The sequence below is a fragment of the Pleurodeles waltl genome, chromosome 12 (genome assembly GCF_031143425.1).
Source record: "Pleurodeles waltl isolate 20211129_DDA chromosome 12, aPleWal1.hap1.20221129, whole genome shotgun sequence".
In the NCBI taxonomy this organism is placed as follows: domain Eukaryota; kingdom Metazoa; phylum Chordata; class Amphibia; order Caudata; family Salamandridae; genus Pleurodeles; species Pleurodeles waltl.
Genome location: NC_090451.1, coordinates 372,531,828 through 372,603,916, shown reverse-complemented (window position 1 = coordinate 372,603,916; position 72,089 = coordinate 372,531,828).

The following is a 72,089-nucleotide window of genomic DNA, read 5'->3' as shown; positions in this document are numbered from 1 at the left end:
TTCTGGGTGTTCAGTGAGCATGTTGGGCTGGCCTGAGCTAGACAGCTGACCAACCAGTTATGGGCACTGTAAGGGGCAGCAGTCATCCTAAAAATTGATTACTTCAAATTAAAAGTAAAATTTCAAAACCAAATAACAAATCACATATTGCAAAGCCTAAATGACAACTCAAAGACAGATGGAACTAAATACAGATTTTATTTTACAACCTTACTGTGCTAAGAAAAATGAATTATTAACTTCACATAAAAAGAATGTTACTTAGACACACTATTGATGGCCTTTGTTTATTTCTTGATAGGCAAGTGTATCTACACAGGGGTGTTCATTAACAATTTTCTACTTCAGATCTCATTAATGGAGTATAACATAAGACAATATTGAGCTTTTACTGCCACTATAATGTACTATAATGAGAATGAAAAGCTCTTTTCAGGCAAGTTTGTTACTGTTATCGTGAGTGGCACTCTGGTTACTGTCTTGGGTCTACTTCTCGTGAAGGGAGCCCTGGCTTTAAGAACCATTATCACTTTTGAAGCAAAAAAGTAAATGCTCTATTCATCACATGCTGCTGCTCTACAGGGTTTATGTGGATGCTGCATTACCATATTCTTGCCTCTTCTATATTCTTCTGACAATGCCTAAAAATTTCAAATTCTTGGTCCAATAAATGTGTAATACTTTATTATAAGCAATCCACAAGTTTGCATGCGCCTCCAAGTTTTTCTCTTTTCTTTTTATGGTCCTAAACTGCTAACATTTTTTACTTCTGAGCAGTGAGTGGCTGCTGAGGAGCATTAATTGCTTTTTTTCTTTCATTAAAACAGCACCTATTTCGGAGTAAAACAATGACATATTTGACTTTTACTTGACTCCAAAATAAAAATGTGCAAACACTGTACAGGTGGAATAAAAGACAAGAACCAACATGACACTTTGAACCACCCACATATATTGTATTGTGTTGTATTGAGTTGTGGGATTAAAAGCATTTTAGGGCAGGCATTACAGATAGGGTGCACTTTCCATGATTGCACCACTGCACACCTTAAAGCAGTTGATCCGGGTGCAAACATAGAAAGTGCTCTCTTGAACTCACAGTGCCCGGAAGGCAGCACATTCCAGAGAAATACAGAGGAGCTGTTTTAAAGCTGCTCTGTGTTTCTCAGTGCAGGTGGCAACCCACCTGCACTTTTGAAATCAATGAACGATCCACGTGCAGGCGGGTGCAGTGACTGGCTGCACCCTCCTGCAAGGTGATGTATGGGAGGGTCCATAGGACCAGCTTTCATCCCTCCAGAGGGCTGCCTGTAGAAGACATACTGAAAGCACTTTTCGATGTGCCTTCTAAAGGAATGTTTGCCTCTGTGCCCATTTAAGTATTACGGCGCAGGCTCAGAGGCAAATGAGGGATTAGCCTCTGATAATAGCTCTGGCACTATAGGGGTCATTATGAACGTGGATTCCCGCCGTGTTCATGCTGCCAGTCTTATCACAGACCGCCAGCCCCCTTGAGACCCCGCCAGTCAAATAACAAACATTTTGCTGGGCCGGCGAGCGGAAATAGTGTTTTTGCCAGCAGGCCCAGCAGAATGCTGCAATGCCGATGTGCGGCGGGTGCAGCAGCACCTGTCACGTAGATCACTGCCCGTAAATCGTCAGTGACCTGCGTGATGGGGCACTCTTCGGGGGCCCCTGCACTGCCCATGCCAATTGCCTGGTCAGTGCAGCGGCCCCCAGGGGGCCCCAGAGCACCCCTTCCACCAGTCTTTCACTGGCAGGTGACCCCACCAGGGAATGGCTGGCGGAACAAGTGTTCTTTGTCCTCAGGGCAGCTTGCTTGCGTGAAGAATTCCTCTATTGTCAGGCTGCCTGTCGGCGGTAGCCTGGCAGTGGTGGAAGGCCATCTGTGGGGGTCTCGACTGCCATGCAGTGGCGGTAATTTCCACTGCCACGGACAAGGCGGTCTAGACCCCAAGTTCATAATGAGGGCCAATATGTGCTTCAGTGCTATTTATATTACAGAAGGGGTCGCACAAGCATTTCAAGCCCCTTCTGTGATACCAAAGTTCCTCGCAGGGAGAAAAAACAGGTACAAATGTCAGTTGCAATCCTGGGCATCAAAATGTTAAACCATGACAGACCGGCGGTGCCCCGCAGGGCATTCTGACCGCGGCGGTTCGGCCGCGGTCAGATGCGGGAAACCGGCGGTCTCCCGCCGGTTTCCCGCCGGTTTCCCGCTGCTCTGCAGAATCCTCCATGGCGGCGGAGCGCGCTCCGCCGCCATGGGGATTCTGACACCCCCCTACCGCCATCCTGTTCCTGGCGGGTCTCCCGCCAGGAACAGGATGGCGGTAGGGGGTGCCGCGGGGCCCCTGGGGGCCCCTGCAGTGCCCATGCCAATGGCATGGGCACTGCAGGGGCCCCCGTAAGAGGGCCCCACAAAGTATTTCAGTGTCTGCTTTGCAGACACTGAAATACGCGACGGGTGCCACTGCACCCGTCGCACCTTCCCACTACGCCGGCTCAATTCTGAGCCGGCGTCCTCGTGGGAAGGTTGATTTGCCCTGGGCTGGCGGGCGGCCTTTTGGCGGCCGCCCGCCAGCCCAGGGCAAATCCCAAAATACCCTCAGCGGTCTTTCGACCGCGGAGCGGTATTTTGGTGGGGGAAGTCTGGCGGGTGGCCTCCGCCGCCCGCCGGACTTAGAATCACCCCCTTAATGCCTACTATTTTTCACTAATTCCCTTGTAAGTGTGTCGTGACCCACTGTTCTTAGTCACTATGAGCCTGATTCACAAAGCTAACTTCCGCTTTTGTGTAAGTTTACTACTTTTTAGTATTCACAAACTCCAAATGTAAGTTACAATGGCAATAAAAATAAAAATAAACAGTAGTAAGTCCGGAACTATATGTGGCCAACCAAGATTATAGTGCAACACTCTCCTGTAGAGAATAATGGTGGTAGGGACTAAAGGTCTCATTTACAAGGATTTAGCGCTACCATAGAGTCATTTTTTTTAATGCAGGTGCAGCCCTAACTTAAAGCCATATTTACAAAGTGGCGCTAGAGCTGTCTAGCACTACTCTTACTGGGTGTGTGTCATTTTTCCTGAGTGTCGGATCTGACTGCATCAGATACTGACAATGAGTTGCAAGATATGCGTTCCCTCTGTGAAATGATGCTAAGATGCTAGCGCTGCATTGATCAGCCTTTTGTAAAATGACGCATGTCTCGGAAAAGTTGATCTAACTCTGACTAGCATCAAAATGTTAACGCTTTGTCAGACTAGGCATTAAAATTATGCTTAGGCACTGGTATATAAGGAGAACATATCCAAAACACTCTGACACCTGGGAGTACACAATGGATCTACTCTTGCTACAGCTTGGGGCACCAAGGAGACCACCACAACCCCCACCATCACGCTCCACAGCACTACCACAGTCACTACTCCCCACACCACAGAGGCAGTGCATCTACCACCAGCAGGCATCCCTGATTGCCCTCAGGCCGGAGGAGGTTATCACTTCTATCGGCTGCACAGGGAGTTCATCATACAACTGCTCAGCCTAATTGCATCCCAACTGAAGGCAACAGTTGAGAGAGACATCACCACCCTGCCGCTGACCAAGCTTCTGGCTGTGCTTCATCTGCTTGCATCTGGATTCCTTCAGACCACTGAAGCACGAGTTGATGGAGTATCACAGTTATCTCAGTCTGCATTCCTGCCCTCCATTTTGGATGCAATCATCTGCCTCACACCCCACCACATCCTCCTTCCCAAAACCCACTGATTGCTCCAGGAAATTAAACAAGGCTTTTATGTCATTGCTAGGTTTCCCCATGTGCTCAGGGCCATGGACTACACACATGTGCAACTTGTATCTCCTGCTGCAACGGAACTTGTATAACCCAAAGGGAAACACACCCACTTGATGAACAGGCAGGCCATCGTGGACCATCGGGGGTTGTTGATCAATGTGCTGGCCAAATACCTGGGCAGTCCGACCAACAACAGTCTGGCAGAGCAGAGTGCCATATTATGAGTTTGGCGGTCGAGGAAACAGAAGACTGCCAACGATCAGTCATCACCGCCAGGCAGCCCGTACTGCCACAGTCTTCTGGAAACATAAACATGCCGGCGTAGACCATATTTCCGCTGGGTCTATTATGAGGTTGCACACCGCCAATGTGACTACTGCAGTCCAACCACAACGTAGGCAAAGGCAGAAATGAGCAGTTTAAAGGAAGACACTCACCTGCACACAGCAATACATGTCCAGAGCTGCCATGAAGCCATTCCTAAATGCCATGCTGATGCTCCTGCTCCCTGAAAGACAAGGGATACGGCGCCAACGTGGAAGACACCAACTGTAAGTACACACACCTATCTGTACCATCAGTATATATAACAAAATTGAACCGCTACCAAAATACATTACGAGGGGATGATGCCAGGGCCAGCTGCAACACCTATAATTTCAGACACACATATTGACATACTTCAACACAGATACCCACACATTCACAACACACACACTTCAGCTAGCACACACACACACTGCATGGCAATACCACACATATACGCACGGCTACACAATACAGGCTCAGGGACACTGAAGGCCACCCAACATACACACACAGCAACAACAAAACAACTAATGCAACATACAAATTCATTCCACGGACTCACACCCAATAGTGGCCAGGGACTGACCACACATACAATACACATATGCATCCATCTGCCGTGGCACACACACAACACCACCATCAAACAAGACTGCAGCATGCAGCACAAACCCACACAATTACAGGCACACAATCAATGTTAGCCAGGAAACCCAGATATATAGGGAATTAAATGCAGAACAAAGGTTTATCCAAAACACCAACAACTGGCTGGATTTTAATGAATCAAGAAAGATCATAAAAAAGTCAAGTCCAAGGCAATAGGCCAGTCCATAATAAATAAGGGCCAAAAGGCACAGGCCTGGGCTCCTAGCCCAAATCCTGACTGTCAAGTGATCTCCACAGATAGGGGCATCAAGGGGGCAGACAGGCTCCTCAGGGAGTATTGGGGGGTAGGGGAGGGGAGCTGGGTTGGGGGGGTCTGGGTTTGGGAGGGGGAACCTTCTTGGGAGGAGTTGAATTTGTCTTGGCAGAGGAGGGGCATGGGTGTTTGCAGGGGCATGGGAGGCCTTGGAGGTAGAAAGGATGGCCTTTGGGAAGGAAACAAACCTTTTTGGGTGGTACAGGGGGAAAAAGCCGGGGTAAAGTCAAGCTCACAGAGGAAACATTTATTTGACAACATGGAGACGGTCATCAGAAGGGGGTCGGGATTTGGAGGTTGAGGGAGTGGTTTTCTGACATGTTGGTGTGGATGTTTTGGGTGTGTGTTTGTGGAAGGTGTGCTTGTGTGTGGAGGGTGTCTGTTGGGTGGGTGAATGAGGGCATGTATGTGATTGGGGCTGAGGGGAATGGAGGTGCTGGGGAATGCTGTGGTGTGTGGGTGGGAGTTTGTTGGACTGGTGACTGCAGGCATGGTGGATGTGCTGCACATAGGTGTGTCTGCGGTTGTGGTATCTGCGGGTGTGGTAACTGGGGTGCATGTCTGAAAGTTTGCTGGGGTGGTGTCTGCGGTATGATAGGTGTAGTGCCTGGATCAGTGCCTGGTGATGCAGTGTCTGTAGGTGAGCCAGATGTCGTGTGTGATGCTGGGAGTAGGGTAGAGTCAGGAGAAGTTGTGACTGTTGTTGTGTCTGCAGGTGGGTGTTGTTTGTGTGCGTACCAGTGGTGTGTCTTGTGGTGCTTATGTTTGTGTGCGTTAGCCTTGTCTTTTGAGGTGGATGTATGTGAGTCTGCCTATGTGCTTTGGGTGGGTCAGGGAAGGGGGTTTTGGACTGTGATGATGAAGGTGGTGGGGGACGGAAGACAATGGGTGACTGGCTGCTGTCAGTGTGGAAGCCAGAGCCTGAAATGATCTTTGTAGGCCAGAGATAGTACCCTGAATGCCCTCCAGTAATGCATTGTTTTGCTGGACTTGGGTTGTCAGTCCCTGGATGGCATTCACAATGGCCATCCTACCCACAGAGAGCAACCTCAGGAGGTCAATTGCCTCCTCGCTGAGGGCAGCAAGGCTAACAGGGGCTTGGGCAGAGGTGTCTGCTTCAAAGAAGATGGACACCCTTTTGGGTGAGCGGGCATAGGCAACTGGGTGGGAGCAACAGGGAGGGCGGTGATATAATGGGGGTGGTGGATAAGGATGGTATTGGGGTAGTCCCCGATGGGTCTGCCACCACTAGGGAGTGGCCACTGGAGGAAGAGTCTGATGATGTAGATCAAGATCTAGTCCCTCCCATGGCACTGCCCTCACCCTCTTTGGCACTGGGACCCTCGCTGCTAGTTGTTTTGTGACCTGTGGTCCAGTGGCCAAATGCTTCCCTACCTGGCTCGGCCCCGTCTACTTCACCTGCCGGTCCTAACGCTGCCAAAAGGAGGCTAAGTAAGGTCATAACCTGTACATGATGACACATCAATCACAACTCTGAGAGACAAAACATACCATCATGTCAAGTGGCCTACCACATAAAGTGCCAGCAAAGTGGGACCATTATGTGACAATAAAAAAAGGAGCATGCTATCTGGAATCACAAACGTAACACATGAGCAAATCATGGTCTCAGATAACTACAATAGCATGGATGAAGTCTAGATACCACACTAACATAACGCAACTAGGTGACCACTCCTCACTAAACTTGTGCCACATGAAGCCCACCACATGGAACCAGTAGCCAACAATTGGACATCATTGTAAGCTGCCCTACCAATTACACTGAAACAAACGTATACACACATCGTACTTGCACCAATATGATGACTCAGCAATAATGTTGGTAATGAAAGGCACAGAACACTGGTTCAAACATGCCATATGTGGATTAGGTGACATAGAAACATCCATGTCACTATGGCCACCTCACAATAATGTACAGCTCCACAAGTCACACCTTTCCAAAATCAGTCAAGGAGGTATTAACAAGGTCACTCAGATGTGCACCACATGTGGTTTTGCATGGAACAACACTGAAGTCAGGTCCAAAAACTCATGGAGAGATGTCTCCAGAATACACACATGAATTGCCTTGTTAGGCCCAGCATATTCCCCACCAATGTCTCACACCCATCTCCATGTACACTTCTGAGTTTGGTTGTAGTAGGCAACTGTACCTTGCCAGGAGGGAGGGGGAACAGACCTTGCAATCACTATCAGTAGGATACCAAATCCATGTACAATGAGAAACATCACTACCCACATTTCAACACATGACAAGCATGGCATCTGCCCGTGTATGTATGCCTGACCCCAAACTCATGTCATGCAAACATCAGTGCAAGTCAATCCATGATGCACCCATACAGTCAGTGCACAATTCCCAAACAACACACAGGTGCTGTGCACCTACAACCATCATACCACATCATCGGTACCAATCATCATCAAGTTGATCAACACCCTGACATTACCTGCCATCTCCATCATAGCGACTGCAGTTACACATGACTAATGATATACCATGCAGCATGGATGTTACTGTCTAACCACAGATGATGGTGACACAGCCCTGTCTGGGGCATCACAGTAACTGGACAACCATTGCAGATGTATCATAATGACAACAGGATGCCATGAGCATACATGTAAGAGTTTTTTTTACACTAACCCATATGCATGGCTAGCACATGCCATGCATCTACTGCATATATACGTAACCTAGTGTGAATAGAGCACATGCAGACACTTTGGCACAAGGCTTGTTTACTACACTAATGACACATCACTCATGATAAAACACATTCCCCATTTACCAATGGAAATTAGTATGCTACAGTTGCCAAGATTTTACTATGAAAGTCATGCCACATGTATGATGGACACCCATGCATCACAGACTGCTGTGAGGCACCAGCACCCAATATATAATGGTAAAACCTTGCACCTGGTTTCCAGATATCAACCTACACATATCTCCAGACACATGACAGAGGACAGTGACCCAGTGACCTACATCCTACTTACCTTTGGACTGAAACATTTGTAAGGAGTGGTCGGTTTTTGGACACTAACAATCCTCAGGGCAGTTAAAACAGAATATCTGAACACTAAACACTGTCATATTTGCTTCATGCTGGGCAATTCCACTGGGGGTTCACCATAGCTTAGTCCAAGGTCTCAGCTCCAAAAGGATGAGCATATCAGTTGGAAACACATGGCCTGTCTACACCAATTTGATCCCAGGAGATATGTGAAACATGATACATTGATACATTGTCAGGGTGAGCAATCTGTCCCTCACTCAATCACCCGTTAAAGGTTCAAGCATGGTTTTTCCATGTGCTCACCACATTGTAGCTGCTATGCTAGCCTCAAACACCCTTCCAAGACAGGATAGATCATGCCAAAATGCAGGCCATTAGTGGGGTCATAGTCCGACCGAACCTTGTCCTCGTTGGGAGGACATTCCCAGCTGGCCTCTGCGGTCTTCTGGGCCCAGCGTCTCAGGTCCTTCCACCTGTTCCGACAATGGACGCTCCATCGGCTGTGGACCCCCAGGGTCCGCACCTTCTTGGTGATGGCTCTCCAAATCTTGTTGGCGTTGACCTCTATGGATGCAAATGACAAGACACATGTCACATAAATGTCAGTGCACCTTGGCACATAGCATGCTTTGGCCTCAAGTACATAACTGAAAACACTGCCCATTAGGGTGCAATACACACTCCCCAGCTCAGGCCCTGCACTGACGAGGTAGAAAAGAAGTGACTTTGGTGGTACATGAGCTAATCACGATAATGACCAGGAACACAATAGAACAGATCTTACAAAGTGGCAGTTGACAGGTAAGGCACACTGCCAACAATGCACAAAGACATCCACTATCTCTAAATGTCACCTGCTGCATACAGTCCTGACATGTCACAGTAAGCCTACATACTGACCCATTATGCTTCAACCACATTGGAGGAGTACAGAAAGAGGCAAGTCTGTCTATGTGTGAACATGTGCAGATACAGATGTAGGCCCCTACTACTTCTGGTGGTGGTGGGCTGTGTGTCACATCAACATTGAGGTACCCACATTCACACATGTGTGTTCACAAAATCTATAGTACTGAAAGAGAACATTGTACATGTTCTGCTTCATAACCATAGCCACAGAGTCCAATATCATGACACATCACTCAACATCACACTGCCTGCCAATGTGCAATGTCTAAAATAAAAGGTGCATGCACTGGACACATCAGAGCTGGATGAAAGAGACAACAGGGCTGTGGAATCAAGGGCTCTGTCACGGTTATGTGACACACCTTGTCATAGGTAATATGAGCACATCAGTCACAGATTTTTGACACCGTCCCCACTGCAATTCACATAGTTATCAGTTGACATGACCTCAAGAAGCTGCATATAGGCAGTGAAGCATGATTTGGCACCATTACCTGCTGTCCAGGGATGCAGGGAGTGGGTACATTATCACACTTGTAGTGGAAAAGGGAATCAATACTAGCCCAGATGTCCAGTTATGGAGTGAGTGACAATACACAGGCCCCCTTCTCAGCAGCCTGAGTGGACACACTTACACAATACACCATGCCCAAACTTTCACATGCATCACAGAACAATTGCCATTGGCTTCCTATGTGCAGAGCTGAGAGCCATAGTGAATCATTACCTGGCTTCAGAACAACAGTCCAACAAGGCCAGATGTGGCCAGAGAGCACTTTGCAAACACAAAAAGAGCTCAAATGGTGGTGAACCAACACATACAACATGCATTCAACACTCCTGCGGTCATGCAGCCACATGTGACTACACATCACAAACGTCTTGTGGTAAGATTATGCTGGGGATGGCCGTCATAACACCTCACCTAGCCATGTGCATTAAACGCAAGTTGGGTCTGGGGACACTCAAAGCACACTCACCACATTGTCTCAGGACTAAAAACTTGTCACTTGACATAGATAAATGCCCATTGACTCAACCATTAATGCATACTGACAGCACCTACAAGGCTTTGTAGAAAGAGTCATACCAATCACTCAGTCAATCACTTGTAATGCATGATTTATCACAGTGGGGGTCTCATAGCGCTGTTGCGCGCATCCTGCTTACTCAAAAAGCCAGATCTTGAGATCCGTCCTGAACTGTTTCAATGAGATGGCCTGTGTGAGGTTGAGTGGGAGCTTGTTCCATTTCAGTGCTGCAAGATAAGAGAAGGATTTGCCTCCGGCTGTGCTCTTCCTGATTCTGGGATTACAGCGAGGGTGAGTTGCGACGATCAGAGCTGGCTGGTGGGTGTTTAGGAATGTCAGGCCATGGTTAAGACATGCCAGTCCTATGTCATGCAATCCTTTGTAGGTGTGTGTCAGTAGCTTGTAGGTGATGCATTTGTGGACCGGGAGCCAGTGCAGATCTCTGAGGTGGGCAGCGATGTGGCTGTGGAAGGGAATGTCCAGGATGAGTTTGGCTGCTGCGTTCTCAATTCTCTGTAGTCTTGTTTGGAGATTCTTTGTGATGCCGGCATAGAGTGCATTGCCGTAGTCTAGTTTGCTGCTGGCGAGTGCATGGGTGATGGTCCTTCTTGTCTTAGTGGGGATCCACTTGAAAACCTTCTGAAGTAGGTGCAGGGTGTGGTAGCAAGACAATGAGGTGGTGCTGACTTGGCGGTTCATAGAGAGCATGGAATCTAGAATGATGCCCAGGTAGCGTGTGTTTTTGGTGGAGGCGGAGGTGTTTCTTATGGTGGTTGGCCACCAGGAATCCTTCCAGGTGGAGTGGGTAGAGCTAATTACAAGGATCTCTGTCTTGTCCAAGTTGAGTTTGAGGAAGCTGGTATCCATCCAGGTGGTGACTGCTCTCTTTCGTCGTTGAATGTTCTCTAGGCTGTTGATGGGTCATCGGTCAAGGATAAGATCAGGTGGATATCATCAGTGTAGGATACGATGTTTAGGCTGCGCTGTCCGATGATTTTAGTAAGTGGGGGAGCCATGTAGCTGGTCTGGCTTAGTGAGGATCCCTGGGGTACTCCGCAGCAAGTTTATTTGGGTGCCTAGGTGAATGGTGGGAGTCTGACACTCTAGGTTCTACTGGTGGGGAAGGATCAAATCTATTCCAGTGCTTTACCATTGATGCCGGTGTCGTGGAGTGTGGTGCAGAGGGTGAAGTGGGAGACTGTGACAGTACAGAGGTCATGGAGGACGAGGGCAGCCGTGTGTCCAGTATGGCACGGATGTCATTGGTGGCTGCGAGGAGGGCTGTTACTGTGCTGTGGTTGCTCCTGAATCCGGACTGGGAATGATCTAGGACCTGGTTTGCTTCGATGAACTCCGTGAGTTGCATGTTGAAGGCCTTTTCAGTTATCTTGGCTGGGAAGGGGGAGAGAGATGGGTCTGTAATTCTTCAAAAACTTTGGGTCGGCAGAGGGTTTCTTTAGGAGAGGGTTGATTTCTCAATTCTTCCAGCCGGATGGGAAGGTGCCTGTTTTGATGGAGAAGTTGATAGTCTGGCAGAGCTCTGGTGTGATGGTGGTGCTGGCCAAGATGAAAATGGTATGTGTGCATGGGTCTTCTGTTGCGATAGGGGTCCAATGGTTCAGGATCTGGTGTGGCGTGGGTTCTGTGGTGGTGCTGGTGGGTGGTGGGTGCGGGCTTTGGTTCTTGAATCCTTTGTATATGCCCCAGATTTTCCAGTGAAAAAAGATGGCAAGGTCGTAACAGAGGTCTTAAGATGGGGGGATGTCTGGGGTGTCAGTTATGGGATTAGTAATTTCCTAGACTATGGTGAAGAGCTCTTTGCTGGTGGGTATGTTGGAGCTGATGTGTTCTTGAAAGGCAGCTTTCTTGGAGGCTCTGATGAGCTGATGATGCGTCATGACTGTGATTTTGTAGGTTGTTTGGTCTTCAATTGTTTTGCTGTACCTCCACTTTCATTCCAGTCTTCTGCAGGTGCTTTCAGACTCTTGGAGTTCTGTCATGAGCTGAGCTTGGTTTCGTCTGGTGCTGGTTTCTGGTAGGTTTCCTGAGGGGGACTATGCTGTTGGCACATCCTGTGATCCAATGGTGCAGATTGCGTGCTGAGTCATTTGCGGCATTCAGTGGGGGGGGGGAAGTGGCTCAGTGCATTAGTGAGCTGCAGTTTGGTGACTTTGCCTCAGCTTATGCCGGTGGGACGGGGGACGGGCTGGCTTCCTGTAGTCTTCATGAAGGCAAAATGGATGCATCAGTGGTCGGTTCACTGGTGTTCGCAGGTGTGAGAGATGGTGATGTTTCCTGCCAAGAAAACGGGGTTGAGTGTGTGACCAGCTGCATGAGTGGGGAGGTTGACTAGTTACTTGAGTCTGAGGGTTGCAAGATTGTCCAAGAGAGTTGTGGTGTTTGAGTCATTGTGGTTGTTGAAATGAAAGTTGAGGTCACTGAGTGGGATGTAGTCGGTGGAGGCGAGCGCGTGGGGGTGACGAGATCACCAATGGTTTCACTGTGTTGGGATCTTGGACCACGTGGCCTGTATGCAAGTCAATAGGATGACTAAAATTAATGTAAGTAGAGATACATAGAAAAGTGTGCATATGGTGCACTTACCTACTCCTCCGGTGCACGTAGAGCTGTTCATACAGGGGTTGGAACTCCTCCACAAGCTTCTCCAACCATTCGGGTGAGAAGGCAGGGACCCTATTACCAGTAGGACAAAGCATGATTGCTCCAATAGGTGGTACACAGATGCTCAGGTCATGGAGGTCTTGGTGGCAGCAGTGTCAGAAGTCAACTAAAGAACCTATAGGAAATGGCGGTCTGCCATGTGTGCAACCATCACCGCCGGTGGACACTGCTATTAGCCCAAGACTGCCACAGGCAGCAATGTTATCCTATGGCAGTGTTAGAAATGGGTTATTTGTTTGGCAGTCACGTTACTCCCTGTCCAAGGAAGGACCCTCACTCTAGTCAGGGCAAAGGAGAAACACACCTGGTTAACCCCCACTCACCCCCTTGGTAGCTTGGCATGAGCATAAAGACTTAACCCTGAAGCAATGTGTAAACCATTTGTACCCACACACACAGTAATACAGTGAAAAACACCACAAAACAGACAACAAACCAGTTTAGAGAAATAGGTAATATTTATTTAAATCAAACAAGACCAAAATGACAAAATTCCAACATACACAATTCAAGATATGATTTTTCAAAAGAATAAAAGTCTTACTCCATAGAAAACGATGGAAATGTTGATTTGACACAAAGTACCTGGTTTGCGTACAAAATAAAGCCGTACGGGTGAGCATGCATTGGAAGAGTCAGAGATGTGTCAATTTCTTACTCGCAAGTGAGGCCGTGTGTTGTTTCTTCTCTGGTCGGGTAGGAGATGCGTTGTTTTTCTCTCTCGCAAGGAGGTGATGCATCAAGTTCTGGACAGAGCACCTCGGATCCCCGCAGGTTCACAATGACTTTGACCCCCCAGCAATGATGCGTGTGAAATCTCTCACATGGTGTCCAAAAACCGCGCTATAGGGGGTTTGCATCGTTAGCAGCAGCTGTAAGCGGATGTTGCATTGCTTCTCCAGTCACAATGTGTTGATCTTCCAGCCACGATGCAGGTGGAGTGTTGATTTTTGACGCAAAGTAGGTGGAGTGTTGTTTTTCAGCCGTGTTGCAGGTGATGCATCGAAAATTTCCCCGCACGGTGTTCTGTGCGTGGATTTCAGTTCTTGTTCTGCCAACTTCACCTCTCAAGGGCCCAGACACTGGACAGGGTAAAACTTGGCTGGGCAGGAGTCTCAGCAGAGAGTCCAGGTGCTGGTAGCGGAAGTCTTTAATGGCCCTGAGACTTCAAAACAGGAGGCAAGCTCAATTCAAGCCCTTGGAGATTTTTCTCAAGCAGGAATGCACCACAAAGTCCAGTCATTGTCCTCTTTCAGGCAGAAGCAGCAACTGCAGGCAAACACAGCAAAGCACAATCCCAGGCAAAGGGGCAGTACCACACCTCCAGCTCTTCAGCTCTTCTCCTTCGCAGAGGTTCCTCTTGATCTCAGAAGTAATCTTGAAGAAATCTAAAGTCTTGGGTTTTGGGTCCACTACTTATACCCCTTTCTGCGTTTGAAGTAGGCAAACTTCAAAGGAAAGTCTCTGTTGTTTTGTGTGAGGGCAGGCACAGCCTATTCAGGTGTAAGTGACCACTCCTCCCTCCTCTGTAGCCAAAATGGCTCGTCAGGATATGCAGGCTACATGCCAGTTGGCTTTGTATCACTGCCTAGAGGGAATTCACAAACAGCTCACCTGTCAGTGTGACCGAGACAGGGAATCCACAAACAGGCAGAGTCACAGAATGGTTGAAGCACGAAAATGCCTACTTTTTAAAAGTGGCATTTTCAAACTGACAATTTAAAAAACACCTTTACCAAAAGATGTATTTTTAAATTATGAGTTCAGAGACACCAAAGTCCACATTTCTATCTGCTATCAAAGGGAAACTGCATTTTAAGGATATTTAAGGGCAGACCCCAGGTTAACCTATGAGAGGGATAGGCCTTGCACAGTGAAAAATGAATTTAGCAGTATTTCACTGTTAGGACATGTACAATACATCAGTACATGCCCCACCTTTAACCCACACTGCACCCTGCCCATGGGGCGACCTAGGGCCCACCTTAGTGGTGCCTTACATGTATAAAAAGGGAAGGTTTAGGCCTGGCAAGTGGGTACACTTGCAGAGTCAAATTGGCAGTTTAAGACTTCACACACAAAAACTGCAGTGACAGGTCTGAGACATATTTACAGGGCTACTCATGTGAGTGGCACAATCAGTGCTGCAGGTCCACTAGTAGCATTCAATTTACAAGTCTTAGACACCTCTAGTACACTTTACTAGGGAATTACTATTAAATCAAATAGGTCAGTCATGGATGAACCAATCACCAATACAATTTATGCAAACAGCATATGCACTTTAGGTCTAGTTAGCAGTGGTAAAGTGACCAGATTCCTAAAGCCAATGAAAACAGGTCAGAAAAAATATCTTCCGCCGCCGGCTGCAGATGATTCTTAACGTCCAGTGGAGTTGGTCAGGGAGCTGCCATTTTAGAGACATACAATGCAATTACACAATAGATTTTGATGTGTCACAAGTATAAAAATGATATCCTGGTGAATATTGGGTGCTGGCCTTGGTCTGTCATTTAAGTCAACCGTTTCCATTATCATGTAGGTATGTGGTCCTGCAGATGTGACAACATTATTGAATTTACAGCCACCACCCTCTCCTCCACGTGTAATCCAGGATTTGGGGTATTGATTCACAGGCAGTTTATAGAGTAATTTGGACATGAGGTTGCTGTCTAGAGTGAAGTTTTGTACACATATGAATATAAGCAAGGCATTGAAGTTTCACAAATGAGCAAGTGTTTGTCCTGGTTTGTGCTGTGTATCATATTTACAGTGATTCACATGACATGACACATTTCATATCTAACATGTATTATGTAAATTACTTGTAAATTTCTTAGAATACATTGAGTGACTGTTTTTTTCTTTCTTTTTTTGGCCCACATAGTTACCCTGGGAGAAGATGGATCGGGCACCCTCCTATGTACCATCCACTAGCAGACTAGCAGACCATGGAGAACAGACATGTCATACAGATCTACCGCCTGGATAGGCAGACAATCATGGATCTCTGTCATCAGTTCGAGACAGACCTGATGCCAACCATACATCATCCAAACAGCATCCCACCCATAGTACCGGTCATGTCAGTGCTGCACTTCCTGTCCACAGGGTCCTTTCAAAGCACAGTGGACCTATCTGCAGGGATGTTCCAGCCAATGGTCAGTTTGGTGTAGATGGATGTTCTCTCAGTAATGTTGAAAAGCATGGACAGCTACATTTGTTTCCCTCAATTTGAGGATGTTTTTTTGCCCGTATGAAAGCTGAGTTCTTTGGTTTAGCACACATCCCACATGCTTTTTAAGTCATTGATGGTACCCATGTTGCCCTGGTTCGACCCTGTGGCAATGATCAGGTCTATTGAAATAGGAAGAAATTCCATTCTGCATTTCCTTACATGGGATTCTGCCTATCCAAACCGTCCCTAATGATTGATACCAGTGGGAAACCCAACTACACCTGCGGAAGTCCACTTCAACTATGCACATGGAAGAACACACAGTGTTGTGGAGCGGGCTTTTGGGCTCCTGAAAGGAAATTCCACAGCATAGACAAATCAGGTGGAGCCCTCCTCTATTCACCCGCAAAAGTTTGTAAGATCATTGTGGCCTGATGCATGCTTCACAACCTTGCCCTGAAGAGAAACATCCCATACATCCCTGATGAGGGGAGCTGGCTGTGCCAACAGGTGAGCCTCCTAAAATGCCAAGTGAGGATGACAGTGAGGAAGATGAAGGTGGAGACATTCAGGCAGATCTCATCAATCAATACTTCACTTGATTGTAAGTATGTGATGTTCTGTGATTACTGTGACTGCTTGAGGTACTGCAGGGGTCAGACAAAGCATATCATGCTATGCATCATACAGGCCAGGTTTGCTGGCTACATCAGACTTAAAAATGTGTCTCTCTTGAGTCTCACCTTTGTTTGGGTCAGTCAAATTGTGCTGTCAGAGAAACAACAGAAGTTTAGAATTGACTTTTGTGTCTCATGCATGTCTTTGCCTGCCTAAACTCCTTGTATTGCACTTTTCCCTTCCCGGTCTCTTCACCATGCCATCCTCACGTGGGCATTTTAGAGTTGTGTCATCAGCAGGTGGTTGTAGCTGGTCTGACATGTGATGAAGACATGGAATTGATCCAAGTATTTTTTGTTGCAAATTTGGGTTGTCTGAGTTCCATGCCCAGGATGCCTGAACAGTGGGAGGGCAGTAAACTGATCTACAAAATAGACTAATTTGCCCTGGTAAGTTGGTCCAATGCTTTAATGTGTGTGGTCATGTGGCCATGTAACACGTCATCCTGTGCAATCCATCCATTCTTCCTTCACATTGTGCTGATGACGACCCTGTATGCCCTGTATGTAGATGTTGATGTGTTTCATTTCAGGCCATAGTGCCTGTGCCACAACACTGACTGAGGTGTGTAACATGCCACAGATGCCTAACCATTGTATTAGGATAGGCCTCTGACTAAAGACTTTTGTACTGTCATGGGATATGTTAAGTTGGATAGAGCGGGTTTTGATATGTGATAAGGGTCAAACTGGTGACAACATCCACCAATCTGTTTGTCTATACTGCAAGACAGGGTCTGACATAGCCCTTTCTTTTGTGGCCTCGGAGATGGTACTTTGAAATACCTAGCCAGAAGCAACAATGTTTACTCATTATTGGCAATGCAATGGCAGTCTAGACATATTTGCAGCCTATGTGCTGTACAGTGTAAATAAAACATTTGGTGTGAGTGACCATTTCTTTGGTTGTGTTGCTATTAATACTCAGACTGATACTGCCTGTGACATTACCATCTTAAGAGTACTTCATTTGCATCACATGAATTTCACATTGTACATCCCACAATGATGAATCACAATTAGGCATTAATTGTGTGCTAGTTGTGTTTATTCACATGTGCTCTGTGCATAAAGGTAGAAATTGGTTTAAAAAAAAGACAAAGAGTGAAAAGATCAGTCATGGTGGATGTAATCATTGGAGTAGCTGACACAACATTTGAAGTTCAAAGTCCAGTGTCCTACTATCCTCGAAAACGAATAGTGTTTAATGAGCAGTCAACAGAGTGATTCTGTGCCACACAAAACAGCTCCATCAGAAAGAGGTCACTTCCTGGCAGTGGTTGAGGTCTTAACATCTGCACTTCCTGGATGTTTGAGTGGATGTTCCTGCTTGCGGGGGGTTCTTCAGCTACAGAGGCAGGGGTGTCTGGGCATGCCCTTCTACTGGCAGGGCCTCCCTTCTACTGACTGTCACACAGGTCAAAAGGGCAGATGTTACTAGGCCAATCTAAGGGGTCCGGTGTTGTTCCAGATTCCTGCTCAGGATGGTGTTCATGTCCCGCAGCACCCCTGTTAGGAAGGCTAAGGCGGTATTGTGGGTCTCCCACTGTTGCAATATTTAATGGTGGCAATCCATCTGCAGCTGCTTGATCTCTCTGAATTCGGTGAATACCTGGCCCATCATGCATTGGGACTGTTGGTAGGCTCCCAAAACGTGGGTGATGGTGTACTAACCGGACCCATCCTCAGCAGCCTGATGTCGCTGGCCCACACGTCCCTCCCATGCACTCTACCCCCATGTGCCTGCACCCTTGGCAGAGTTTATCCCTTACCACTAGGGCTAGGTCCATCACTGACAGAGGTGTCTAGCTGTTACTCAGGTCCCTCGACGGGGAGGCACAAGATGGTAGATTTTGTCCTCAGGACACAGGTTTGGGGGTGGCTAGTTACCTGAGATGTTAATGCAACAGGGCTGGGAGGAGTCGATGTGGTCAAGGTGAGGTTGACAGGTATTGTCTGACCAGATTCCCTCTATGGGCAACTGCCATCCTTAAGGTCCACACCTCCAGGAGTGGTATCCTCACTGAGGGCTTGATCCATGGGGGTAGTGCCAGTCTCTTGATTGGCGTCTGTGTACCCAGTGGCAGTTAGACCTGTTGAAGTGTGAGACAGAATGTTACAGGTTGTATTGTGACATGTACCTCCAACAGTTTACAGTTACATTTGATTAAGGCCTTGTACACATTGGCTTTGCATTTTTCCATTTTGTGAGAGGTAAACCTGCTATCTGCTGTACAGACCTAACATCTGGGGAACAGACCAATTCCATTTCAAGTCACCATGCTACAGGAGATCTGGATGTCTGTTCATAGCCTCATACCTTTCCAGCAGTGCAGTCAAGCCAGTGGCTGGGCATGATGTGACTTAGGTAATCTCAAGACGTAGTACATTGTTATTCAGGCAGACCTGGATCCTTGTTATTGCACATGTTAGTTATCATCATGAGGTCAGTGCATTGTGAATATGTGTTCTGCCACAAGAATTTAGATGATAAATCTTGGTACCTTTGTGTTGTCCTACATTCATTGGGCACTTAGGTTGGACTGTCCTTCCGGTCCACAATATTTTTATCTTGGAATTTCTACTCAAGATGGATCTAGTTGATTAGGCACATCACAGAGTGTACCATGAACTATCAGTTGGTCCCTCCCAGGTAGGTAACCTGCATTTGTGAATTAACAGACAGCAGCACAATTTGATTATGGATAGTGTCCTGGTTATTGGAGTTAGGGGGACTGTTCCTCTGGGGATTTACAGTCATGTTACACCAAGCACTACACACAGCATATATAAGTCAACTTCTCAGGTGAGTAGACTTTCATAGCAAGTTGCTGTACAAGGATATTAGGACATATGCAGTGAGCAGGTGTTCTGCATTGAGCACATAATGTCTACTGACCTTGTCATTGCTATCTTTACCTGTCCTACCCACAAAGTATACAATTGTTATTCCCATAGGTGAGTACATGCAAAGGCTGAGTGGAGGGAGAATGGTCCTAGTAGCAGAGAACACAGTATTGGTTGAGTGAAGTGACATTATCAGTGCTTGCTGACCTTGCCATTGTTGTTTTTGCCTGCCCTACCCACACACTATACAGTTGATATCTCCATAGGTGAGTACATGACCAAGGCTGAGTAGAGGGAAAATGGTCTTAGTAGCAGAGGACACAGTATTGGCTGAGTGGAGTGGCATTACTAGTGCCTGCTGACCTATCTTAGCTGTCATTGCCTGTCCTACTCACACACTGTACAGTTTAAAGCCCCTCAGGGGGGTACACTCCAATGTGGAGTTGACAAACGAGGTAATTTAGATTGCGATACACTGTGCTGGTATTAGTGATAGTAGAACAGTGACTGCTGGGAGTTGTAGTGCTGTCAATCCCTGTACTACACCCACTAAACAAAGATGTTGTTCCCCCAGGTGGGTTTGATTGGCATGTTGTAGTCCAGATAGGAGTTTATGATCAGGTAGACACTGGACTGATGAGTGGGGTAACATTTTATGTGGGGAAAGGTGATCAACTTTTGTTGATGTGACTTACTCAACTCACCTCCCCCAGGTATTCCTGTCAAGCCCTCTGGAAGCAGAAGGGCCAAGACCTTCTCCTCCCATGATGTGAACTGGTGGGAGAAGGTGGGGAACCACCACCAGTCTTGTGGACTGCCAGCTGGTACCTGGATGCCATGGAAAGTACCTTCCCCTTGATGTCGTTCCACCTCTTCCTGATGCTGTCCCTTGTGCAGGTATAGCTGCCACATAATTCACTCTGTCAACTATCCTTTGCCACATTTCCATGTTCCTAGCGATATTGGTCTGCAGGACTTGTGCTTCAAATACACGTGGCTCTACTCTAATGATTTCATTCACCATGACTCTTAACTAGTCATCTGTGAAATGTGGATGTTATTTGTGGTGACATAATGGTGGTAAAAAGTTATTAAAAAAAAGATTTTGTAGGTGCTGTGTGATGAGAGAGTGACGGGGAGTAAATAGTGGATAGGATGTAAATATGTGTGTTGGGAGGGCTGTGAGGATGTGTGATATGTGCTTTGTGAGAGATGGTGGGGTGCTTAGTCTTTGGCCTGGTTTTTCTCCGATGCTGCTCTGGCCTCTGTGTTTGGCGTTGTAAATGCAAAGGATTGTGGGATGTGAAGGGGTGTGTTTTATAGTGTGGTTGGTAGGTGTATTGAGTATATGTATGCAAGTCAGTTGTGTTGTTTTTAAATGCATCCAATTTTGGTGTGGTGTATTACTGTGGGGACTGCCATTAGAAGACCATCATGGCAGGACTGCCATGATGATTTTGGACTTGCAGTAGGTTCAGTGGTTGGTTGATGGGCTGGCGGTGCCGGTGATCAACCGCCACTTTCCCGCCCTCCAGGGTCCTGGTGGTGTCTGGGATTTGGCTATCTTTTGACAGGTCTGCCTGTGTAACTCATAATATGATGGTCTGTATGACCGGAAACATGGCGGTCTTTTGGAGACCGCCAGTGCGGCGGTCTGGCAGTCAGACCACCAAACTCGTAATGAGGCCCTATGTGTATCCCCTATGGTCAAGTACTTGTCAGGATGGCAATAGTGTCACACCAGCTATCTCCAGACATTGTTCTGAAATGTACGTGACAATCTGGATGTGCATGTATACACATCCCAAAACAGGTATTCTTATTCAGTTGTTCTGTGTTGGTAAGTCATGGGACATGCTGTGTTGAAATGTTGTTGTAATATCACTCACCCTAAATCTATGATTTAATACTTGCACAAATATGGCTGCCCCTCACAGTTTTGCATCATTTGTTTGTCACATGAATGTTGAGCTGTTGCTTCCATTATTGCTTAGCCCAGCCATTTGTGTTGTGATTTTAACAGCTGTCACTATTCATGCATAATTCCTGTTGCATGACATGCTTGGGAGCCTCAGGAACTGCTTGCTAGTCAGCATAGATATCAGTCACCCTACTTATGTTTCAGTCAGTTTACATGAGAGGAGTGCTTCAGTGAGGAGGTGACCACATTGCCATTCAAATCAAATCAAATCATTAACATTTATAAAGCGCGCTACTCACCTGTGCGGGTCTCAAGGCGCTAGAGGGAAGGGGGTTACTGCTGCTCGAAGAGCCAGGTCTTGATGAGTCTCCGGAATACGGAGTGGTCCTGGGTGGTCCTGAGGCTGGTGGGGAGGGTGTTCCAGGTCTTGGCCGCCAGGAAGGAGAAGGACCTCCCACCCGCCGTGGAGCGGCGGATGCGAGGGACGGCGGCGAGAGCGAGGCCGGTGGAACGGAGGAGACGGTGGGGGCGTAGAAGCTGAGGCGTCGGTTGAGGTATTCTGGTCCCTTGTCGTGGAGGGCTTTGTGTGAGTGGGTGAGAAGTCGGAAGGTGATCCTTTTGCTGACTGGGAGCCAATGCAGGTGTCTCAGGTGGGCGGAGATGTGGCTGTTGCGGGGTACGTCGAGGATGAGGCAGGCGGAGGCGTTTTGAATACGTTGCAGAAGTTTTGGGAGTTTAGCGGTGGTCCCAGCATACAGGGTGTTGCCGTAATCCAGGCGGCTAGTGACGAGGGCGTGGGTCACGGTTCTTCTGGTGTCGGCGGGGATCCAGCGGAAGATCTTGCGGAGCATGCGGAGGGTGAGGAAGCAGGCGGAGGACACGGCGTTGACTTGTTTGGTCATGGTGAGAAGAGGGTCCAAGATGAAGCCGAGGTTGCGGGCATGGGCAGAGGGGGTCGGTGCGGTGCAAGGGCCGTGGGCCACCAGGAGTCGTCCCATGCGGTCGGGGTGTTGCCGAGGATGAGGACTTCCGTTTTGTCTGAGTTCAGTTTCAGACGGCTGAGCCTCATCCAATCTGCGACGTCCTTCATACCATCTTGTAGGTTGGTCTTTGCGCTGGCGGGGTCCTTGGTGAGGGAGAGTATAAGTTGGGTGTCGTCGACGTAGGAGGTGATGATGAGGTTGTGCTAGCGTACGATGTCAGCGAGGGGGCTCATGTAGACATTGAAGAGTGTCGGGCTGAGCGAGGAGCCTTGAGGGACGCCGCAGATGATCTCGGTGGGGTCTGAGCAAAAAGGTGGGATGTAGACTCTTTGGGAGCGGTTGGAGAGGAAGGAGGCGATCCAGTCCAGGGCCTGGCCTTGGATCCCGGTGGAGCGAAGGCGGGTTATTAGGCTGCGGTGACAGACGGTGTCGAAGGCAGCCGAGAGGTCGAGGAGGATGAGGGCGACTGTTTCACCGTTGTCCATCAGGGTTCTGATGTCGTCTGTGACTGAGATGAGGGCGTTTTCAGTGCTGTGGTTGGCTCGGAATCCGGATTGTGAGGGGTCGAGAAGGTTGTTGACTTCCAGGAAGTTGGTAAGCTGTTTGTTGACGGTCTTCTCTATTACTTTGGCAGGGAACGGGAGGAGCAAGATGGGGCGGAAGTTCTTCATGTCGCTTGGGTCAGCCGTAGGTTTCTTTAGTAGGGCGTTGACTTCGGCGTGTTTCCAGCTTTCGGGGAAGGTAGCCGATGAAAAAGAGGAGTTGATGATGGTCTGGAGGTGCGGGGCGATGATGTCGTCGGCTTTATTGAAGATGAAGTGTGGGCAGGGGTCCGGAGGGGTGCCGGAGTGGATTGAGTTTATGGTGGTTATGGTCTCTTCAGTGTTGACGTGGGTCCAGGCGTTGAGGGTGATGGCTGGGGGTGTGGGTTCCGTGTTGCTCGGCTGGGTCTGGTGTCCGAAGCTGTCGTGGAAGTCGGTGATCTTGCGATGGAAGAAGGTGGCGAGGGAGTTGCACAGGTCTTGTGAGGGCGTGATGGCGTTGGCGTTGGGGTTGGAGAACTCTTTCACGATGCTGAAGAGTTCTCTGCTGTTGTGGCTGTTTTTGTCCAGTCTATCAGTGAAGAAATTCCGTTTGGCTGCGCAGATCAGGTGGTGGTGTTCGCGGGTCGCGTTCTTGAGGGCGGTCATGTTGTCAGCGGTGTGGTCCTTGCGCCAGGCTTTCTCGAGGGCGCGACAGGTTTTCTTCGATTCCTTAAGGGTGTCAGAGAACCAGAGAGCTTTTTTCGTGTTGGTCTGTCGTGGAGGGCGTCTGAGGGGAGCAAGTTTGTCTGCGCAGTTGGTGATCCAGTTCGTGAGGGAAGATTGGCCACAATGACAGTCCCCATATGTGAGAGGTCAACAGTGGGAGGTTCCAATTGAGGGCGCTGCCAGGTGTTTTAATACTTGCATGATCCTTGGCACAGATCAAAGGAGAAAGGAGCCATACCCCACAGAGAAAACGTACTGGGCAGTTTTCCTGGTGAAAGCGGTTCCTTCTACATCTTCATTTTCAGATGTATAAGGTGCCTCCCATGACTGGGGTGTTGTATGTTGTAGGTGCTACAGTAGAGGGAGGCACACACAAATCAGGGGCTGAAGATGTGGAAGCTGTGTCCATGGCAGCTCTCATCTGTGGGAACAAGTGAGGCAGCATAGCAGCAAGGAGGACTAGCATTTCCTGCAACACTGCAGCAATGTCATGGCAAAGGGCACCTAAGGTGGTGATGAGGGAGTCCTGAATCCGCTCCATGGGCTCTAAGGCATTTTGAATTGCCCCCGGCCTGTTGGCACCTTCGCTGGTAGTACGTGGGCTGGGCATTTGCTCATGCCTCAGCCTCATGACACCAGTGATGTCAGCCAAGGACTGCTGGAGGCCAGAAAGCAGAGAGTCAGTCGCTCATATGGAAGATGAGTTGTCCTAATTCGTCCCGAAGCACCTCAGGACTGCCTCTAGGGTACCAACCACAGTCTCCATCCCCACCCACACCATAACAGTCAGCTCATGCTGTACTCCTACCACACTTTTTTGAAATGTAAGTTGCGAGCCCTGGGAGACCAAGGCTGTGGTTAAGCTGGCAAGTGGTGCATGTTGGCTGTTAAGTAGATCACCTGAAGACCCCGCAATGCTGTCTGTCCTCCCCACAACTGGAGATGGTTTCTGTATGGCACCCAGGATTTCCCGGAGGGTATCCGGATGTATGATCTGCAGGTGGTTATTCACATCATCGGAAAAGTCCAGGACAGGCATCTGGCCAGGAAGTACCATCCTCTGCAGCGAGATGGAGATATGTTAATGGTGATCTGTGCTAGCTGTAGACAATCATGGTGCCTGATTTACATGTTGCATTGTGCAGAGCTGCAGATTAGGGTCCTCATTTATGAGCCTCTAGTGGCACACTGTGCCACTGGAGAATCCTTTTTTGGAATGATCTGGTGGCACAGTATACGAGGCCACTTTTCCAAGTCCACGTAAAGCCCGCTTGTGTGGCTTTTCATGAGCTTATCAATATGGACCCATTTCACGCATTAATCTGCGTGACTGTGGCACTCCAGTGGTGTGGCTTGGGGTGTTCCCATGCAATACCCATGGAAGCATACAGAATCTGTCACATTGCCAGATTTTCAATTTTGGGAATGTGTCAGATTCCTATGCCACCCCATGTGTAATGTGATGCAAGGGAGGAGAATTGTCCACATTCCTCCTCCTTGTCCACTCTTGCTATGTGTGCCGCATCATGCAGCACACAGAGAAAGATGGAAACCCATTTTGCGCTTGTGTCTGTTCATGAAGTAGTCATCCCTGCAACAGCGCATCCTTGCACCATGGGTGCAATGGTGCATGCGTTGCAGAGCTGAGTGATTTTGTGCAGGAAGGGACACCTTCATGCACGAACACAAGCACAAAATGTGTTTCCCTCTATCTTTATGTGCTGCATGATACGGCAAACATAGCAAGGTGAACAAGGAGGAGGTATGTGGACAGTTCTCCCCCACACATGGGGTGGCATAGGAATCTGACACATTTCCAAAATTGTAAATGTGGGAAGGCTTCAGTTAGCTTCCCCACCTCAGGGATGGCATTGTAGTGGTTTGACAAATGGATACAAATTTGTGCAACAGATTTTTACATCTTTCAATGTGTGTTGCATTCAGCAGCACACATTGGAAGTGGTAGATGGCATTCCTGATTGTTCTTGTTGCAGGATGTGTCACTTTCTGCACATGTGCAATCATGCCTGCAACACACTCACACCTACACCATGGTGCAAGTGTGCCTGTATTGGCACATGGCAGAAAATTGTGTGCCAGCAGAGAGGTAAAGGACAGAAATGCCCCATATCTTGTGTGTATGTTGCATTTGTGCTCTTTCCCAGTGATGCAGGGAGGCATATCCCACCATTTGCAGCCCCACCATGTGCAACAGCCTCATACATGATGTCCAATAAGAGTTAAATGTGGACAGATTCTACATTTGACACAGTAAAGGGAGTGGGGTGAAGGCTGTGGACTGGTCTGTGTATATAGTTAGTGGTCAGTGCACATTACATGTGATTGGTGTTTACCCATTAGTGTACCTACATGCAACCATTTAGCATGCATACAGTGAATTTTATCTCTGGGACCTAGGTGCCTCCTCCTTATGGTATTTATTAGTTACCACATTGCCCCCCGCTGTGCTCTACCCTGTGGTTGTTGTTGAATGCTGCACTGTCTTGTCCCTGGACTCCTGCCACCAACTCCTCAAGGATGATGGCTGCCGCCCTCTCCTCCAGGTCATCTAGCTTCTCCTGGTGAGCTGGACTTCGACCTCTGCTCTGCAATGCTGCCTTGAGGTTGCTGGCCAGTTTCTCCTTTGTTCTGCACTTGCAATCGTGTCAGCACTTCTTACAATCAATGATAGTCTTCTTGACTTCTGCCACACTGTTGACTTTATCCATAATTGACTGCCATATGACCTCACTCCTCCCTAATGGCAACTTAGAGGTGACGAAAAGCTGGTGTTGATGCTCCATCACCTCTGCAATCAGAATATGGTTCTCCTTACTAAATCTGCACTTCCTCTTCCTTTTCCCCTTCTCTTGGGAGTCTGTCTGGACATCCTGGCTGGTACCGGGGTTAGTGGGGTCCTCCTGGCATCTTTCCTGTCCTCGAGTCTCCATTTTTCATGCAATGTCTCTGGTTTTATTTTTGGTGTGTTTGTTTTGCGGGCCTTTTATTTACCCTTTTAGGTGCAAAATTGACACTTGCACAGCTGGCGTCACAACGTGTGCCGCTACTTTAGCTGCACACGCGTAATTTTTTTTGCAACATGTAGCAAAAGCTAGCATCGTTTTTTTTTTACTCTAGTCTGTTCCTATCGCCATGGTTCATCATTTTTTAAATATGATGCACACATGGCAGTAAGAACCTACTTAGCGCGGCTCTAATTTTTTCGATGTACAACTGCTCTAACAGAATTGTGCATCATTTCTTGTAAATGAGGCCCTAAAACTCATAAAATATAATGTCAAATGCAATTAAATTATTAAAAATAGTTAAACACATGAGTTAATATAATTAATGTTTTAATAAAAATAGTATGTTCATTATTTAATCATACACATATTTTAAAAACCTATTTTGAATGTAAAAAATGTTGTGAGAAATTTTATTTAAAAAATATTATTTACTTATTTGTATTTAGTGCTTATGATTAAAATTATTGCACATTACAATATTTTATTATTTCGGTTGAAATCTACTTTTTAACTTACGCATCAGAAAAGTGTTTTAGTATATTTAATTAAATTAGTAGGGCAAGTTAAAAATGTTGTAACTCTAAATAACTAATACAAACATTTTATAGTAAAGATTATTGCAAAACAACAATAGAAAAGTGGTACAGCCAATTAGAATAATTCTGAATTTAAACTTAATTGAAGTATATTAATTTACATTACTATGATTCATCTAAAATTTCAATTAAAAACAAAGTTCTACCCAAAGTAAAAACATTTGCAATAATAAAGGAAAAAAGAGATGTATAGAATTAAATAAAAGTAATTTAATTATTTCTTAATAGAATTTACTGTTTCATGTATTGCTTTTTGTCAATGCAAACTCACAAGAAAAATGGAATACTGCATTAAATATTTCTGACTAGGGGATCAGCATCACCTGGGAAGGACAACATGAAGGTGACTAAGAGGAATGAGTTTTGTTTTATTTTGAGCAGGAGAGAACTGGACACGACTAGCATGAAGCTTGAATGTACATCTCGGAATCCCAAGGGAAGAACTCAGGCAAAAGATAGATACTATTTGTGTGTGTATTCCCTAACCCTGCCCCTAACACTTCAAAGACTTCAAAGCCAGAATTGTGAATGGAATGTGAAGATCATCAGACACGTCTATGGAAGAGTTTTTGTCTCTTAAGAGGAGCACTGTGGGTGATTAACGTTTCTGACTTTCAAGACCTATTACATTGACTAAGCTGGTCCCATATATTTCACATCCAGGAATGTCTACATTTGTGGACAATTTTTCCCACTACCATGAAGAAAGGGAAGTCCCGAAGAAGAGTGTATGCTGATCTGACTTGGAGAAAATCTCCAGGGATTTTTGCATTTGCAAAATTGATCCTGGAAAGAGCGGTTCAAAATCCAGCCTTCAACTTACACCTGCAACATTGAACCCCAAGAGCAGATTGGGGACACTTGTTTACCCCGGTAGAAAATCTTCCACTTTTGCTAAAGTACCTGCAAATTTTTTAGTTACAAAGGATTCAAAAAAGGTATGGAGCACATCCTAGGTGGGCACTTCTTAGAGGGTTTCATGCTATGAGCTTTTGATTAAAATCTTTGAGACTGTCATAAGGCCACACACTGAAGGTATCATACCTTATTGAGCCACGTGCAACTACAACATGAACCCTTGCCCTGACAGAGTTTGGTCTTCAAAAAGCTTCTAAGTCAGAAGCTAAAACTATGAACTGAGACAAATGGCTTATCCTTATCTGACCCTTAGTCCATTACTAGCACGCCACTAAGAGTGCTTATTTGTAGAATTAGAGTGTCTCATTGAGTTGTATTTATTATGGGAGTTTTTATTATCACTTTAGAGATTTGCAGTTTCTAATCCCTTTAGCCAGATTTTAACATGTTGTTCTCACTTGAGCATGTTTTAATTCCTAATTACTGCAATGACATGGAAATATTATCTAATTTATTTTTAATTTAATGTTTGCTGCTGCTAAATATTACCCAAGCATTGTTTCTGAAGCAATCTTGTCTTCTTTGACTTGATGTTTATAAGGTCAGAGATTTGACCCAGCGATAGTAGTTAATTCACAATCTACACAATACTCCAAGGTGAAGTCTATAGTCAGTTAGTAAAGTCTTCCAAATAGAGGCAACAATCAACCAGCAAATACTTAAACTATATTTTACTGAATCAATACAGTATGTATGACTGAATGAATAATCTTCATTGTCAGATAATTTACAATCATTATAATATACACCAACACAATATTAAAACCAATCAACAAAATATGCTTCAACTCGTAGAAACAAAAAACACCCTCTATGGTTGAGTTTCCCAAAAAATGGTCCTTTCAGTGGAGTGGTGGGGAATAGACAGTCCAGTCCACAACATACAGTGCTAGTGCATCTAAAGTAAACAACACTGAGGATCTTAGGCACCTCTATTTTTAGGTTTACAAATGTAGTAAAGTGCATGTACTTGGGCCAACTTGATATGACATGTGCAAACACAATATTACAAGGAGATGGGGTCAACTTTCCAGCTAAATGTCCCTTAACTAAATGGAGTTATGAGGGTGCTCCTCATTGGACTGAGACATAAAGTGCCATTAAGACAACTGCATGCAATTGGATGATTTTATTGTGGCTAGATATACAATATGTAACAAATATGCAATAAATATCACTTTAAGATATGCACCACTTTATGGCTACATTGAAAATGGATTATCCTTTATAAAAATGTCTTGTGACTCACTTTCACCTGATCAGAGAGAAAACAAACATTTTGAGGACCCGATTATGAGTCTGGTCTGACCCGCTACATTACGAGTTTACTATTTCAAGTTTTCCGCCAGTCAGCTAGGTCAGAACGGCAGAAATCTTGTAATAAGGCAGGCGGTGGCGTCCTCCCCTCGAGTTGACGGTCCCTTGTTGGTTAACACCCTAATAAAATTAAATGTCAGTTTTTGTTAAAATGTATTGTTTTGTTAGGTATGCAATTATCATCAAAATACAGTGAATTAAACAGTTATGAATGCTATGTTTACATACATCCAAATACTCATTAACCATGCAGTAATTTCACTAGACAAAGAATTTTAATCACAGGCAATTTTCTACTCCAGTACCCTTAAACCAGTCAATCGTAGGCACATCCACAAATGTGCTGCATGATTTTATCATCTTTCTCACATATTCTGCAAATCATATTATGAACCCCTCTTATTAACCAGAGGGAATGACAGAGTAATAGTAACTGTGGCAGATTAAATTTCATGCAACCTTTCCTTGTGTGAATAGCTACATGGTTAACCTACCTAGCCATTTCTTGTCATCTAGAATATTAGCTTTAAGGATTGGTTTGAGTTGCAGTGTATGAATAAAAGAGCTATCCTTAAACTGGGTCATCCATAGTGCAATTTTCGCAACAGAAGGAGATATGGATAAACAACTAGGAGTGACAATATCTGATTTGACTCATGTCAAAAACTTTTAGTTGGTAATACATTTTTCCTGATTATGTTGCAGACACAAATTCTTACATTAATCCAAATCATACTTTCTAAACCTCCTTTGAGACATCAATGTGAAGTTCTAAATGCAACGTTTTCACACTCTATGAAAGTAATAGTATAGAACAGAAAGAATAAGTGAAACCTTTACTAGATCCTGACAAACTCACAAATAAGGGGGACATCACTTACATATCATTCAATGGAAAGACCATTAATAAAGCATTACATGTTAAATTCAGAGATCAATCCATGATAACCATCTCCACAGGGACTACTAGAGGGGTTCAGGTCATGCTGCAGCACAAGGACCACTACCATACATATCATAGATGATATCTTCCTGGCCACAGAGGAAGATTACTTTACATCCTGATATTCACAGATAATAACATCAAGATTCACCAATATGCAGATGATATACATCTTTACTTTAAAGTATCCCCTGCTTCAGACTTCCAATGGCTCAGGGACTGTCTGCACAACATCCATACCTGGATGTCCAGTGCCTACCTGAACCTTAACTCAATAAAGACAGGGCTCCTGTTATTTTCAATGGAAAACAAACAAGAAACAATACAAACCTGGCTCAATGACATGAACCTTCACGGCTTCCAACCTCAACTTTCACCTAGTGCCAAGCCACTTAGATTCACAGTGGCTTCCAACCTCTCCTTCAAGGTACACATTGCCAGAATGCATAAACACAGCCTGCTACCAGCTCTTTCTTCTAAAGAGAGTGAAATGGTTTCTTCCTGAAGTGTCTTCCACATGGCTGCTGAAGCCCTTGGACTTTTGAATCTGTATGGTGCTAACACTCTGCTCCTTGGCCTCCCTGACTCCACACAGGCACCCCTCGAGGGCATACTACATGCTGCAGAACATCTCCACCAGGGCCTGAAGAAATACAATTGAATCACCCCATCATCATGCAACTGCTTAGACTGCCTTAGTGGCCCACACCATCTTTAAAACCAGATGCATCATTTACAAAGCAATTATGACCAGCACCATTCCTCATCTTTTTGTTTCTCAGCACACCTGCAGCCAAAACAGCATCAGATTGCAGACTAAGAAGGTGAAAAAAAAGCAAGTCAGCAATCCTTTCCATCCATTCCTCGAGGATCTGGACCAGCCTCCTCTTTAAAGAACACTACACCAAAAAGCATTAACCGCTCATAACCCTATTATCCCTCCTATGACTTGTGTTTATGCTTGTCTTTGACCACATACAGTTCTCCACTGCCTTTTGGCTTGGTTTACAGCATAGAAATATCATAAACATACATATGTGTGTGTGTGTGTGTGTGTATATATATATATATATATATATATATATATATATATATATATGTTAGAAATGTGGTCTCTAGTTGGCTACGGTATACATCCTTGACCAAGCAGGGACCACAATCCCATTTAGGATAAATCACACACAATCCAAATTATCCTGTGCCAATCCTCTGGTAGCTTGGCACTGAGCAGTCAGGCTTAACATAGAAGGCAATGTGTAAAGTATCTGTGCAATAATTCATACAGTAATACATTGAAAGCACCACAAAAATACACCACACAGGTTTTGGAAAATATAGGATATTTATCTGGTTAAATTAATGTCAAAACAATAGAGATTCAATAAGCACAAGTTGAAATATCATCTTTGGAGCCTTAAAAAGAGTCTTAAATATTAGAAATCAACCGTTGTCTCTTGTTAGCACAAAGTACCTGGTTTGCATCAAAAATAACATGCATGGAGACCGCAGAGGAGGAGATGCGTGGAAAAATAAGGTGTGTGTCGGAATTCCCGGTGCAGCAGAGACTATGTGGTGTTTCTTTCCACGCAGCTAGGGGCTTTGAGTTGATTTCCGGCATGAAGGCTTGGTTCCTCACTGCGATGCGGGGATCTTTTTGAGGACCAGGGATGATGCATGGAAATCCTGGGTGTGCGGACGAAGACACAGGCTTTACGTCGATCCGGTATGGTTACGCATCGAATTTTCTCTTGCACAGCAGGTGCTGCGTCGATTCTTCACTCTGAAGTCGGGCTGCGTCGTTGTAGTTTGGCTGTGCGTCGATCCGGTAGGGATGTGCATCGAATTTTCAGCCGCAAGGCAAGCACTGTATCAATTCTTCACTCGGAAGTCACGCTGCATCGTTCTGGTTTGGTTGTGCATTGATTTTCTCATCGCAAGGCCGGCTGTGCATTGATTCCGGCAAGCTGTGCGGCAATTTGTGGCACAGAAGGAGGTCCTTGAAGGGATGAAGTCTTTTTGACCCTGAGACTTCAGAAAACAGGAGGCAAGCTGTATACAAGCCCGTGAAGAGCTCTTCTCAGCAAAATCCGAGGTCAGCAGGTCAGCAGGGAAACAGCAGGGCAGCAGTCCCACACAGCACAGCAGTCCAGATGAGTCCTTTGGGCAGCCAGGCAGTTCCTCTTGACAGGTTGCAGGTTGAAGTCTAGAAGTGTCTGAATTGGTGGGGTCAGAGACCCAGTTTATATACCCAAAAATGCCTTTGAAGTGGTGGAGACTTAAAAGGGTGGTTTTGAAGTGCACAAGGTCCCCTTTCAGTACAAGGTTGCCTGCCAGTCTCCCAGGAGGGGGTTTTGCAGTCCATTGTGTGAGGGCAGGCCACTAGCCTTTGAAATGTAAGTGTCAGGCCCTCCACCCTCCCAGCCCAGGAACACCAAATCAGTATACAGGTCAGTGCAGGTGTGAGTGTCCTGTGTTTGTGGTTGTCTGGGTATAATGCACAAGGGAGCTGTGAACCAGCCCAGCCCAGATGTGGATTAGAGACAGGCTGTAAGGCCCAGATGGATTTTAAGTGCAGAGAAATGCTCCCTATCTAAAAGTGGCATTACTAAAATAGTCATAGAAAACAACCTCACCAATAAGCAGGATTTTCTATTACCATTCTGGACATACTAAATATGACCTGGTTACCCCTTTCTGATCAGAATCTACCTCTCAAACAGTATATACGGCTATACTTAATGCTATCCTATGAAAGGAGCGGGTATCACAGTAGTGGAAAACAAATTTAGGAGTTTTCCACTACAAGGACACATAAAACACACATGTACATGTCCTGCCTTTTACCTACATAGCACCCTGCCCTATGGGTTATCTGGGGCCTACCTTAGGGGTGACATCTATGTAGAAAAAGGGGAGTTTAAGACTTGGCAAGATTTTTTTAAATGCCAAGTTGAAGTGGCAGTGAAACTGCACACATAGGCTTTGCATGGCAGACCTGAGACATGATTAAGGGGCTACTTGTGTGGGTGGCACAACCAGTGCTACAGGCCCACTAGTAGCATTCAATTTACAGGCCCTGGGCACATATAGTGCACTTTACTAAGGACTTACAAGTAAATCAAATATTCCAATTGGGAATGAACCAATGTTACTATGTTCAAGGGAGAGAGAATTTGCACTTTAACACTGATTAACAGTGGTAAAGTGCACAGAGTCCTAAAAACAGCAAAAACAGTGTCATAAAAGTAGAGGGAGGCAGGCAAAAAGTTGGAGGATGACCACCCTAAGGCTTTCAGGTCTAACAATATATATATATGGAAACAGAAACCCCCTACCGGAAATGCCCCTGATCAAGGTCTCTCTGACCGAAATGCGTAGGGCAGGTGATTGTTGAGCTGTAAACGAAGTTAACAGAGCCTGAATAAATGAATTTTGTGAAACAAGAGATCCCGGAGTGCGGTCGTTCGTGAAGTATTTCATGAATGTTGTTGATATATATATATATATATATATATATATATATATATATATATATAAAATAGACAGATAGATAGATAGATGAAGCATCGCTACTTGGTTTGATGTTTCTTGAAAGTGGAAATCAAGATGAGTATGAAGTTTCATATGGCTTACATTCAACATGTACTAAAGCATGCATCTACCAAAAAGGCCAGCTGCATACCCCATCTTATCATTTCGACTTTGCCGAAGCACTCTGCTTTATTTCGGTTCATCTAACTTATCCTGCAGAATATTAAACACGAGTCCCTAAATACTTGCCTATCAATCAAAAAACTGTCAGACATAATTAGGTTAATTTGGAATAACATTCATTGGAATTGCGAACAAACTATTAACACTGATGGGAGCATATGGGGCAGGTGACCTTGCAGTTTAAAAGTTCTTGCGCACAATGTACTTCAAGAGGAATCTCTCTGCGTTTCTCTCATTCATTCACTGTCTCTGTATTTCTCTTTGACTCTCTTGCTCTTTCTTTCTCTTTGTCTTGCTTTCTGTCTCGTTCCTCTTCTCTGATCTGTTCTCTCCCACAGTGCATTACACATGGTCTGTATCCTGGCGAGGCCTGTCCTTCTCAAAAGGGTTCAAACATGGAAGAAAGCTCCCATGAAGGGGCCAGCGGAGAGAGAGACGCAGTCTAGTCTCTCCGCGGGTGTATTCGGGACGGAGGAAGTGGCGCGTAAGGCGCCCCATTGGTTAGAAGGTAAGTTGGGGTGGGGTTATGGTAGGGTTTATAAAGGGGATGGAGGGTGGGGTCGGCCTCTTCTCCGCGCCGACTTAGTGAGGGAGGGTTGTGTTTTTTGCAGTGAGGCTGTAGAGGTAAGGAGCAGGGTTCATAGGTTAGGCCAGGCAGCGTGGAGGGTAGGTTTAGAGGAGTTTTCCCCGACGCACGGAGCCAGCGGGGTGGTACGGGCACCAGCGGAAAGGGGAGGCCGGCCCCTTGGGCATTTTCCTTGATGCGCGGAGACCGCGTGGTGAGACAAGGCGTCTCCCTTTGAAATTGCAGCAACGCGCAGAGACGCGCGACACACATCTTCTTCGCGCACAGGCCTAACTGCGGCCGAGGCGCCGCCACACCCCCGCGGGGGGCCCCAGGACAGCGAGGGAACGCAAGGAGGCCGGGAAGGCCCAGCGGGCACTTTTTTAGCTATTAAAAAAAAGAAAATGGGGATAGCCACATAGTAAGGCCCAAAAAAAATATATATATATAAAATAAAAAGGGGGTGGTTGTTAATTTTGAAACAGCAAAGATAGGCACTACGCTGCCCCCCCCACCATGGGGAACACTAAGGGGACTACCCCAAGACACAGAGGACAGTCAGGTTAGGCCCACAAGGGCACAAAAAAAAAACAACTATATATATATATACAGATATATATATAAATAAAGCCAGATTAGCAAGAACATATTAGAACAGCATTCGAGTTAACAGCCGGCAACATGGCAATAAGCCATGACGCAGAAGCAGTGAGGGCCGCGCTACGCGTGCTAGGCGAAGCAGGCAGGGCAGACCTACTCAGACCAGGGGTCCTAGATCAGGCCTGGGTGGGGATGGCACGCCCCACTAGGGCGGCATCGGGGCGGGTCGCGGCTGCAATAGCGGCATGCGAGTCACAGGACTCCGACGGGGAGAAGGATGAGGGGCCTGTGGCCCCCGGACAGGGCGCGTAGCGCAGCAAGTTTTTCATGGGGCGCAGAGCCCGCTGATGTTTGGCGGGGAGACGCAAGCTACTCAGGTCGAGGGACCAGGGAGCGCGGAGGCAGGAGGGGACCCCGCAGGCACTGGGGCCAGTTGACGGGGGGGACCGATGGGCAGGGTGGGGAGGCAGAGCAGCCCATACCGGGGCCCAGCGGGGATTTCGCCCCACTAGACTTGTCATACCATAGAGGGGAGGGCCCCAGCGCAGGTTTTTTCGGGGTGCCGGTAAAGAAAAGAGGCAAGTACGCCGGAAAACACAGGGGGGGGTGGGGAGGGCCAAGACTGCGCCCCGTCAGGCCAGGGGGGGGAAGTAAAGGTCGCACAGGAACCAAGGACCACTGTTGGCCAGAGCCCTCTCACACAAGGGAATTGGGATCAGGCGGAGACCTGGGACTTGGAGGCCAGAATACGGGAACAGCGTAGGGTCGTCCTCGAGATGGAGGCCAGGTGGGCGCAGCTGTGCAAAGACAGGGAAGAGGCGAACGCTCACAGCGAGACAACCTCAAGAACCAGAGAGGCCAGAGGGCAAGTAGGTACGCAGCAGCCAGGGCCAGGAAGCGGATCCTGGGTGTAGGTTCCACAGGTAAGGGGAGAGCAGAGACAAGAGGCTCGTGCGGCCGAAGGTTTGGTAGGCGCGGGGAAGCCCGGTGACGCAGACGGTCACGGGGCAACACGGCAGCAATGCCAACGGCAGAGGTTGGCAAGAGACGGTACACGTCAACTGGGCGCAATACGGCCCAAACGCGTTGGCGCGAAGCACTGGAGGGGTCTGCGGCGGCCTTCTCCACACCGGGGGACCACGGATATCGGCCCGATGGCACGCATCATGCGGGTATGGGAGCAAGTGAGAGTACATCAACCAATACAAGAGATTTTGGACAACACAAGGGCCAGTGGGAAGGAGAGGATGAGTTGGAGCTGGACTATGAGGATGAAGGGGAGGAATGGGAAGATGGCGAAATACGAGATTGGGAGGTGAGCGCTGTGAAAAAGGGTGGCGGGCGAGGGCGCAAGAGTGGCGCAACCTCTTCCACGTGCTCTGTATTACAGGTTGCAGCTCCAGTGGAAGGGCCCACAGGTGGCCGGCAAGTCATGCAGAGCGGCAGAAGCATGAAAAGAGTGCCAAGGACTTTTGGAGACAACGCAAGAGGTAAGAAATGGTGGTCAGTGTGGGGCGAAGGGGGGGGACAATAAGGGAGGCTAACACAAGTAGGTCCATCGGGGTAGGAGACGGGTCAGTTTTAGAGGTAGCAGGGAATAGCGCCATACAAAAGACGGTAGAGAACAAAGAGAAAGAGGGCACCGCCACGATAGACGCAGCCACAATGGGAAAGGCGGATGTAGGGGAAAAGACGGTAGAGGACAAGGAAGGGGGAGGTCACAAGAAGAGGCTGCCGTACATGGGCTTAGCTATGCCACTAGGTTTGGACGTGGCAGAAAAAACCAAAGCCAGAATATGGAAACACGAATACGTAGATGTTTTTAAACTATTGCATAGGGACATACAGGCGAAGGAAGGGTCCAAAGAGGAAGAATGGGAACTAGCACGCAGGCCCCGGGTACCTATAACAATGGATAACTGGACATCAGCCTTTTTGATATTTGCCAGTATATACTGCAAGAAATACCCAGACAGGGCCATTGCACTCTTTAAGTACATGGATATAATTAGGAAGGCACAAATGCATTTTGGGGGTTTCGCGTGGCTCAGTTATGACGAGGAATTCAGGGCCCGGGTGAGTGTAATCCCGGAGAAACCGTGGGGTGATGTGGATCCCGAACTGTGGATGCAATGGATGGCATCGGCGCAGACAGCGGCATCCACTCACACGGCGAGTGGCCTGCCAGTGACTTACAAGCCCTTTCAGGCTCGCCCCGCCCATGGAGGGGCGGGCAACACCACAAAGGCAACGGGGGCAACTACGGGGGCTTGTTGGAACTTTAACAAGGGATTTTGTTCCAGAGCACATTGCAGGTTTAAACATGACTGCTCCAAGTGCGGGGGCCGTCATCCAGTCACTCAATGTTTCTCCCTGTCCAGCCCAGCTGAACAGTGGAGGGCTGCTAGAGGGAGAGGGGCGCATGGAGCTCCTGCGTCAAAAGGGTCCTACACCAGTTAGACTGGAATTTCTGCTGCCATGGTTACACATATACCCAGACACGGATAAAGCGCGACTACTGGAATGGGGTTTTAGAGAAGGTTTTAGAATAGGTTACCAAGGCGCTCGGCAAAGGAGATGGGCTGACAATTTGCGGTCAGCCAAAGAGCGTCCGCAGATAGTGCGTGACAAACTAGCAAAGGAGGTAGGTTTAGGCAGAATAGCAGGCCCATTCTCCAGGTGGCCAAGTGACTCTTTGATGATATCCCCTTTGGGAGTGGTACCCAAAAAAGCGCAGGGAGAATTTCGGTTGATTCACCATTTGTCATGTCCTGAAGGTACGTCAGTCATTGATTTCATTGCCCAAGAGGACTCTAAAGTAATTTACGCGTCAGTCGATGATGCACTAAAGTTAGTCCTAAAGTGCGGTAAGATGGCGGAAATGGCAAATCTATCACAGATAGGTAATGCGTATTATATCACCTAACTGAGGTTAATGTTGGAAAGTGCATGGGGAACAAATTTGTGTATCTGGAAATAAAAAGTGTTTGGGGCAGCGAAACGCCTCGCGGGTTTCACTGGATGGCAGGAGATGGGGGAGGGTGGAGAGCCAGGTGCGGGCTTGTCCACCCTTCCAGGGGAAAAAACAAGGAGGTGAAGGATCAGAGCGGGGAGGGGTAGGCTACAGGCAGGGAAGGCATGAGAGGAATAGGGGAGCATATACGGTAGGAAAATTGAAGGGAGATATTTGAGGAGAAAATGAAGGCAAGGGAATTGTAAAAGTTAAAGTCTGCTTTTAAAAGAAGATATACAGTTAAATGTTTAAGTAATGTTGTGTTAAAATCCTGTTCTAAATAAATGACCTTTTACACCAACAAAGAGTGTCACGTATGTATGTCCCGATGAAGGGGCCCGCGGAGAGAGAGACACAGTCTAGTCTCTCTGCGGGTGTATTCGGGGCGGGGGAAGTGGCGCGGAAGGCGCTCCATTGGTTAGAAGGTAAGTTGGGGTGGGGTTATGGTAGGGTTTATAAAGGGGATGGAGGGTGGTGTCGGCCTCTTCTCCGCGCCAACTTAGTGAGGGAGGGTTGTGTTTTTTGCAGTGACCACACACCCACCCAGCTTAGGAAGGCAGGGGGAGGAGAGGATAGTTAGGCAGGGAAGTAGGCAGGTAGGGGCGGTTAACAGTCATTTAGGACAGGTGAGTGAGAGAGGTAGCAGGAGATGGGGGAGGGTTGAGAGCCAGGTGCAGGCTTGTCCACCCTTCCAGGGGGAAAAACAAGGAGGTGAAGGATCAGAGCGGGGAGGGGTAGGCTACAGGCAGGGCAGGCATGAGAGGAATAGGGGAGCATATACGGTAGGAAAATTGAAGGGAGATATTTGAGGAGAAAATGAAGGCAAGGGAATTGTAAAAGTTAAAGTCTGCTTTCAAAAGAAGATATACAGTTAAATGTTTAAGTAATGTTGTGTTAAAATCCTGTTCTAAATAAATGACCTTTTACACCAACAAAGAGTGTCACGTATGTATGTCCCGACTACCCTGTTGAGTGGCCGTCCATATAAGCATCGCAAAAACAGTACATGCCTTGTGTGTGACTTATTTATCTAAGCGGATTTTACAAATGGTGAATTTTGCTGCCAAATTTAGCTCCAATTTCATGGTAAAAATCCAGGTTTTGTGTACCAAAGTGCAGCCATGCACTAAGAAGAGTACTGCGATAAAGTATATTTCCTTACTGGCCACACCCGTCAGTAAGAATCTGACAACGGATATCCAGATGCTCCAGCAGGTGCTTGAATAGTATCAGCTTAGGTCATAGGTCAGCTCATCCAGGCCAGGCTAGCAATAACACAACACATCTGGTAAAACACCCTAGTGCCATGAGCTCATCCATGCCAAGCCACATGCGCTTAGGGAAGTTACAAAACAGGATATATGGAGGTAGGTCCATGAGAAAAGTTATGAGCACGTCATATGTAGAGCCAGGAAGAAGACACCAGTCATGATGAATCTGACAAAACATTTTATAACAAATTATTTAATTCATTAATTATTTCTTACTGCAGTTTCATAAATCATGAACCAGACAAAAAGGTGCAGGATCACTTCATACAAGGACTGATCCTTACAGATAGTGGTGTCAGTGCTGTAGACTTAAGTTAGATTCACAATGAGATAGTCCTTGACAGCAAAATGAACTTGAGAAAAAAGTTGTTCGTCCGAGCAAAAGGGGTGGAGGAACAGATTCTAACTAATAGTTGGGTATCAGGGTTAAAACTTAAATTGATTGAATCAGAATTATCCTTACAGATCACTCTGTGTAGCAGAAGTTCTAGCAGAAGTTATCTAGCAATCCTTTGAAAGATTCAAATGACAGGGTTCAAGCTTATTGTAAAGGGTATAGTAATCTACATTTCTGGGGAACTGCCTGAACCTTATTAAAATACTTTTTTTGTTGCTTGAATATTGGAGTTTCCATGAGCATGTTTTCAGCTTTTCCTAAAGCGTGGCTACCCACTTAGGGGGTGAGTTTCTTTTAGTCAGGTACCTCAAAGAGCAATAGTGAGTGCATGGCTTTATGTGCTCTACGGGGTATTTTGAATAGGCTTCTAGCTTAAATGGGGAGTCAGTTAGGAGTACAGATGGCTAGTGTTCAAAACCTTCCAATAATGAATCTCGATGTTACATGGATAGGTGCCTTCAAGAAGTTTCTGTGTACCTCTGAAAATGACAGTTCCATAGGAGACTCTTGAAAAGACTAGTGAAGTATCTTGCAAGTGTAAAGGGTCTGATCCCTCACAAAAATTTAAACTGCTACTGAAGGCTTTTAAATATTGCATTTATATGAGCTTGAAGATTCAGAATTTTACTAAGTTTGAATCTAAGAGTTTTAGAACATTTGGGCCCCCGCCATGAAAATGCTGGTGGAAAAGAAATTCATGATCAGCACTGCGGTGCCGAACTCGGCACTGCCGTGACTGACCACAACTTTCACCATCCCCAACCCCTCAGGATCTCTGATTCTGGTGGTGGCAGTGATCTCCTGGCGGTCCGACCACCAGGATGACTATCTGGCAGTTGGACCACAAGGTATGCGGCGGTCTGACTGCCACAGCAAGTACGATGGTCCTATGGACCGCCGTACTAGTAATGAGGCCCCAAGTCCCTGTGTTTTATTTCATAATTGCAAAGATTTTATGAGCAGCCCAATTTCTTTAAAGCAAAAAAGTTTCAGTGTTGAAAAACTAGTGAAATGTAGCTGGGAATACCTTGACTACTGCCTACTCCTCCTGTTATCTGATTCTCTAAGGGAAAGGGACCCAAAGGGGACCCCATCCCCTTGAGAGATAGTTGCCACCCCAGTTTGGGAGTCAGAAATCTCTCAATGGGTTGTATTCAGAATTCCATTTGCAAACCATTGATACATATAGTACCTAATAAAAATTTCAAAGGGACTTCCACAGCACTCCACTTACAGTTTGCTACTCAGGATGCATTTCTAAATTATTTTAGGAGTCTGTTAAATACTACAGACTCCTAAATTAGGTTTAATACACGATAATTACCTTTTTAGCAGTAGCAAGCCCTCTGATTATTTTATTTGGGGGCTATGGGACTGTTAAAAATGTTAGTACATCTGGCCCTTAATGATTTTAGCTTTTCAATATACAAATTCATATGAACCCAACCAGGATGGGACTGGAATTGAGGCATGGAGATAGAAGATGAGTGAGAATTCTAGCCCCGTTTTATAAATACTTTGCATCAGGTTTGCATTCCTTAGAACCAGATTGAAGATCGGACTGCAATCAGTGATGAGCTGGTTAAATTGAATGGATACACAGCATTCAAGGACTTTTCAAAGCAAATAAAGATTATTGGCTGGGTGGTATTTGAGTAGATCTTTTGCATCTGCTCAGTCTTAGGAGCAGGATGTTCTTCCCTGTTGTCAGGCAGTCTGAAACCATTTTCCTTGAGCTAGAGTTGGGTTTATCAGGCTTGTTCAGTGCAAAGTGATGACTGTTGATCTACCTTAACATTGTGAGTGGAGGTTGATACCTAAGGTGCAAAATGATCTAGTTTTGAAATTGATGGGATGGGTTCAATTTCTGTTATTTCTCTGAAAGAATTGCAGATCACATCATTTTTCAGTTCAGCAATATAGAGTGGGGTGTCATTTTTATGAGGCGATAGGAAGAGCTCTATCTTTCCAATATCAACAAAGAAATCTCAGAAGTCTTCATGCCTTGTTTTGAGGTGTTGATGTCCTGAGATGGGGTATCCTTCTGTGCTGTTTTACCAGTTAAAATGTGTTAAGGATGTGGTCTTGCTTTGTGCAGTTAACACCTGAAAAAGGAGGCTTTCACTCAAAAGATGTTGCTTTGTAGTTGCTGCTCTTGCCTTGTTGCCTTGTACTTTTCAACAGAATTGCCTTGCCCATTATAATCATCAAGGTTTCAGTATAATTATTGGTCTCATATGTCACACTACGCTCCATGATCAGAGGTTGCAGTTTAAGTGAGATGTTTGCAGTTACAGGAGAGGTATTGTTAGAAACTGGATCTCTAGTTGAAAGAGGTATACACTCTTGTCCAGGTAAGAACCACAATCCTAGTCAGGGTAAGTCACTACACATCCTAAATTATCCTGTGCTCACCATTGGCAGCTTGGCACAGAGCAAGCAGGCTTAACTTAGAAGGCAATGTGTAAAGTATTTGTGCAATAACTCATACAGTAACACAGAGAAAACACCACAAAGAGTACTCCTCACCAGTTTAGGAAAATACATACTATTTATCTGCATAAAATAGGACCAAAATGACAAAATCCAATATGCACAAGTCGAAATATTACTTTTAAAAGGTTTAAATGAGCCTTAGTCCTTAAGAATCAGTGGTTGTATCCTTGTAACATACAGTACCTGTGATGTGTCAAAAAGAACAATGCACCAGGGCCTCAAAGGGGGAGGTGCATTGAAAAATAAGGCAATGCGTCAGATTTTCCAGCACAGCACAGATGATGCATTGTTTCTTTCCATGCAGCAAAGTGATGTGTCAATTTCAAGGAGCGCAGCTTTGGTTCCTCACTGCGATGCAGATATATTTTGACTCACAGGGACGATGCATTGAAAATCCTTGACATACTGGTAAAAAGGAGCAGGCGATGCATCAATCCGGTATGTGATGTGGTGATTCTTCAGCCATGAGGCAGGCACTGCATTGAAATCTGCAGGCGTTGATTCGTTTTTTAGACACACTGGGATTTTCTTCTCTTTGGTGAAGTCTTTGTGGCCCTGAGACTCCGGAACAGGAGGCAAACTCAATACAAGCCCTTTAAGAGTACTTGTGGGGAAGGCAGAGTCCTTCCAGCAGAGTCAAGAGCCAGCATACAGCAGGGCAACAAGCAGTACAGCAGTCCTTCCAGCAAAGCAGTCCAGAAGAGTCCTTTGGGCATCCAGACAGTCCCCCCCGACAGAGTCCAGTTGTAGATCCAGAAGTGTCTGATTTGGATTGGGTCAGTGACCGAGTATATCTAACCAATAGTTCCTTTGAAGTTAGGAAAAGTTCAAAGAGTGGCTTTGAAGTGCACAAGTTCCCCTTCAACCCAGTCCTGTCTGCTTGGAGCCCTGTGAGGGGGTTATCAGTTCTTTGTGTTAGGGCAGGCCACTGGCCTTTGAAGTGTAAGTGAGAGACCCTCCACCTTTCCCGCCAAACAAAATCTATCTGTATGCAGATGAATGAAGATGCAGCTGAGTGTCATGTGTTTATAGCTTTCTGGGTGGAATGTGCAAGGGTAGCTGTTAACCAGTGCAGGCGTGGATTGAAGACAGGCTGTAAGGCACAAATGGCAGTAAATGCAGGTAAATGCTTACGTTCTAAAAGTGCCATTTCTGAAATAGTAATGTAAAATCCAACTTAATCAGTAAGTGTAGAATTTCTTACTACCATTCCAACCATACCAATATTACTCCACTCAGATCAGAATTTACCACTTAAAAGTATATAAGGGAATTTCCAATGCTGGCCTATGGAAGGAGCAGACTTCATAGTAGTGAAAAACAACTCTGGGAGTTTTTCACTACCAGGACATGTAAAAGTTATAAGTACATGTCCTGCCTTTTACCTACATAGCACCCTGTCCTATGAGTTATTTAGGGCCTACGTTAGGGATGACATATAAGTAAGAAAAGTGGAATGTAAGGCTTGGAAAGTAGTTTTAAATGCCTAGTTGGAGGGCAGTAAACTACACATACAAGCCTTGCAATGGCAGTCTTGAGACATGGTCAAAGGGCTACTTATGAGGGTGGGGCTATCAGTGCTGCAGGCCAACTAGTAGCATTCAATTTACAGGCCCTGGGCACATGTAGTGCACTTTACTAGGGGACTTTATGTAAATTAAATATGCCAGTTGGGTATAGGCCAATGTTACCATGTTAAGGGAAGAGAGCACACGCACTTTAGCACTGGTCAGCAGAGGTAAAGTGCTCAGAGTTCTAAAACCAGCAAGATCAGAAAAAGAGGAGGAGGAAGGCTAAACATTTGGGGTGACCCTTCACAAGGGCCATTTTCCAACAGGTGTCATGCTGTATTGTGTTTTCCATCCACCACTCTAGTTTTTGTTCTTTACATAAGTCAGTGTTTTGACTGAAATGAGGAAAGAGAGAAAAAGATGATGGTTGGACAAATCCACTGTTGTTGGAGCCTTCTCTACCATGGGCCCTTCATTCGATGTAAGAGTTATTGTAGATTAGTGGTTCCTAACCTGTGGTCCACAAAGTCTCCTCAGGGGGTTTATGACTGCTTAGCAAATTAAATAATATGAATACATTATTAAAGTGCACATTAATAAAGTGGCTATTGTACAACTGAAAATTGAAAACATATTGTAAATGTCAAGGGATTTAAAATTGGAGGCTAAAAATTAAATTAGCATCCTCAGATTGATTTGTGGGAGCAGTATAGAATATAGTATGGATGAATTGCAGTTTGAATTGAATTTAGAAAACCTCCAACCTTCCTGTTAAAATGTTTATTTTTTTATTAATATTTGTTTGTAATTGAATAAAATGGGTTATCATTTGTGTATGCGTGTTATGGAATGCTTGTTTCTGTTTTTCTGTCTTGTTTTGTGGTTCAAATCTTTGACAATATTTAGGCCAGGCTTCCCAACTTCCAGTAATGATTCAGTAGGGGGATAAGTCCGTGGATTCCAATAATAATTTAGTGGGGCTCCCATCAACCACACCGGTTACTACCAACCCTGTAACAGGGACTATACCTACCTTATCAGTCACACTTCCACCCACTGTACCTTTGGTGACCCCAAGCACTTTTATGGAGATCCCTCAAAGTTTTAGACATTTTTTACCCAAGTCCTGTTGCATTTCAAGTTATGTCCGACAGCTTTCCCAGATGCGCAGTCATGCATTGCATTTCTTACTTCATATCTCAGGGGTGATACAGCTATGTGGGCTGTGCCACTAGTAAATACATATGACAATTTTTTGTGCAACAGGTGACAATTTCAGCTTGAGTTCGAACAAGTATTCAGTCAGAGAACAATTATCGGGTTGTCTGAATGGGAATTATTAGAACTATCCCAAGGCACTAAAGATTTAGGGGGTCATTCTGACCCTGGCGGTAATTACCGCCATGGCGGAGGTCGGCGGTAGCACCGCCAACAGGCTGGCGGTGCACCGCTGAGCATTCTGACCGCAGCGGTTCAGCCGCGGCCAGAAACGGAAAGTCGGCGGTGTACCGCCGACTTCCCGCTGCCCTTGAGAATCCTCCATGGCGGCAGAGCGCGCTCCGCCGCCATGGGGATTCTGACACCCCCTACCGCCATCCGGTTCCTGGCGGTTCTCCCGCCAGGAACAGGATGGCGGTAGGGGGTGCCGCGGGGCCCCTGTGGGCCCCTGCAGTGCCCATGCCAATGGCATGGGCACTGCAGGGGCCCCCGTAAGAGGGCCCCACGAAGAATTTCAGTGTCTGCTTTGCAGGCACTGAAATTCGCGACGGGTGCAACTGCACCCGTCGCACCTTCCCACTCCACCGGCTCCATTCTGAGCCGGCGTCCTCGTGGGAAGGGTGTTTCCCGCTGGGCTGGCGGGCGGACTTTCGGCGGTCGCCCGCCGGCCCAGTGGGAAAGCCAGAATGACCGCCGCGGTCTTTTGACCGCGGAGCGGTCTTTCGGCGGGAACCGCTTGGCGGGCGGCGACCGCCGTCCGCCGCGGTCAGAATGACCCCCTTAGTCCCTCATTACAACCCTGGTGGTCGGTGATAAAGTGGTGGTAATACCGCCAACAAGCCACGGTAAAAAAAATGGAATTATGACCACGGCGGAAACCGCCAACACAGACAGCCATTTTAACACACCGACCGCCACGGCAGAAGCAACAAGCACCGCAGTGGTAACCCCCAACAGCCAGGCGGAAAACAATGTTCTGCCCACTGTATTACAACAGGCCTATCTGCCACCTTTTCCGGGGCGGTACCAACGACAACAAAAGCACGGCAGAAACAGAACTCAGAGGTCAATGGACTCAACTTTTGACACTCAGGGGGTCATTCCGACCCCGGCGGGCGGCGGGCGCTGCCCGCCGGGCGGAGACCGCCAGAAGACTGCACTGCGGTCAAATGACCGCGGCGGTCATTCTGACTTTCCCGCTCAGCGGGAAAGCCCCAGCAACGATGAAGCCGGCTCCGAATGGAGCCGGCAGAGTTGCTGGTGTGCGACGGGTGCAGTGGCACCCGTCGCGATTTTCAGTGTCTGCTAGGCAGACACTGAAAATCTTGCTGGGGCCCTGTTAGGGGGCACCTGCAGTGCCCATGCCAGTGGCATGGGTACTGCAGGAGCCCCCAGGGGCCCCACGACACCCATTCCCGCCAGCCTCTTCCTGGCGGTGTAAACTGCCAGGAACAGGCTGGCGGGAAGGGGGTCGGAATCCCCATGGCGGCGCTGCCTTGCAGCGCCGCCGTGGAGGATTCCCTGGGGCAGGGGAAAACCAGCGGGAAACCGCTGGTTCCCCTTTTCTGACCGCGGCTTTACCGACACGGTCAGAATTGCCCCAGAAGCACTGCCAACCTGTTGGCGGTGCTTCCTCCGTCCCCGGCCCTGGCGGTCCATGACCGCCAGGGTCGGAATGAGGCCCTCAGTGTGCCATGGAGCCGCCATGGAGCCATGGACCTGAACTGGAGGTGTTCCCCATGCTGGTCTACCTCCTCCTACATCCTACATCAGGAATACCAATGCTGGCGGCGACCACAGTGAGTACTGTCCCCTAGCACACAGGGGAGGGGGGAAGAAGAGAGTGACACACACACGCAACATGCAACACCCCCACCTACAACAACATATACACAAACAGATGCAACAACATTACACATCCACCCCGTACCCCTCAGGAATAATGCAAGGACAAAAGGAAGTGATTGAAGTGAGTGTAATAAGATAAAATTCTAGAAATGCTTCCTCAAAATTCAAAACAGTATTTACAGATATACAAATGGAGGGACACTGCCCAGTCCATAATGTCTGTGGGCCACAAGGCCGCATCACATAGGCCAAGGCCCCACCTTACTCCTGCATCAACAGGGAGAGAACACTGGTGGGGCAGCAGGTCGAAAATACACAGGCACCTCTGGGGAAAGGAAATGGGGGGGCATCTCAGCCAGAAGATGATACAACACCACTTTTCCTGGAGGGGCCAACATACCCTGTGTGATGTCCTGGGGAGTGCAAAGCCATAGTCTCTTAAGTGAGTGATTTGCCCACTGCTTGGTCCTGGGGAGTGCAAAGCCATAGTCTCTCAAGTGAGTAGTTTGCCCACTGATTGGTCCTGGGGAGTGCAAAACCACAGTCTCTCAAGTGGGTTGCTTCTCCACTGGTTCTGGAGGAGGCCTTGTGCCCAGTGTGCTTCATCCTGGCAAGGAGGGGGTGAGTGGATGTCTTCTTCCACTGGTTCTGGAGGGGGCTTTGTGCCCAGTGTGCTTCATCCTGACAAGGAGGGGGTGAGTGGATTCCTTCTTCCACTGGTTCTGGAGGGGGCCTTGTGCCCAGTGTGCTTCTTCCTGGCAAGGAGGGGGTGAGTGGATGCCTTCTTCCATTGGTCCTGGAGGGGGCTTTGTGCCCAGTGTGCTTCATCCTGGCAAGGAGGGGTGAGTGGATGCCTCCTTCCACTGGTTCTGGAGGGGGCTTTGTACCCAGTGATGCAGATCTTTGGGCGTGCAAGGTCACAGTCTCTCACCAGGGTGTCATACCCCCAGGATTTACAGTGGGCAGGATGCATTACACACCAAGGAGGGAGGACTACATACTGCCTGCCGGCGGCGATGGTTGCTCAGTGGTGGCAGTGCCGGTGCTGGTAGTGGCGGGGGGGATGCTCCAGCCCTTCCCTTACAGCCTTGGACGGCTGCCTACTGGGGCTGCTGCTGCTGGAAGTGGAGCTGGTGGCAGTGCAGGTGGCGATGCTGATGTTGGTGTAGGTGGCGGTGCTGGCAGTGGTTGGGGGAGGCTCCTGCCCTTCCCCTGCAGCCTCGGACAGCTGACCACTGGGGCTGCTGCTGCTGGCTGTGGTGCTGGTGGCGGTGCTGGCAGTCGTTGGGGGAGGCTCCAGCCATTCCCCTGCAGCCTTGGACAGCTGGATCCCCATGGTTGGTGCTGGGGGCTCAGATTCTGTCACAGCACCAGGGCTCCTGTCCCTCCTGCCTGCAGCGGCAGGCCCTTTTCCCTTGCCCTTAACGTCTGGTGGTGCCTCCTTGCCCTTACCGTCTGGTGGTGCCTCCTTGCCGTCTGGTGGTGCCTCTTTGCTCTTGCTCTTGGCGTCTGGTGGTGCCTCCTTGCCCTTCGCCTTGGAAGCTGGTGGTGCCATCTTGCCCTTCTCCTTGTACGCTGGTGGTTCCTCCTTGCCCTTGGCAGCTGGTGGTACATCCTTGCCCTTGGCAGCTGGTGCAGGCACACTGCCAGTGCTGATTGGTGTCTCCTTGGAGGCTCTAACACCTGCAGTAGCTGCCGAAACTACAGTGGCCCTGGATTTGGTGGCTAAGGTGCTAGCCTGGGGTCTGGCCACACTGGCCCAATGTAGGGAAGAGGTCAACGGCAGAGAGGAAAAGCTTCTTAGGGACACTTGGGTAGAGTAGGAAGAGGGTGAAGGTTTGGGAGTGGAGGAAGAGGGAGTGGTTGTTGGAGGTGTCTGCCTGCTGTGTTTGGATGCAGGCGCATGGGATGGATGCTGTTGTGAGGTGGATGACTGTTGGGTGTCTGAGCGCTTGCATCTGTGTACTTTGGGAAGTGGGGCACAGACACAGTGGGAGAGGACACAGGGGACGTGTGCATAGATGTGGGCATGGTGACTGCCAATGAGGAGCGTGTAGTGATAGGCGTGATGGTGATGGAGGCAGTGGGTGTAGATGTAGTGCATGCAGGTGTGAGTGGAGACGCTACTGGGAGGGAGGTGGACGAGGAGGAGGAGAGGGACACAGTGGAGGCAGTGGTTGTTGGTATGTCAGCATCTGGATGGTGTTTGTGTGAGTGCTTGTTGCATGATGTGTGGTGCTTGGGTTTACCTGAGCCTCTCCTGTGTGTTGTCTTGCATGCATGCTGGTCTGAATGTGTACTTGGGATAGGTTGGGGTTCAGGGGCATGGGACTGGGCATGGGACTGGGCAGAGGAAGTTGGAGGGGAGAGGCTAGGGACAGGAACAATGGCTGCCATCAGGGAGGGAATCTTTGGTCTCCTGAAGGCCAGGTTTAGGTGCCTCCATCTAATAGGTGGTTCCCTGTGCTACTCACGCAAGAAAGTATGCCAGATCATCGTGGCATGTTGCATGTTGCACTACCTTGCCTTACGTAGCCAGATGCCTTTTCTGCAGGATGATGACGCTGGAGATGGGCCTTTGGTAGCGGTGGAGCCTGTGGACAGTGACAAAGATGAGGCAGAGGATGAGGATGTGGACAACAGTACATCAATCTTTCAACAGTACTTCCAGTGTTGCACAGGTAACACACTGTAACTTAACCTACCAATGTAGTTTTGTTTTGTAAATTTTAACTGGCAGGTTGATATTCCCACTAATATGGCCACTTACTGTACCCTTTGACATGTTTATGTACAGATATGTGTGCTCCACTCTGGCTCCAGGTGTACTGACTGCAGCAAACTACAGGTCATACCTAAGTATACATTACTGTACAGTTGAATTGCAATGTCTACAGATTGTGAAACAAATACATAGTTCAATCACTTGACAGACTCAATATTTGTATTTTTTACAATTACGTTTATTCATGTGTGTAGGAGGCTGGACTGGCTTGTAGTGAGTACCAAGGGGTACTTGCACCTTGCACCAGGCCCAGTTATCCCTTATTAGTGTATAGGGTGTCTAGCAGCTTAGGCTGATAGATAATGGTAGCTTAGCAGAGCAGCTTAGGCTGAACTAGGAGACGTGTGAAGCTACTACAGTACCACTTAGTGTCATATGCACAATATCATAAGAAAACACAATACACAGTTATACTAAAAATAAAGGTACTTTATTTTTATGACAATATGCCAAAGTATCTTAGAGTGTACCCTCAGTGAGAGGATAGGAAATATACACAAGATATATATACACAATAGCAAAAATATGCAGTATAGTCTTAGAAAACAGTGCAAACAATGTATAGTTACAATAGGATGCAATGGGGAAACATAGGGATAGGGGCAACACAAACCATATACTCCAAAAGTGGAATGCGAACCACGAATGGACCCCAAACCTATGTGACCTTGTAGAGGGTCGCTGGGACTATTAGAAAATAGTGAGAGTTAGCAAAATAACCCTTCCCAAGACCCTGAAAAGTGAGTGCAAAGTGCACAAAAGTTCCCCTAAGGACAAAATAGTCGTGTTAGAGGGAAAATGCAAGGAAAACACAAATCAGCAATGCAACAACGATGGATTCCTGACTGAGGGTACCTGTGGAACAAGGGGACCAAGTCCAAAAGTCACAAGCAGCTCGGAGATGGGCAGATGCCCAAGAAATGCCAGCGGTTGGTGCAAAGAAGCTCTTACTAGGCTGAAGAACTGTGAATACTGCAGGAACGACAAGGGCTAGAGACTTTCCCTTTGGAGGATGGATCCCCCACGCCTTGGAGAGTCGTGCAGAAGTGTTTTCCCGCCGGATGGATGCCAACAAGCCTTGCTACACGCAAATCGTGCGTTTAACGTTTTTGGACGCTGCTGGGGCCCAAGAGGGACCAGGAGGTCGGAAATTGGACCTGAAGACAGAGGGGACGTCGAGCAAAACAAAGAGCCCTCGCTGAAGCAGGTAGCACCCGGAGAAGTGCCAGAAACAGGCACTACGAGGATGCGTGAAACAGTGCTCGCCGAAGTTGCACAAAGGAGTCCCACGTCGCCGGAGACCAATTTAGAAAGTCGTGCAATGCAGGTTAGAGTGCCGTGGACCCAGGCTTGGCTGTGCACAAAGGATTTCCGCCGGAAGTGCACAGGGGCCGGAGTAGCTTGCAAAGTCGCGGTTCCCAGCAATGCAGCCCAGCGAGGTGAGGCAAGGACTTACCTCCACCAAACTTGGGCTGAAGAGTCACTGGACTGTGGGGGTCACTTGGACGGTGTCGCTGGATTCGAGGGACCTCACTCGTTGTGCTGAGAGGAGACCCAAGGGACCGGTAATGCAGCTTTTTGGTGCCTGCGGTTGCAGGGGGAAGATTCCGTCGACCCACGGGAGATTTCTTCGGAGCTTCTGGTGCAGAGAGGAGGCAGACTACCCCCACAGCATGCACAAGCAGGAAAACAGTCGAGAAGGCGGCAGGATCAGCGTTACAGAGTTGCAGTAGTCGTCTTTGCTACTATGTTGCAGGTTTGCAGGCTTCCAGCGCGGTCAGCGGTCGATTCCTTATCAGAAGGTGAAGAGGGAGATGCAGAGGAACTCGGCTGAGCTCATGCATTCGTTATCTAAAGTTTCCCCAGAGACAGAGACCCTAAATAGCCAGAAAAGAGGGTTTGGCTACCTAGAAGAGAGGAAAGGCTACTAACACCTGAAGGAGCCTATCAGCAGGAGTCTCTGACGTCACCTGGTGGCACTGGCCACTCAGAGCAGTCCAGTGTGCCAGCAGCACCTCTGTTTCCAAGATGGCAGAGGTCTGGAGCACACTGGAGGAGCTCTGGACACCTCCCAGGGGAGGTGCAGGTCAGGGGAGTGGTCACTCCCCTTTCCTTTGTCCAGTTTCGCGCCAGAGCAGGGGCTAAGGGGTCCCTGAACCGGTGTAGACTGGCTTATGCAGAATTGGGCACATCTGTGCCCAACAAAGCATTTCCAGAGGCTCGGGGAGGCTACTCCTCCCCTGCCTTCACACCATTTTCCAAAGGGAGAGGGTGTCACACCCTCTCTCAGAGGAAGTTCTTTGTTCTGCCATCCTGGGCCAGGCCTGGCTGGACCCCAGGAGGGCAGCTGCCTGTCTGAGGGGTTGGCAGCAGCAGCAGCTGCAGTGAAACCCCAGAAAGGGCAGTCTGGCAGTACCAGGGTCTGTGCTACAGACCACTGGGATCATGGAATTGTACCAACAATGCCAGGATGGCATAGAGGTGGGAAATTCCATGATCATAGACATGTTACATGGCCATATTCAGAGTTACCATGGTGAAGCTACATATAGGTAGTGACCTATATGTAGTGCACGCGTGTAATGGTGTCCCCGCACTCACAAAGTTCAGTGAATTGGCTCTGAACAATGTGGGGGCACCTTGGCTAGTGCCAGGGTGCCCACACACTAAGTAACTTTGCACCTAACCTTTACCAGGTAAAGGTTAGACATATAGGTGACTTATAAGTTACTTAAGTGCAGTGTAAAATGGCTGTGAAATAACGTGGACGTTATTTCACTCAGGCTGCTGTGGCAGGCCTGTGTAAGAATTGTCAGAGCTCCCTATGGGTGGCAAAAGAAATGCTGCAGCCCATAGGGATCTCCTGGAACCCCAATACCCTGGGTACCTCAGTACCATATACTAGGGAATTATAAGGGTATTCCAGTAAGCCAATGTAAATTGGTAAAAATGGTCACTAGCCTGTTAGTGACAATTTGAAAGTAATGAGAGAGCATAACCACTGAGGTTCTGGTTAGCAGAGCCTCAGTGAGACAGTTAGGCACCACACAGGGAACATATACATGCACACCTATGAGCACTGGGGCCCTGTGTGACAGGGTCCCAGTGACACATACATATAGGCCACAAACCTATGAGCACTGGGGTCCTGACTAGCAGGATCCCAGTGACACATAACAACCATACTGAAAACATGGTGTTTTCACTATGAGCACTGAGGCCTGTCTATCAGGATCCCAGTGAGACAGTGAAAACAGTGACAAACACCCTGACATACACTCACAAACAGGCCAAAAGTGGGGGTAACAAGGCTAGAAAGAGGCTACCTTCTCACACAACCCCCCCCCAAATGAAGGACAATAAGGCTAACCTTGGCCAGTTGAGACTTTATTGTCTAAGTGGTGATAAGTAGAGAGTAGCTCTGCAATAGACTGGTTACTCCCTTTATCATCCACTATATGGTTACTTCCCTGTGGGGATGTAAACCACCCTGTTTGAAGTTTTTTAGCTAAGCAACAATGTGAAGATGTATTTTCAGATTTTCTATCAGTAAGTTTTAGTTTAGAGCAGTGGGAATTGTCCACTGAACCTATTTGTAGTGATGGAAATGCCAGACAGGGATGCTGTCTCAGTAAAGCCATAGCTGGACAAAAACTTTGTTCATTTGGCTGGAAGAGAGAACAGGGATGCTGTTTCTCTTGAGTTGGAGCAGGGCAGGGATGCTGTCCTATCAGCTCCACACTAGGGCAGGGATGCTGTCCTAAGTGTTGTGAGGCAGTGCAGAGTTTCTGCACTAAAGTTTCTCTGGGAGGGTTGGAGGGATGCTCCATGTTAACTAAAATGGTGCTCTTTTTCTCACCAATGTTAGTTATCCCACAGAGAGGTACTTCCACCTCAGGGAGTACAGTTTTGCCAACTGATGATTCCCTTGGAACAGGTGCCACCCCAGGAGAGGTTTCTCCCACCACAGGAATGGTATCCTGAATGGTAGGGTGGTTAGGGGATACTGTGATACCCTTTTTACCTGTTGATGGAGAGGGATCCTGAGTTTTCAGGCCTTCTCTCCTTTGCTTTTTCATTTCACTTGAAATGAGAGGGAACAATTCCTCAGGGATGCCCAGCATGGCTGCATGGGCATAAAACTCTACATCAGCCCAACCTGAGGCCTCTAGGTCATTACCTAAGAGACAGTCTACAGGTAAGCTAGGTGATACCACCACCTGCTTAGGGCCAGTAACTCCACCCCAACTAAACTGAATTATAGCTAAGGGAAGAAACTTAGTGGAGTTATGGACATCAATAATTTTATACTGTTGTCCAATGATGTGTTGATCAGGGTGCACTAGGTTGTCAGTCACCAAAGTGAAACTGGCACCTGTGTCCCTGTAGGCCAAGGCCTCAACACCATTTATTGAAACTGTCTGCCTGTACTTATCCATTGTAAGGGGACAAGCAGCCAGTGTGGCAAGGCCAATGCCACTAGGTGTGACAGAAACTGTCTTGGGACTGATGACATCAGTTTCCACTATGGACCCATAAGTGAACCCAACTACACCCTTTGCTTGACTGTTGCCAGCAGTCCCACCACTAGTACCACTACTGCTAGGGGCACTAGAGCTTGATGTATTAGTGGTGGTAGGCTCAGGGGGTTTACCTGGACAGGACTTATCCCCTGGCCTATGGCCTCTGTTTTTACACACAAAGCACCAAGGCTTTTTAATGTGTGCAGGTTGGGAAGAAGAGGAAGAATTTGTTTTATCCCCACCCTCTGAAGAGTGTTTAAGATTTGAAGTGGGATCTTTGGTTTTACCCTTATCCCCATGCTTATCTTGAGATTTTTCACCATCTTTCTTCTTATTGCCATCTTTGTCACCCCCTGTATGAACTTTTCTGTTCACCCTTGTTCTGACCCATTTGTCTGCCTTCTTTCCCAATTCTTGGGGAGAGGTCAGATCAGAGTCTACCAGGTACTGGTGCAACAAATCAGACACACAATTATTAAGTATATGCTCTCTCAGGATTGTGTTATACAGGCTTTCATAATCAGTAACTTTACTGCCATGTAACCACCCCTCCAAGGCCTTCACTGAATGGTCAATGAAATCAACCCAGTCTTGTGAAGACTCCTTTTTGGTCTCTCTGAACTTTATCCTGTACTGTTCAGTGGTTAAGCCATAACCATCCAGGAGTGCATTCTTAAGAACTGTAAAATTATTGGCATCACTTTCTTTCACAGTAAGGAGTCTATCCCTACCCTTTCCACTAAATGATAGCCATAGGATAGCAGCCCACTGCCTTTGAGGGACATCCTGTACAACACAGGCCCTCTCAAGTGCAGCAAACCACTTGTTAATGTCATCCCCCTCCTTATAAGGGGGAACTATCTTGTGCAGATTCCTGGAATCATGCTCTTTTGCAGGATGACTATGGGGAATACTGCTGCTGCCACCATGGGTATCTAAACCCAACTTCTGTCTTTCCTTCTCTAATTCTAAAGACTGTCTATCCAAATCCAGCTGTTGCTTCTTGAGCTTCAGTCTGGTTTGTTCCACTCTCAATCTATTGAGCTCCCTTTCTAACAATCTGTCATCAGGGTGGGTGGGAGGGACATTTCTAGATACAGAGGTATGATGGGAATGAACAGAAGGAGACCTGTCCCTTACAGAGGGCACCCTAACAGCTTGGCTACCAGTATAATGTGAGAGCACACCATCAGTATGGTGTGATTCAACCTCTGTACCAACTATGCTAGACTGTCTAGTAATGGGCAGGCTGAGAAGTTTCTTTCCTGAACCTTTTCCTGGGGGAGTCCCTGGATCAGATTGAGAACCATTAGCTACTTTTTCACCAAATTTGGCACTCATGGCCTTATCCTGTACTCTAAGCATATTAATTAACAGTTCTAAGGAAGGATTCTTCCCTACACTCAAACCTCTCTCTATGCAGAGACTCCTTGCTCCTTTCCAGCTAAGGTGATCATATGCAAGTTTGGACAGTTCAACATTTTTTCCTGTGCCAGACATTTTTTAGAGAGAGTTAAAGTGATAGAAAAAGAGAAAAAAGTTTTCAGAACTTTTTGGAAAGACAGAAAAAACTTTTTAAACTTTTAAGAACTTTTTGAAAGTTTAGAAGTACTTTTCAGCACTTAGAAAAGAGTGAAAAGAGGAAATGCAAAACTTTTTGGCTATGTGTATATACACTGACCTTGTTTTGTATATTTTTCTCTTATGAAAAGTACAATGACAAGAGTGGTAAGTAGTCTCAAGCACTTATCCCGTCGCTGCTTCCAATGTAGGAGGCTGGACTGGCTTGTAGTGAGTACCAAGGGGTACTTGCACCTTGCACCAGGCCCAGTTATCCCTTATTAGTGTATAGGGTGTCTAGCAGCTTAGGCTGATAGATAATGGTAGCTTAGCAGAGCAGCTTAGGCTGAACTAGGAGACGTGTGAAGCTACTACAGTACCACTTAGTGTCATATGCACAATATCATAAGAAAACACAATACACAGTTATACAAAAAATAAAGGTACTTTATTTTTATGACAATATGCCAAAGTATCTTAGAGTGTACCCTCAGTGAGAGGAAAGGAAATATACACAAGATATATATACACAATAGCAAAAATATGCAGTATAGTCTTAGAAAACAGTGCAAACAATGTATAGTTACAATAGGATGCAATGGGGAAACATAGGGATAGGGGCAACACAAACCATATACTCCAAAAGTGGAATGCGAACCACGAATGGACCCCAAACCTATGTGACCTTGTAGAGGGTCGCTGGGACTATTAGAAAATAGTGAGAGTTAGCAAAATAACCCTCCCCAAGACCCTGAAAAGTGAGTGCAAAGTGCACTAAAGTTCCCCTAAGGACAAAATAGTCGTGTTAGAGGGAAAATGCAAGGAAAACACAAATCAGCAATGCAACAACGATGGATTCCTGACTGAGGGTACCTGTGGAACAAGGGGACCAAGTCCAAAAGTCACAAGCAGCTCGGAGATGGGCAGATGCCCAAGAAATGCCAGCGGTTGGTGCAAAGAAGCTCTTACTAGGCTGAAGAACTGTGAATACTGCAGGAACGACAAGGGCTAGAGACTTCCCCTTTGGAGGATGGATCCCCCACGCCTTGGAAAGTCGTGCAGAAGTGTTTTCCCGCCGGATGGACGCCAACAAGCCTTGCTACACGCAAATCGTGCGTTTGGCGTTTTTGGACGCTGCTGGGGCACAGGAGGGACCAGAAGGTCGCAAATTGGACCTGAAGAGAGAGGGGACGTCGAGCAAGACAAAGAGCCCTCGCAGAAGCAGGTAGCACCCAGAGAAGTGCCAGAAACAGGCACTACGAGGATGCGTGAAACGGTGCTCGCCGAAGTTGCACAAAGGAGTCCCACGTCGCCGGAGACCAATTTAGAAAGTCGTGCAATGCAGGTTAGAGTGCCGTGGACCCAGGCTTGGCTGTGCACGAAGGATTTCTGCCGGAAGTGCACAGGGGCCGGAGTAGCTTGCAAAGTCGCGGTTCCCAGCAATGCAGCCCAGCGAGGTGAGGCAAGGACTTACCTCCACCAAACTTGGGCTGAAGAGTCACTGGCCTGTGGGGGTCACTTGGACGGTGTCGCTGGATTCGAGGGACCTCGCTCGTCGTGCTGAGAGGAGACCCAAGGGACCGGTAATGCAGCTTTTTGGTGCCTGCGGTTGCAGGGGGAAGATTCCGTCGACCCACGGGAGATTTCTTCGGAGCTTCTGGTGCAGAGAGGAGGCAGACTACCCCCACAGCATGCACAAGCAGGAAAACAGTCGAGAAGGCGGCAGGATCAGCGTTACAGAGTTGCAGTAGTCGTCTTTGCTACTATGTTGCAGGTTTGCAGGCTTCCAGCGCGGTCAGCGGTCGATTCCTTATCAGAAGGTGAAGAGGGAGATGCAGAGGAACTCGGCTGAGCTCATGCATTCGTTATCTAAAGTTTCCCCAGAGACAGAGACCCTAAATAGCCAGAAAAGAGGGTTTGGCTACCTAGGAGAGAGGAAAGGCTACTAATACCTGAAGGAGCCTATCAGCAGGAGTCTCTGACATCACCTGGTGGCACTGGCCACTCAGAGCAGTCCAGTGTGCCAGCAGCACCTCTGTTTCCAAGATGGCAGAGGTCTGGAGCACACTGGAGGAGCTCTGGACACCTCCCAGGGGAGGTGCAGGTCAGGGGAGTGGTCACTCCCCTTTCCTTTGTCCAGTTTCGCGCCAGAGCAGGGGCTAAGGGGTCCCTGAACCGGTGTAGACTGGCTTATGCAGAATTGGGCACATCTGTGCCCAACAAAGCATTTCCAGAGGCTGGGGGAGGCTACTCCTCCCCTGCCTTCACACCATTTTCCAAAGGGAGAGGGTGTCACACCCTCTCTCAGAGGAAGTTCTTTGTTCTGCCATCCTGGGCCAGGCCTGGCTGGACCCCAGGAGGGCAGCTGCCTGTCTGAGGGGTTGGCAGCAGCAGCAGCTGCAGTGAAACCCCAGGAAGGGCAGTCTGGCAGTAGCAGGGTCTGTGCTACAGACCACTGGGATCATGGAATTGTACCAACAATGCCAGGATGGCATAGAGGGGGCAATTCCATGATCATAGACATGTTACATGGCCATATTCGGAGTTACCATGGTGAAGCCACATATAGGTAGTGACCTATATGTAGTGCACGCGTGTAATGGTGTCCCCGCACTCACAAAGTTCAGTGAATTGGCTCTGAACAATGTGGGGGCACCTTGGCTAGTGCCAGGGTGCCCACACACTAAGTAACTTTGCACCTAACCTTTACCAGGTAAAGGTTAGACATATAGGTGACTTATAAGTTACTTAAGTGCAGTGTAAAATGGCTGTGAAATAACGTGGACGTTATTTCACTCAGGCTGCCGTGGCAGGCCTGTGTAAGAATTGTCAGAGCTCCCTATGGGTGGCAAAAGAAATGCTGCAGCCCATAGGGATCTCCTGGAACCCCAATACCCTGGGTACCTCAGTACCATATACTAGGGAATTATAAGGGTATTCCAGTAAGCCAATGTAAATTGGTAAAAATGGTCACTAGCCTGTTAGTGACAATTTGAAAGTAATGAGAGAGCATAACCACTGAGGTTCTGGTTAGCAGAGCCTCAGTGAGACAGTTAGGCACCACACAGGGAACATATACATGCACACCTATGAGCACTGGGGCCCTGTGTGACAGGGTCCCAGTGACACATACATATAGGCCACAAACCTATGAGCACTGGGGTCCTGACTAGCAGGATCCCAGTGACACATAACAACCATACTGAAAACATGGTGTTTTCACTATGAGCACTGAGGCCTGTCTATCAGGATCCCAGTGAGACAGTGAAAACAGTGACAAACACCCTGACATACACTCACAAACAGGCCAAAAGTGGGGGTAACAAGGCTAGAAAGAGGCTACCTTCTCACAATGTGCTAATAAGTGGATGGGGTATTGCTATAGGCTGGGGGGGGGTGGTGGAGGAGAGTCCAGGATAGAGTCCAGTCTATTTGTATCACAGGTGCATTGTCCAAGGAGCATAGGAAGTGGAGCAATGGCAGTTTAAGGTAGACAGGGTGACAGAGTGGGACACAAGGGTGACAGTCAGGAGAGTCTTATTTCCTGGTGGGGGTCTTGGCATTTCTTAGAAATGGGGTCTTTGGTTGACAGCCAGGTTATCCCCTGTTCAAGCAAGGACCCTCAATCTAGTCAGGGTAAAAGAGAATCAACCTCATCTAATCCCTGCTTACCCCTTTGGTAGCTTGGCAGAGCAGTATGCTTAACTTCAAAGTGCTAGGTTTAAAGTATTTGTACCAACACACACAGTAACTTAATGAAAACACTACAAAATGACACAACACCAGTTTAGAAAAATAGGAAATATTTATCTAAACAAAACAAGACCAAAACGACAGAAATCCGACAGACACAAGTCAAGTTATGAATTAAACTCAAAAATAGCGCTTAGAAACACAAACTGCTTCAACGAGGTGTTAACACAGCGTCGTGACGGAGTCGTTCCCAACAAGCCGACACCAGCGGCGCCGGACACGGAGTCGTGTAGACCCCAAGTACAGTACCTTTGGTGAAGAGTGAAAACAAGTTGATGCCGAAGTCGGGGATCGTGGCGTCTGTGTGAAACGTTGAATCCGCACACTTCGAGTGGTGTCGGTCACAACGTGGTGCGGCGACTTCCACGGAGTGGCGGACTTCAGCGGGGCTGCAGCGGTATCGGGCCTGCGAAGAGTGTCATGTTCCAGTGAAATTCACGGCATCTGGTGCAGGCGGCGTCACCGAATTCAGCAGTGGCGTCAGTCCGGAGTCGTCCGAAATCGATTTCCTTGGATTTCCACCAGCTTTCCTTTCAAGGGCCCAGGTACTGGATAGGGCACCACTTGTCAGAGCAGGAGTCTCTCCAGAGACTCCAGGGGCTGGCAGAGAGAAGTCTTTGCTGTCCTTGAGACTTCAAACAACAGGAGGCAAGCTTTAAATCAAGCCCTTGGAGGCACACAAAGTCCAGTCTTTGCCCTCTTACTCTGGCAGAATCAGCAACTGCAGGATAGCTCCACATCGCACAGTCACAGGCAGGGCAGCACTTCTCCTCAGCTCTTCAGTTCTTCCCCAGGCAGAGGTTCCTCTTGTTTCCAGAGGTGTTCTAAAGTCTGTGGTTTTGGGTGCCCTTCTCATACCCAGTTTCTCCTTTGAAGTAGGCCTACTTCAAAGTACTCTTCGGAATGTGAAATCCTGCCTTGCCCAGGCCAGGCCCCAGACACTCACCAGGGGGTTGGAGACTGCATTGTGTGAGGGCAGGCACAGCCCTTTCAGGTGCGAGTGACCACTCCTCCCCTCCCTCCTAGCACAGATGGCTCATCAGGATATGCAGGCTACACCCCAGCTCCCTTTGTGTCACTGTCTAGTGTGAGGCGCAACCAGCCCAACTGTCAAACTGACCCAGACAGGGAATACACAACCAGGCAGTCACAGAAATGGTAAAAGCAAGAAAATGCTCACTTTCTAAAAGTGGCATTTTCAAACGCACAATCTCAAAATCAACTTTACTAAAAGATGTATTTTTAAATTGAGAGCTCAGAGACCCCAAACTCCACAAGTCCATCCGCTCCCAAAGGGAATCTACACTTTAATCAGATTTAAAGATAGCCCCCATGTTAACCTATGAGAGGGACAGGCCTTGCAACAGTGAAAAACGAATTTAGCAATATTTCACTGCCGGGACATATAAAACACATTACTACATGTCCTACCCTAACCATACACTGCACCCTGCTCTTGGGGCTACCTAGGGCCTACCTTAGGGGTGCCTTACATGTAAGAAAAGGGAAGGTTTAGGCCTGGCAAGTGGGTACACTTGGAAGTCGAATTTACAGTTAAAACTGCACACATAGACACTGCAATGGCAGGTCTGAGACATGATTACAGAGCTACTTATGTGGGTGGCACAACCAGTGCTGAAGGCCCACTAGTAGCATTTGATTTACAGGCCCTGGCACCTCTAGTGCACTTTACTAGGGACTTACTAGTAAATCAAATATGCCAATCATGAATAAACCAATTACATACAATTTTACATAGAGAGCATATGCACTTTAGCACTGGTTAGCAGTGTTAAAGTGCTCAGAGTTCAAAAGCCAACAGCAACAGGTAAGAAAAAATAGGAGGCAGGAGGCAAAAAGATTGGGGATGTCCCTGCATAACCAAAAACGTCCAACAGCATTGTTCTCCGGCTTCTGCCTGGATCGCAGGGACAATTTGCGGGGTGGTTCTCCTTCTGCAGGCAGAGGGGTGCTGGTGGTCTTTTGTTCCTGTGGCGGGGCCTCCTGTCCACTAGCATCAGCGGAGGTGGAGGGCTGTTGATCGGTTGGGCTAGTGGCAGAGGTGTGCCACTGCCTCCCTCACGGTGTTGGCCATGTCTGCCAGCGCCCCTGCAATGGTGACCAGGGTGGTGTGGATGTCCCTCAGGTCCTCCCTGATCCCCAGGTATTGTCCCTCCTGCAGCTGCTGGGTCTCCTGCAACTTGGCCAGCATCTGCCCCTTCGTCTCCTGGGAATGGTGGTGTGCTCCCAGGATGTTGCTGAGTGCCTCATGGAGTCGGTTCTTTGGGCCAGTCCTCCCCCTGTCACACAGAAGTCCTCCCAGTTTCCCTGTTGTCCTGTGACTCTGTCCCCTGAACTGTCTGCCCACTGCCAGTGACCCCAGGTCCCTGATCGTCCTGTGTTTGTGGGGTGGCCTGGGGTCCCTGTAGTGGTGAACACACTGCTGATTGACGTGTCCTGGGGACAGAGGTAGGGGCCCGCTGGGTAGGTGTTGTGCTGGGGTTTCCTGAGGGGGAGGCTCTGTGGTGATGTGTGACTGTGCCTGGGTAACCGACTGTCCTGAGCTCCCTGATGGGCCAGGTTGATCATCCTCATCCAAGCGAGCAGAGCTGCTGTCATCACTGTGGGCCTCTTCTGGGGGTGGGGGCTGGATGTTGCTGGCACCTCCTCTCTGGTGACATTGTGTGTGGGACCTGTGGGATGTAAATACAGTGTTATGGTTTCTGCATGTGACATCTTGTGCATGAGTGTGTTGGCCTCAATGGTTGTGAGTGCCCTGTCAGCTTTGCATTGTGTGAGTAGTTATTTTGTGGGCTAGGTGATTCTCTCTAGTGTGCATGCTGTGGTGATGGGTGTCCATGCAGGGTTGTGAGTGGTGTCCATGCATTGGTGGTGCATGGAGTGCTGGGTACTGGGATGGGTGGGTTGTGATGGTGGTATGTATGTGAGGTGGTGGGGTGATGGGGGTGAGGGAAGGGGTGGGGGTATGTGATGGCATGCAGGTAGGGGGGTGAAAGTAATAGAGAGTTGACTTACCAGAGTCCAGTCCTCCTGCTACTCCTGCCAGGCTCTCAGGATGCAGTATTGTCAAGACTTGCTCCTCCCATGTTGTTAGTTGTGGGGGAGGAGGTGGGGGTCCACTGCCAGTCCTCTGTATTGCTATCTGGTGTCTTGCTACCACAAAACGCACCTTCCCCTGTTGGTCGTTCCACCTCTTCCAGATGTCTTCCCTTGTTCTTGTGTGTTGTCCCACGGCGTTGACCTTGTCCACGATTCTACGCCATAGCTCCATCTTCCTAACGATGGATGTCTGCTGCACCTATGATTCGAATAGCTGTGGCTCTACCCTGAGGATTTCCTCTACCATGACTCTTAGCTCCTCCTCTGAGAACCTGGAATGTCTTTGTGGTGCCATGGGTGTAGTGTGAGTGGTGTGTGTGAGGTTGTGTGAGTTGATGTGTTGGGGTGTGTGCTGTGAGGTGCGTGGATGGTGTATAAGGATGGTGTTCTGTGGCTCTGGTTGTGTGGGTGCTCTTGCCGTATCTCTCTCTAGTGGCAATTTTTGTTAGTTGTAAAGGGATGTGGGTAAAGTGTGTGTGTGTTTTATGTGTATGTGTATGTGTATGTGTATGTGTGTCAGGTGTGTGTAGTTTGAATTGTCCAATGTGATGTTGTTTTGTTAGTGTGTGTGTATTTTGAGCGTGGTGGTATGTACCGCCAATGGTTTATCGCGGTTGATTGTCCGCCGCAGTGATTCGTGGGTCATAATGTTGTGGGCATAGTTCTGTTGGCGTAACTGTGTGGGTTTTAGTACCGCCAGTTTATCACTGACTTTTGGGCTGGTGGACTTGTGTGTGTGTCTGTGTAGTGACGGATTGCTATGTGTGGGTCATTATATGGGTAGCAGTATTCCACCGCATTAGCGGTATGTTGGCGGCAGCCTGCATGGCAGTAAGCGGGACTTACCGCCCATGTCATAATGAAGGCCTTAGTGCATTATCAGGCCCAATTCAACTACTTAATTGCTGAAATGAATTGGCCATCGGAAAGGAGGGCCACACTATACTATCAGTGATTGAGAGACAAACTCAAAGACTTAATTGCTTCTATTGATCCTCAACGTAGCACATGTGAGAAACTGATTGCATTAACCTTAGTGCTCTATCATAGTCTTTCTGATAGAAAAGAAACACATGGAATTCCAGACATATGTTTGGTCAAGAGATAAACTAATTAATGCAACTAATGAGACGAGTGACCAATAAAAATAGGACGGATCAGAAAACCACTTACAGAGGAAGAAAAAGACCAACGGAGATAAAATGGACAATGCTGTTACTGTGGTAAAAAAAAAAACTTTTGTCAAAGACTGTTCAATTTGTCACAAAGGGTATGGGCAGAGCTCTTCCATCACTGATACAACCAAGAAACAGCAAAACTAGTTGACTCAAAGAAAAAAACAGGAGATTTCCTCAAGAAAGGCCCATAATACTTCTAAACAGTCAGTCACAAACACATTACAGAACTCTTCTCCCCATCTCTCCTTAGACGTTCAACTCACAGTAGGCCCAGTGCAAGAAGTAACAGTGATGATTGACTCAGGAGGCACAGGGACCTCTATAGACATTTCCCTCCAAATTGTGTATAGCTACAAAGCGAAAAATAAACCCAGCAATAATTTGTGCCGTAGAAGGACTATACTCCCACCTGGATTTAAAATGCATACCATATTCGTAGTAACTATGGTTTTTTCCAGAACAAGATTTGGATTACAAAGAACATCTTCTGTTTGGAATGATTGTTGGTATGCCCTGGTTAACAGACCATAACCATACCATAGACTGGGCAAATCAAAGCATACCCTTTGACTCAGAAAGGTGGATGCAGGAATGCCTGAAAACAGGTCACTCCCATAAAAAGGGTCTGGAAAAAAAACTCACCTCACAACTGCAGAACAAGACATTTAACTCCCCAGACTCTATGAGAGTTACAGTGATGTATTTGATGAAGTAACTTCAGAAACAATACCACTGCATTGTACATACAATTGGCAAATTGACTTAATACATGGGGCAAAGATTCCCTGTAGCAGAATCTATGCATTAATGGAATAAGAGAAACAACATTTGAGGGAGTATTTAGGTAAGTATCTAAAAATTGTTTCGTCCACCCTATTAAAACTCCAGTTGCATTCCCTCTCTTTTTCTTTCCCAAAAGTAGTGATGAACTGTGTTCTTATATTGACTACAGGAAGTTAAAGGAGATCACAGTCAAAAACAAGTACCCTTTGTCCCTTATCCCTATGTTCCTTGACTAAGTATGAACAGCAACAGTACACTAACAGTACACTAAATTGGATCTCAGAGGAGCCTAACAGTTGGTGTATATTCGCTCCAAAGATGAGTGGAAGACAGCACTACGCACTAGTTATGGTCTGTTTGAAAACTGTGTAATGCCCTTCGGCTTGTGTAGTGCACCAGCGGAATTCCAGTTTTTTGTCAACAATGTTTCACAAGAAGTCCCCGGTTAGATTCATTATTGTCTACTATAACAATATACTGATATATTCCCATTCACAAGCATGAAGATCATGCCAAGACCATTTTACACACCTTGAGAAAGCAAAGTTTACTTCGAAAACTCGCCAAAGGTGAATTCCACATTGTGTAGGTTGAGTTTCTAGGATTTATCATCACTCCACAGGGAACTACAATGGCTGACAGAAAGGTACAAGTGATCAAAGAGTGACCCAGACCAAGGAATGTCAAAGACATCCAGGGATTCCTAGGATTCAGAAATTTCTATCGATATTTTATAAGCTATTTCTCAGCCACAATAGCTCCCTAAGAAGAGAGGTTATATTTGATTGGACAGATAAAGCAGATCCTGCTTTTCCAAAATTAAAATAAGCCTTCACTTCAGCCCCAGTGCTAAGAAGTCTTGATACTGATCAGCCTTTTATCTTTTAGGCAGACACCTTTGACACAGTAATCGGAGTGACATTATCACAAAAAGATCACATATCAGATCAGTTACATCCTGCTGCGTATCTGTTGAAGAAATTATTACCTGCAGAACTGAATTATACAATAGGTGAGAGGGAGCTATTGGCCATTCGGTTAGCATTCAAAGAATGGTGCACTACTTGCCAGGCATGAAACATCCTATAACATAACAGTTTGCACAGACCACCACAATATGCAATTCCTATGGTGGTCCTGTATGTTAACACCAAGCCGACTACGGCAGACTCTCTTCTTTGCAGAATTTAACTCTATCATTACCTTCAGACCAGGACTTGCAAAAAACAAGGCAAACTCCTTGTTATATTGCGATACTCCACCTCTAACTGAGAGTGTCACACCTCCACTTACTTGCTTCATCAACCCAAATACTAGAACTACAATGTTTGATCAATTCTTTGAATCAATAAGAAAGCATATGCTAATGCAAAAGCTAGTCCTATGGGAACACCATGATCAGACATGTTCCACAATTTATAGTCTTCGTTTCCAAGGGAAGCTTTTATACGTATTTAAAAAAAATTACAACAACAGGTACTTAGATAGTGTCACTATCAACTTTAAGCTGGCCACCCTGGTCACAGTCAAACTCTGAGACTAGTCAGTTGCAACTTCTGGTTCCTAAGTTGGATGAAAGAAACTATGGCACATGTGCGACAATGTTATATATGCATCAGAACAAAGTTGGAATGGTGAAAAAACGTGAATATTTACAGCCATTGCCAACACCAACATAGATTTGGCAAGATATCTATGTGGATTTCATTACCAATATACCAAAATATCAAGGAAAAGATACAGTCTTAGGGCCCAGTTATGACTTTGGCAGTTGCAAAAAGACTGCTGCCCTGGCGATCCCCATACCAACATATTACAATGCAAACAGGCAGAACGGTTGCCCACCAAACATAAAAGGCAGACCACCAACAGCATGGCAGCTTGCATCTAGGCGGCCCGGTCTACAACATCTTCAACATTGTGGCCAACCATCAAGCCACATACAAACACACAGTCACCGTGGTGGTCTCCTCACGGTAGTTAGCCAATGGTGGTCGACCACTGTGGTAGGCGTCCAGCAGAGTAACAAAAAAATACAGCTGAAACACATCAGTCCTGTGGACATACCTGCAAATCACACCATGAAACACACCCCTTCACAGACAACACTCATTTGCAATTCCACAGGGAGCCAAAGAACCATGACTTTTCATGCATCATGGAGTGACTTGCAGTTATGAGAGAATCATATGTGGTTGGGAACAACCATTCATCCACAGACATCTGGGTTTGCAGGACCAAAATGGAGATAGTGATGTAGCTTCCCATTAGACAACATGTTGAGTGCCTTCTACAAGTACTTGAAAATCTCTGGGCCTCTCCAACATTCAAAGGACTATTGGCTTCTACTCAGGGTATGTCATTGTATAGGGTGTCATACGGTAGTGGTGATTTCCCTGGGGATAGCTGATTTATTGTGTTGTTGATTTTTGAGTCGTGGAGTTGTGTTGTTGTCAAAGCCCAGCTCACCTGAGTCCTTGTTCAGTTCTGATGGAGGTTGAAGACAATCCGACCCCACCCTGAAACTGCTTGTTCCAGCACACTAGTTTTTAAAACAGTGCACTAAGAACAGAAGCTCAAGGGAAGGGGGGAAGTGGATAAAATAAAATAAAGAGACAACAGCGTTCTTGCGTTTCCACTGAAGTGCTGCACAAATCTGCGGCCCTCTCTGACTTCGGTAGAAACTGGTGCCTAATGAAACATAAACAAAGAACAGATAAGTACATCCTATTCCTAACTGGGTTCCTGACTATCCCTTTATTTATTAGAAATTTTCTTCTAAAAGTACCTCTTGGATCCTGGTCTCTAGTTTCCAGGTTTGGAATGTGTTACTGCTCTGGGATGTGCTTTCTATTACTCTAAAGCTTCTAAAACATTAAACAAATACCGTTATCAGAATTATCAATATCAAACATTCATCTTAATATAACTAAAGCCTAAATTGCCAATAGCAAACTCACTTTTCCCATATTTCCAGAATCTTTTATAAAACAAATACTGTACTTTTACGTCAAAATACAGCATGTAATTTGTGCAAGTCCTTGATTTACTGTTTGCCTTGCTGTTAATGGTTTCCACGGTTCGATTCTTAAAAGTTCCATAAAAAAATGTTTGCTTCACAAAGTTCCGCAAAGTATTGTTGTAACAAAGAGTTTGAATCACAATGTTCGTGGAAGGTATCTTGTTTCAAATTGTCTATACACGAATCCAGAAATTGTTGTCAAAGTTCTTTCAGGTAATAAAAGTTTTGCACTTACTTGTTGCTGGCAAGAGATACTGATCAGTCTAACCTTGTCTTCTTTCTCTTTTGCAGGTTGCTTGTAGGAGAGAGGCTGAGGCAAGGAGGAACCGGAAACCGGAAGAAGGAAGAGCCAGCAGCTGCGCCCATTGAAGCCAATGAAAGTCTGTAGAGAGCAGGAGTGCCAGCGCCGAGGGATCTGTCCTCAGGTAAGCGGGAGGTAGACGAGCACAAGCACTGGGCGAGGCTCGAGGGCTGCCTTTTATAGACAGGGCTGGGTGTGGTCCTCACATGCTGCACATGTTCTTGAAAGGTGTGCAGAGCTGGGTGTGGTTTGAAGAGCTGGGTGTGGTCCTCACATGCTGCACATGTTCTTGAAAGGTGTGCAGAGTTTCAGTTATTATGCAAATGAGTTAAATTAACACATGACCTAGAGAGGAGTGTTTTAAAGAAGCCTTGGTAAAAGCAAGGCCCAATGTGTAAACAAAACAGCACATTAAACAACATACACAGAAGCCTAAGGGGGGGGGGGGGAAGGTGAGATAACAAGAAAGGCTTTCAATAGTAATTTTTAAAAGGGAGCTATTACAGAACCCACTAGTGCAGTGAGAGGGGACATGCTCTTTGCTGTGCACAAACCCTAACAGTTGTGGACATATCTCTCTAATGATTTGCGCATTTTGTCTACAGTGTACATTTCCATGTCAGATGTGCAGTCTATCTGAGCAACATTAGTACAATGTCCATGACTCCATTAGGACAATTTACCCATGGTGAGGTGAGCATTGTTGATTTGTTTCAAGTGAGACATGGGTATTTCCATGCCACCTTCTTCAGACTACTGTACTTCTGTCAGCAACATGCAAGGATTTTGGACCATCATTTCTTATTGATGTGGTTTTGTATACGTGACAAATAGATGTATGCATCACCTTGTGTGGGATCTGTGGGAATTAACTTGGCATTGGCCTACTATTGTATGACAATAGGTAACTGAGATATGCTCAATGAGGCAAACCATTGAAGAAGATAAGGTCTCCTACTTGTTCAATGGTTACTGTGTTGCACAACTTTACCCATGGAATAGGAGTTGTCTGAGATTCTGATTTTCCTGTGGGCAACTGTTGACAGTTCATGTGGCATGCATGCATATGAAGTGGTAAATGTAGGAGCCACTTTGATGTAGTTTGTTGCTCTGGCCTACTTGACGTCATGATAATGTTTGCTAATCACAGCTGTTGTTCAAGTCTGGCCAGGAACATGTAGTCACTTTATTTCACTTTTTATTTGCAGTATCTTCCTAGGCACGGGAAAGAGACAAGATAGTACCAAGTAGGGAAGCATCTAGCAATGTTACCTCCAGTCATGAACCACTAATGTGGAGGGACCCAGAGGCCTGGAGGGTGAGGGGATTGCCGCGGAGGACACATGATCAAGCTCATCATCTTCAGATTCTACTTCTAGTGGCCCCTCCCTAGTGGTGACAGACCCATCAGGAGCTATTCCTGTAACATCCTTGTCCATAATCCCCAGTTCTATTGCCACCCTCCCTGTTGCTCCCCACCTAGTTGCCAATGCTTATTAACCCAAGATGGTGGGCATCTCCTTCTCCACAGGCACTTCACCCCTAGGCCCTATTACCGCTGCTCTCCTAAGTGAGGAGGCTATTGACTTCCTGCAAAGTATCTCTGTGGGGTAAATTACCATTGTGAATGCCATCCAGGGTTTGGCAAGCCAACTTCAGCAGTCAAATGCATACCTGGAAGGCATTCACAGTGACATGTCTCGTCTAAAGAGTACTTTTCTGGCTTTGGTCTCCTCACTGATGGTAGCCATGCACCCCCCACAATCCTCCCCCCACCACCTCCTTCTTCCCAATCCAAATTCCCTGTTCCCCTGCCTGTCCCAAGCACACAGACACACTCGCATGCACCTATCTCAACACACACAAACAGCATACATAGACAAAAGCACCAGAAGAAACTCTGGCACACAGGCACTCAATAGTCACCCACAGACATCACAACAACCACTATTTCCACAGACACATCCACCACCCCACCAGCACGCACACCACAACCACCATACCCACAGACACTACCACAACATCTATTGACATATCCACCACACCGACCCTATACCCAGACAACACTTCACAATCCACAGACCCACAGACCTTAGACACCATACTCCCAGATACCACCACAACACCCACAGACATATCCACCACATCAACCACACCCCAAGACACCACCCCGATAAACAGACACATCCACTACATCCCCCATTCCCACAGGCACCACCCCAACGCACACAGACACATCCACAACATCAACCAAACCCACAGATACCACCCCAACACACAGATACATCCAAAACATCTATCATATCCACGGACACCACCCCAATAGACACACACAGATTCATAATTCCCACATCACCCAGGAGCTCCACCTCACAGCTCCCAAGACATGCAAATGCCCACAGTCACACATGCAACAGACACTACCCAAACACAAGCATACCTCACACATGCACACACAGACAAAACCAGCAATCCCTCAACCTCTAAATCCCCTGTCCCTTTCTGATGACCCTACCTGTTTTCCAAAGGAAAGTGTCCCTTTTGACCTTGTCCTTTCCCCTGTTACCTCCACCGCCCCTTCAAAACCCCAAGAGGCCCACACCCACATCCCAACCCATCCCTTCTACATCCAAGTCCTCCCCTGTCACACCTGTCCCCCTAAAAGCACTGAGACCTCTTCCCCAAAGAAGAAGTCCACCCCTCTGAAGAAAAATACCCCCTCCCAAATCTAAATCCAAACCCACCAATCCCAAATCAGACCCCACCCCACCCAAACATGATTCCTGAGGTGCTTGCATGCCCACTTGATGCCCCTTCCTTCCAGAGTACTGTTTATAGACTAATATGGACTGGCCAATGGTGTTTATCTGAATTATTTGCATTCAATAAACCCAAGTTGTTTTTTTGGGTACACATTTGTCTTCCCATTACATTTCTACTATTTTTGTTGTTCCTGAGTAATTTGTGTTGTATACCTACAGTTGTGTATATTTCACCCGGATTGCTGATCCATTTGCTGTGGATGGCAAAATCTGACTTTGTGGGCAGTGCCACCCAGGACAAGGCTATATGTTCACTGTATGTATATGTGAGTGGTAATCCCAGTGGGGTGTCATTGCATTGTGTTATGTTTGTTAAGGTAAGTATTTCATCTTGGGTTGTCCAATCAGCATGTATACTGTTAAACTTATCTCCCTATTATGAATTGGACATTTGTCTCATGTGTAGGAGTTAGAGTTTTGTTTGTTCACACATGGAGGACTCAATTGTGCTGTTGTATAGCTATTTTAGTTAGGTTTTAGACATGTTGTTTTTGCTAACTAGGCCTGCTGCTGTGCACTTTCACCCTATTACATTTTACACTGCATTGCTTTATGTTTCTAGCAATAGCTTCATTTGGGGTACTGTTTTTAGTTCTCTCTATCTTATAGTCCTTTCGCCTAGGAATGCATTGTGTTCTTAGTAGGACATATAGTTCACTTTGTGCTTTCTCCAAGGCTACAGTCAGACAGATTTGCCTACAAACGTGGTATGCTGTGTCTCCTGCATTCACAGAAACACACACTCACTCATAAGTGGGGATCATTTCTTAGAATGTCAGCTGTTTTATTATAAAACATCTCTTAGTCCCACATACATTAGAGGGAGATTCCAGCCAAATGACCACGACTGTATGCTGATTGCTGCAAGCTTCGCTACCGCTACTTGTTTAGACGACCGAGCCCTGAACTGGATGGGGACGGTGTTTCTCTAGACCTCAGGCCTCTTCTTCAGGTAGGTATGAGGGATGATGTTCTCCCAGGCAGATTAGGCTTAGTATGCTGTGCTCATACTTAGCATTAGTGAGGGGCTATAAATCCACTCCCCTGTTTAGACAGCATGATAGGACTGTTCTTGTGTTTTACATTTTTAGTCACATGCCTGCTCCTATTGTCTTTCATTATCCTCGTTATTGCTATGCACCTGCTTTTATCTAAGATGCAAATATTTTAATAAATGCTTATTGAAATATACTCTGCCTCTGTTGTCTTTGCCTGAGTGAGAT